Source organism: Vitis vinifera, chromosome 6 (genome assembly GCF_030704535.1).
Source record: "Vitis vinifera cultivar Pinot Noir 40024 chromosome 6, ASM3070453v1".
NCBI classification, from domain to species: Eukaryota; Viridiplantae; Streptophyta; class Magnoliopsida; order Vitales; family Vitaceae; genus Vitis; species Vitis vinifera.
Window position 1 is genome coordinate 19,048,256 of NC_081810.1, and position 72,089 is coordinate 19,120,344.

At 31.4% G+C, this 72,089-nt stretch overlaps 2 protein-coding genes, 1 long non-coding RNA gene and 2 pseudogenes across 4 annotated transcripts; 4 read left to right on the top strand and 1 right to left on the bottom strand.

Moving 5' to 3' along the window:
* The first annotated feature begins 16,362 nt into the window (after positions 1-16,362).
* Positions 16,363-18,599, top strand: LOC100852531 (flavonoid 3',5'-hydroxylase 2). Its single transcript, XM_003632164.4, has 2 exons — positions 16,363-17,314; positions 17,729-18,599. Exons 1-2 carry the CDS (start codon positions 16,418-16,420, stop codon positions 18,356-18,358), a joined length of 1,527 nt encoding a protein of 508 aa, XP_003632212.2. The 5' UTR covers positions 16,363-16,417; the 3' UTR covers positions 18,359-18,599.
* Positions 18,600-23,458: 4,859 nt separating this feature from the next.
* On the bottom strand, positions 23,459-36,165 carry LOC100255835 (tryptophan N-monooxygenase CYP79A68-like; annotated as a pseudogene).
* On the top strand, positions 32,479-34,834 carry LOC132253955 (uncharacterized). Its single transcript, XR_009465887.1, has 4 exons — positions 32,479-33,719; positions 33,808-34,306; positions 34,390-34,506; positions 34,692-34,834. It is a non-coding gene; the product is annotated as an uncharacterized LOC132253955 (long non-coding RNA).
* A 19,540-nt stretch (positions 36,166-55,705) lies between the features above and the next one.
* LOC100241335 (flavonoid 3',5'-hydroxylase 2-like) lies at positions 55,706-57,842 on the top strand (annotated as a pseudogene). Its single transcript, XR_786048.3, has 2 exons — positions 55,706-56,639; positions 57,030-57,842. The product of XR_786048.3 is annotated as a flavonoid 3',5'-hydroxylase 2-like (transcript).
* Positions 57,843-65,286: 7,444 nt separating this feature from the next.
* LOC100246462 (flavonoid 3',5'-hydroxylase 2) lies at positions 65,287-67,241 on the top strand. Its single transcript, XM_002280903.5, has 2 exons — positions 65,287-66,195; positions 66,585-67,241. The coding sequence occupies exons 1-2, from the start codon at positions 65,299-65,301 to the stop codon at positions 67,212-67,214; spliced, it is 1,527 nt and encodes a 508-aa protein (XP_002280939.1). The 5' UTR covers positions 65,287-65,298; the 3' UTR covers positions 67,215-67,241.
* Positions 67,242-72,089: the final 4,848 nt, after the last annotated feature.

Sequence of the window (72,089 nt, forward strand, 5' to 3'; positions counted from 1 at the left end):
ACAAAAAGCAACATTTATCAGCTACCTATCTAAAAAGCTTGGCCTAATCATTGAAATCCAAAATATAAAGTGACAACACACTTTTTAAAGCAATTTTCAAAATAGTTTTCAAAAACACATTTATTTATGATATTTTTAAAATAAAAATCTCAAAAATAACTTGTTTATATAGCGTTTTATTAGACAAATACTTGATCTTTATAAGATCACCCTAATTATAGATTTATGAACATGTAACACAACAATTATCTATATATATACTTAGAATTATTATATTTTAAGTTTTTAACTACATAGGACATCGTGAGTTTTTCCACCATTTATCTTATAAAAAGTTTATTTAAATATGATAAAGGATATATTATCTCATTTCTTATTATATCTGATGCTATATATATATATATATATGTAACAGATCAAATACAATTTAAAGATTTTAATTAACCATCTATTAGCAACAAAGCAATCTCTTAATCTCATTCATAATATTAGGATAATTTAGTATTTCCTTTTATAAAACACTAGCATATAAATCAACACAAATCATATTAAGGGTGTATTTGGTGTTGATTTTAGGAAGCGTTTTTAGTATTTCTAATACTTGAAAGATAAAAATTTTCAAGTTTTAGAAAGATCAAAAGCGCTTTTTAGAATGACTATCAAATACATGCTAAATATTACTTTTGGATACTTATATTTTTAAATAACTCTTAAAACTTTTAAGGCAAGTCTCTACTATTTATATAAATCCCCTATTATTTTTAATTTTTAGAAACAAAAAATAAAGAATAGAAACTCCATTTAAACATCACCTTATTATTTCCTATTATAAAATAACACAAATCAAATGAATTATTTAAAAATAAATAAATATAAAATCAAAGTTGAAGAGAAAAAACTCTTGTGCATTAAAAAAACATCAAAATAAATAAATAAATAAAACATCATCAAATAAATGTAAAAATAAATTAATGTTATGGAAAAATGAGAATAGGCAACAAGAAAATAAGAACACAGATTTACATGAAAAATGCTAGACGGGAAAAACCATGGATAGAGGAGAAGAAAATCCACTATATTAAAAATTTGGTATAAAATGTGAGAGAATCAAGCGACTATTGTATAGGCATAATCACTATGACCCTAAATCCTATACATCATCGCATATGTATGGTGTATGCGATAATATTTGTGATAATAAAAATATTGTCACATAAAATAACTATGGGATGTAATATTTGTAATAATATTCTTTACAAAAAAATATTTTTTCTTTGCTTTATTCACTTTGATCACAACTTGAAATAAGACAATAAAAATATTTTCTTAATTTTTGAAAATTAATTGAGGACTTAGAGCTACTTGTTACTGAGTGAATTTGCTGAATGGTGAAGAATGCGTGTATAGTAGTTTTGCAATTTTTCAAACTTGTAGACATATTTTGTGAAGTCTTTTTCTCTTTGTAAAGCCCCATTTTCTATGTGAAGTTATTTTTTCAATATTCTCTTTGGAAGGAATTTACCATTAGTTATATAGGTAAGATTAAGGAATTAAATTTGGAATTCTTAAGATTTGATTACTTAATTCAAAGAATTTGGTTCAAGGGAAATTTGCCAACAAAATAATATTTAATTTTAATTCTATGATGACTTTAATTATTTGATATAATTTTATTTTGAAAGACTTGATGTGGGGGACTCATCACTTATTGAGTCCAAATTTTGTTGCACCCAAATTTTTATGAGCTAAGAAACCATAATTTTAAAGACCAATTCAGTGGTAAGTAAATCTGCTAAAATCTTCTATGTACAAATGACCTCACTTCAAGGTGCAACACATACATGTATTATTATGTGTATGGGATGAGTCTTGAAGTTAGTCTTCATTCTTCTTTGATTTTTTTTTCTTCAAATAAATAAATAAAACATCATCAAATAAATGTAAAAATAAAATATGTATCAGTTAATTGGAGAGGAGAGCTTTAAGGGCATTTCTTCTATGAAATTCTATGCTCCACGTACCATAAATTTGTACTCAACCAACAAAATTACAGAATGGGTCCATGCACAAACAAAAATAACCCAAATGTGAATATCTAAAAATGTATGAAGTTCACAATAGATATTCAAGCCCAAATTTAAATTTCAAATTAGTCCAACAGATTTCATTAATCAAAATGGGTCCAAATTAGCAAATATAACCCAACAAAAATATCTCATATGTCATAGGCCCTAATTTAAAATTTTCAAATTAATAGCCAAAATATAAGTTCAATTAATCAAACCCAAAACATGATAAATTAAAATAAATCTCATTAGGCCTAAACTTAATATCCCATAATTCAAGCCTAATTTAATATATAAACCTAAATCCACAATCAAAATCAACCCAATTTATGCTAATCCCGATTTACAATCAAAATCAAACATAATTTAATAAGTAAATAACTAAATAAATTAAGCAAACTCAAAACACCCAAACCACTACAACATAAATCAAACAATAATAAATATAATGACAACAATAATAATAATAAATAAAATAAAATAAAATAAAATAAAAATAAAAAATTTAACTCACGTCGGAGCCAGTTTGAATGTCTTAGGAAAGAAAGAAAATGAGAGAAAAGTGAGAGATGATTGACAACTGACAGTGGCTCACTAGCGGCAACTGGTTAGTGGTCCTACCGATGGTAGTGAGGATTGATTGGTTTTTGGGAAAAAAAATAAAATGAAGAAAAGAAAATGAGAAGTAATAAAAAAAATGGAGAAATGAGAGGAAGGTGGGAGAAGAATGGAGAGAGAGAACGTAGAAAATGAGTGAAAAGAAATGAGGCTAGTTGGAGGAGAAAGTGGTAGTGTGTGAGCTAAAGTGAAGAATAATAGAAGAAGAAAATGGAGAAGAATGGGGAAAAAAAAATCCGTCTCCCTAAATGAAGAAAGGTGGGTAGCCTAAAGAAGAAGAAAAAATAAAATAAAATAAAATGGGGAGAAAATGAGAGGGGGTCGGTGGTCTTGCGAATGAGGTGGTATGCGTTAGAGAGAGAGAGAGTGGGTGGGGTTGTTGGGGTTGTTGGGGAAGGTATGAGAGAGAGAGGAGAGAGAAAAGAAAAAAAAGAAAGAAAAGAAAAAAGATAATATAAAATAATAATAATAATAATAAAATAAAATAATATACAAAATAATAAAAACTAATAATTAAATAGTGAGTGGGCAAAAAATATCATATGTAATCAAGATTTAATTTTAAGAGTAAAATTGGGTTAAAAATTAATGTAAAATAAAATTGGGATAAATTTTGGGGTATACAAATATGCACCTCTTCAATAGAGTCCACGAGTAAAGCAAGTGTATATGTGAGCAAAACAAAGTGGGCTCTACTGAAAAATAAGAAAGACCACCAAATTTGTCTTAATATGACATGAACTCTCCCAAATAAAAAAAATAAAAAATCTAAAACCCTACAAAAATGGCCAAAATGGAAACTCCTAAGGTGCCTCTAAAGTTATACTATGGATCTAGACTCCCTTAGAAAAGCCTCCAAAAATGGCCCAAAAATCGGTGCCAAAATCGAGTAGCAATCAGACCACTAAGGAGCACATGAACGAATGCATACAAAGGGAAAAAAACCATACGTGTACCATACGATGACAAAAGGCATAAGGTATCCAACAATATGACTGATTCACGTGTTACGAGCTTAAAGAACTTTGTCATGCACCATGGAGGAAGGGAAACTCTAGAATAATGTGATGAGGAAGTTATTAGCACAATGTAACAGAGTGAGGAAAAAAGTGATGAGTGCAAAGCTGTGAGGACAAAGTGCACAATGCTAATGAATATGAAATGAATAGCACTAGGCTATAATGCAATGAATAGCTCAGGGTTGTACCATAATGAACAAGTCAAGGATGTGTAAAGATGAGGAACAACTCAAGGTTGTAATGCAATGAACAACTTAGGGCTATGAATGCAATGAACAGCTCAGCTCAATGAATGAAATGAATAGCTCAGGGCTGTGAATGCAATGAACAACTCGACGTTGTGGATGTAATGAACAACTCATGGTCATGGATGCAATGAACAGCTCAGGGCTATAGATGAACAACTCGGGGTTGTGGATGTCATGAACAACTCAAGAATAGGGGCACTATACACCCAAAATGGGAGATCACGGTCTACGATTCCAAGTCAAACCACTAAAGGGTGACCAAAATGAGGGTGATCAACTCACTAAAAAAGATGATCAAAATGTCTTAAGGGAGAGGAGATGCCCCAGATGAAACTTAAAGGAAATGAGTAGTGCTAATGAAACTAAAAAAAGAAAAAATGTCACAACTGAAATTGAAAAAATAGCAAACTTAGATTAAAGTGCAATGAACAACTTTGGGCTGTTGCGATGAGTAGTACCGTGTTGTAATGAAATGAATAACTTTAAGATATGGGCATTGTACGCCTAAAGAGGGAGATAGTGGTTTACGACTCCAAGTCAAACCACTAAAGGACGACTAAAATAAGATGATCAACTTACTATAAATGATAATGCAACTATCTCGAGAAAAAGGGTATGCCCCAAATGACACTCAACAGTAAAAGAATGACACAAATGAAACTAAAACAAGAGGATGCCACAAATGAAACTGAAATGATAACAGACTCAGTACTAATGTGTAATGAACAACTTTGGACTATGGATGCAATGACTAGCACTGGGTTGTAATGAAATGAACAACTCTAAGATGTGGGCACTATACCCCTAAGAAATGAGATCATAGTTTACGACTCTAAGTCAAACCGCTAAAGGGCGACTAGAATAGGATAATCAACTCACTAAAAATGAGGATGCAACTATCTCGAGAAAGGGGGTATGCCCTAAATGACACTCAATAGTATAAGAATGACATAAATGAAACTAAAATAAGAGGATGCCACAAATAAAACTAAAATGATAACAAACTCAAAACTAATGTGCAATGAATAACTCTAGGTTGTGGATGCAATGAACAACATTGGGCTGTAATGAAATGAACAACTCTAAGATGTGGGCACTATACGCCTAAAGAGGGAAATCACGGTCTACGACTCCAAGTCAAACCACTAAAGGGCGACTAGAATAGGATGATCAACTCACTAAGAATGAGAATGCAACTATCTTGAGAAAAGCGGGATGCCCTAAATGACACTCAATAGTTAAAGGATGACACAAATGAAACTAAAACGAAATGATACTACAAATGAAACTGAAATGATAATAAATTGATAACTAAAGTGCAATGAACAACTCTAGGCCGTGGATGCAATGGACAGCTCAAGAATAGGGGAACTGTTCGCCCAAAATGGGAGATCGTGGTATGCGACTCTAAGTCAAACCACTAAAGGGTGGCTAAAATCAAAATGATCAACTCACTAAAAATGAGGATCTGAACATCTCAAGAAAGGGGTTATGCCCCAAATGAAACTGACAATAGAGGGATGCCTTAAACAGACTGAAGAAAGAAGGATGCCCTAAACAAATTAACGAAAAATGGATGCCCTAAACAAACTGACGGAAGTGAAATGCCCTAAATAAACTGACCAAAGAAGAATGCACTAAACAAACTCTGAGAAAAAAAAAAAAAGAAGTATGCAATATAGAATCAAAAACACCTAAAGCAAAAACAAGAAACAAAGAATGTGGTTTACAACTAGAAACACCCAAAAGAACCTTAAAGAAGTAACTGGGATAATGAACTTAATGAAAATGGGGTATGCCACAGTAAAAGACTCGGAAGTATCAGCAAATGGGTCAAACGACCATGAAATCAATAGGAGATATGATGAACCCAAAAAGGGCATATGCCCCAACAAAAGAACACTAAAAGGGGGGTATGCCCCGATATGACGACTCACAATAATTAAGAAATGGATCGAGTAATGAGAAAATCTGCAAAATATCCTATGAACTCAAAGATGGGGGTATGCCCCAGTGTAAAATAGTGACCAACATAAGACACAGAATGTCACCATACAATACACTCTGGGATATGCTCAATGTCAATGTAATGAAAACAATAGCCTCAATCAACAAATGTTCAAGCAAGACCATGCATCACATAAACTAAAATAATAGGCTAAACAAATGCTAACCAAGTCTCTCAATCTGAAATGTAAGCAAGTCAAGACATGACATGCCAACCATCGACATGAAAACATCATCACAAATACATCAACAAACTAATAGTCCCTACTATCATGGAAGATGTAGAACCTAACGTCCAAAGGCATGTGAAAACTCAACCAGAAAGCTCAAGACTAGTTTGCATCCTCCTCTAATAAAAAGAATGAGATAAGGTCATGTAGGATGATGAAATAGGCAAGCTCAATATTCGTTAGGCTCTACCAAGATGGATGTAGGTATAATAGTGTCAAAGGTAGGATGTCTAGATTTCCAACGAAGGAAACTGGGTATCCAAGTCAAACCAAGTATGTTGAGGAAACTGAACCCATAGGACAATAACTTTATGATCCATTGAAAATAGCAATCATGAATAGAAGGTCGAGTCTCGATGTCAAAATCAACAAGGTGGCATTGCCCCAGTATGAATACATCTTCTCAAAATGGGTAAACCTTTAGTGCAAGATAATCTCTAGAAAGTGTGTGTCTAGTATAAACTGTCATCTCACAAAATTTATCACTGATGAGTGGGCTATACCCCAGTGTAAGCATTTCCAAATCAAACATCGATGAGAGGAGTACAACCAATCATACATAATATGATCAAAACAAATCTCCACTCCTCAAAGTCATCATGGTAACGTGAAAAGAGTATCTAACCTCATTTAAAGAAAGATCATGTCCCAATGTGAAAAATATCAAGCAAAGTGGTATGTCTCAACAAAAATGCACTCTAACATGATCATGCCTAGATGTAAGCTGGTATCTTTAAGATCAATCACCAATGAAAGGGTTATGCCCCAGTATAGGGCAATCTCTTAAATGACTAAAATCCGCTACAAGCTCTCACAAGTGTCTATGTCATGAACCAATCATCTCAAAAAATAAATAAATAAATAAATCTATCAACAATGATGAGAAGGTTATGCTCCTATAATCACACCAAGAAAATCACCCGGTCATATCTTGTACTCCAATGTGAAAGGAAAATATGATCACCTCCAAAGAATGGCTATGCCCCAAAATACATCATCGATTGAGAAATATGCCCCTACGTAAAGTACATCAACTGAAATATGCCAATCATGCCTCATGCTCCAATGTGAAAAATGACGTATAATCTTCTTTGAGGGATGGTCATGACTCAAATCCATCATCAGTTGAGAGAAGTATGCCCCGACATAATGGTCATCTAAAAAATCAATCCCCGACTAAGAAATATGTGCCTTGATGTGATGTATCAAGCAAAATGGCTGCATACCCCATAAAAAACTCTCTAAGGTGGCTATGCTCCAATGTTGGATCATACCACAACTCCTGGTCTATCACAATCAAAATGCTGTCCAACCAATCCCAAGTATCGCCCACATGAGAGCTATCAAACACAATGTGTGATGTCATGGCCTCAAGGTGGTCTTAAGATTCGGAACGTAACGTAGGCTAGGGTAATAAGGTAAAGAAATGAAGGAAAACTAGGCTTAATAATCCTAATGATAAAACCCCATACCTTATGTATAAAATGCAATATGTGCAAAGAGTCTCATAAACCATGGATCTAAGGACACCCAATATGAATATATCAGTGAGGAAGAAAGAATCTAAGATGAATATATCAATGATAACAGAGAAGAAATGAAGAATATTAAACTGTTGATGGGATGTATAAGAATGATGTATGGAAAATATTGAACATGGAATGTAAATTGATATGAACAAAGAACAATGTAGGCAAGGCAAATGTGATATCATGATAAGAACAAATAAATCGAAGAAAAATGAATGAACACTAATCCACTCAAATCAAGTCATGGAGAATAGTCAAATCACCAACGTATGTAATGATGGAGAAGACAATGATTCAAAGTCCCTAGGAAAATGTCACTTGTTTGTCACACATAAAATACATAACGAGATAGACACAAAAATATGAGAGTCTTTTGAAAGTTCACATACGAACTTTCATAAGCAACTAACTCAATAAAGCAACCTCAATGACCAATATATACACTCAATAAAGGATGACACTGTATACATGTGTTTATTACTTTTTCTTTTCATTTTGTTTTTCATTTTTTTCATTTTTGTTTTCATTTTTTTTCTTTTACTCGCGCATACTCTGAATATCAATAAATGAACTTCTCTGAGAATACATAATGAAATGGATATACTCTCAAACAATGATGTCAGCGAACTCTCTCTGACAAGATGACCCTCTAAATTAAGGATTTTCGAACTAACGTCCATGAGATAGGAGTGGAAGGGGATATGACCATCCTTCCTGCACCGAAATGTGAAAAATCATCACTCAGGGCACAAAAAAATGTGATGAAAAAAAATAAAAAAATGAAACAAAAGATATAAACAATGAAGTATGATGAAGACTGATGTTGGGAAGACAAAAAAAATTGTGAAGAAGGTGAGCCAATAAGTCCTCAACTCATGAAACTCTCGAATAAAATATATATACACCAAAAAACCCTTATCCCGGTGTAAAATGTGAGCAAGGATATAAGAAAGAAAAAACTATGGTGCTCATGTGAGGTTCAAAGGGCTAGCAACGGTCCAAATGTCAATAAAGGTAATAGGGTGTGAGCTAACCAAAATGAAGGCCACCTATGATGGTCTGAAACATCATGCTCTTAAGCTTTCAATGATCAATACTGAAAATCGATGTCAACCCTTTGGAATTGTGCGCCAAACCATACTCCAAATGCTCCATAATAATCTCAAAGATAATCCTCTCAAAGCAAAGTAAATAGCGATCTCATAAGGCACAACTACTCATCACAAGCCAACTCTCATCATGCAAGATCAATCTCTATTTTCATGGAAAAATAAGTGACAATCTCATCAGGCAATCGACGAATCCTCACATCGTAAACCAACCAAAGATCATAAGTCATTCATTGCCATGCAAGATCAATCCCAGGCTCAAACTCCTCATACTCTACCTGGTTGGATTAGAGAAGAAATGGGCAAAGCTAGAAAAACTGAAGATGGAAAGGTCATATAATGGTGTCAAGGGTGATGTTGTGCAAAACTCACAATGAATGGATGTAGGTCAAAGAAAAGTCAATGTGTGAGAGTGAGTAAGGCACTACTCTGATCATAAGAAGATGGGTCACAATCTCAAACTCCTAAGGTCAAATCTTCGATCCTAGGCTAATAAGCTCAACATCCTCCATGATAGGTCAACCCCCAAGATCACAATGTGCAAATGAATAGATGCCTCAAGTCAAAAGTACAACACATCATATGATATATGGTCCTACGATGACAATCTAAAACTGGAAATATGTTAGAAACTCTAAGGTCATAAAGGTGTCCACTGTGAGATGACTACAAATGTGACTAAGGAATCTTTATCAATAATCCAAAAAATGAATGAGGTGTGAAAAACAACACTATCATGAGATCGATACCCCATCAATAACAAAATATCTCTAATTCACTTTCAATCTAAGCTCTATAAAGAAAAACGATAAGGTTATAAAGGCAAACCTCTCAAAAATGGTGTGAATGTGAAAACATGTCTTCACCTTTCTATAATGAAAATATCATGTTGAAAATAGAAATAGGCAAATCAACCAAAGAATGAAGCACGGAGCCCATGACAAGTGAAGAATGTAAAAAGGTGAACATGATCAATGAACATATCCCAAAACATTAAGCATAAAGTGACAACAAACCGAAAGAATGTGTCAATTTAAGAAAAGAAGACTATCTGAAGCCCTAGGGAGAAAGTGTGCTAGACTCAACGAGCGACAAGAAGAAACTAAAACCATATAGCAAGGGGTGGTCCAACTGATACTCAAACTCGTACCAATATCTAAGCACTCTCGACTGGAGACCAAAAGATGGAGTATTGGATCCATATTGTGACTAAAGTGGCCTCGAAGGCTCTCAGATGCACCCACGTGTAGGAAAGGAAATCCTAATGAAAATATCTAAGGCTTAACCTACAAGGTCAAGGCGGCTCTCAAAAGAAAATTTGAGTAGACTTTAAAGGATCCCTAGCAAAAGCGATCATACCCTCCGATGGTACACAACCTCCTACACGTCTTGAAATATACGGGAGTGATTCCATGCAAGGTGGTCATCACCTCCACACATGCACTATCTCGTATCCTAGAGGGTTTCCTAATGATGAAGACTCTTACATCTCTCAACACTTAGTGGTAATCTAAGGTGCACAGTGAACGGTGTGGGTTCATCCAAAAATCCTATCAAGCTAAGCAAAGAGAAAAAACATTGGTCACACAAATATCCTGAAATCTAGCTCTAACCTATACAAGTCTTCAAAGATTAGACTCCAATTAGCATTAATGTTTCGACCTTCTCTAGAATGCTCCCAAACATAGATATAGTCCATCACTAAACCCTACTCCGAATCACTAGCTCGGTCAAAGAGCAAACAAAGTAATAAGTCTCATATCAAATACGAGATCAAGGGGAACATGGTCACCCGAGACTAGGGAATTGAAGGTAAGGGGATAGATGTGTGTCCCGCATAGAAAAGCAACATGCATCACACAGAAGAAGAATAGTCATGCAATAGACAACCAAGCAAAGAACAGGTATATCATTCATATCTACACACAAGCTAAACAAGAAATAGGTATTTAACAAGAATAAACAATATGTTGAGATAAACAAGATAATATACGATAAAGAGAATCAATCACACCAATATGAATGAGATATACAAAAATGAGAATATACATGTCAAGGAGAGCAAGATAATCATACAACAAGAAGAGTCTTATGTTAAAGCAAGCAAGAGAATCAATCGATGTAGTCAACATGTCAATATCTCAAATGAACATAACAACCAAATATGCATCATAAAGAAAAAATGGTAATCATGCAGCACACAGTCATACAAAACAAATACAGACAAACATAAGCAAATAAATGTAAACACACATGATAACAAAAATCAATGTATAGTAAGGCACATGCAATATATACATAAAATAATCATCAAGTCAACACTCATATACCTTAAAACATGAAAATATACAATAAAGACACAACGAGAGGGTATTCACTGATCGATTAATCAAACGCTACATTTCCCTTAACTCGAGTTCAAGTTTGATCCTTTAAATATCCCTAGTGAAGTCGCTATTTTGTGGACCCACATTTTTCAAATACGTCCTTACACAACAGCGAGACTCATTTTTTTTATTTGGTGAAAATTTGATTTTTAGAAAAAAGACTTTGAGTCGTCACTTATTTTTGTTTTTTTTTAAGGGAAAACAAAACAAGAAAGAAAACCTTGTGTGACTCCTTATTTGGGAAAGACATGTATGCAAAAACCAAATCTGGATTCGGGGGTTAAGTTCCCTATTGAGAATGTACGATGGTGAGCTGTAGCACCTCTCTAAGCTCATATACGTATGGTCTCTACTAAACGAATTAAGAGAATTGTAGTAATTAATTAATTAGTCAAGGATACCAAGAAAAAGAATCGCACAAATGAGTACGTACAAATCATGATAAAAAAAATCAAATTATAAGAATAGACAAAATAAATAACAAGAGAATTGTGCAAAGTGATTTATTAAACTAAATAAAAAAGAAGATATTAAAAAAATTAGTTTTCAAGAAATTTCAACGGATTTTATTAAAATGATTTTGAATTAATGATTTTTATTTATTTATTTACAAAAAAAGTGTCAATTTATTTTCTTCAAGTGATTTGATTCAATTTCATTTGTATTCAATTTTTTTTTTTTAAAAGTTATTTACACTCATGGTTGTTAAAAGAATTATTCACAAAATTTCAAGTTGACAATAAAAATGATTTTTACTTGCTTTTACTCAAAAACAATGAATTTTTACAATTTTATTAACAAAAGCATTTCAATTTAAGAAAAGTGACTTAAACAAATTATTAAAAAAAATATAACTTTATCTGCAAAAGAATTTTTAATTAAAAAGAAAAAATTTAAGTCATCTATTTCTAAAAATGACTTTTAATCCCATTTTAATTAAGGAAAATTGAGTTATCTAAAAAAACATTTTTTGGACAATTTGAATAAAAATTAATTTTTGGGACAACTTTATTTACAAAACAATTTTTGGACAATTATTATTAAAAACAAAATTTCAAATTCGATTAAAAACAATTTTTTGGATTTTTCCAAACACATTTTTATGAATTTTTATTAATAAAAAACTTTTTTTTATTAAGAAGAATATTTTTTGAGCTATTATTTTATTAAAACATGTTTATTGAATTATTCTTCTTCTTCAAACAAAATTTTTAATTTGTTCGATATCCAATTCTGTACACAACAAGTAAATATATACAAACAAATATTTATAGAAACCAATAAAAATAAAACCAAATAGAAGTGAGAAATAAAACATGTACTTAAACAAGCTTACAACAAGCTCAATGTCTTCTTACGACTTTTCGAGTTTCACTTTCTTTCATTAAATTTTATGCTCCACGTACCATAAATCCGTACTCAACCAAAAAAATTGCAGAATTGGCCCATGCAAAAACAAAAATAACACAAATGTATAAAGTTCACAATAGATATTCAAACCCAAATTCAAATTTCAAATTAGTCCAACAAATTTCGTCAATCAAAATAGGTCTAAATTAGCAAATATAGCCCAACAAAAATATCTCACATGTCATAGGCCTTAATATAAAATTTCCAAATTGATAACCAAAATATAAGTTCAATTAATCAAACCCAAAACATGATACATTAAAATAAATCTCATTAGGCCTAAACTTAATATCTCATAATTCAAGCCTAATTTAAATATAAACCTAAATCCACAATCAAAATCAACTCACTTTATGCTAATCCCAATTTACAATCAAAATCAAACATAATTTAATAAGTAAATAACTAAATAAATTAAGCAAACTCAAAACTCTCAAACCACTATTGCATAATATCAAACAATAATAAATATAATGACAACAATATTAATAATAAAATAAAATAAAAAAATTTAACTCACGTTGGAGCCAGTTTGAGTGTCGTGGGAAAGAAAGAAAATGAGAGAAAAGTGGGAGATGATCGTTAGCTGGTAGTGGCTCGCCGACAGCGACTGGTCGATAGTCCTACTGGCGGTAGTGAGGATTGATGAGTTTTTGGGAAAGGAAAAAAAAAAAAAAGAGGAGTAATAAAAAAAAAATGGAAAAATGAGAGGAAGGTGGGATAAGAGGGGAGAGAGAGAATGAAGAAAATAGGGGAAAAGAAATGAGGCCGGCTGGAGGAGGAAGTGGTAGTGTGTGTGAGCTAAAGTGAAGAAGAATGAAAGAAGAAGAAGGAGAAAAATGGGAAAGAAGGGGAAAAAAATTCGAGCCCTCTAAATGAAGAAAGGTGAGTAGCTTAAAGAAGAAAAAAAAATAAAATAAAAAAAGAAAAAATGAGGAGAAAATGAGAGGGCCAGTAGTCTTGGGAATGGGGTGGTATAAGTGAGAGAGAGTGGGCGAGGTTGTTGGGGAAGGTATGGGAGAGAGAGGAGAGATAAAAGAAAGAGAAAAAAAAACATAATAATAATAATAATAATCATAAATAATATATAAATTAATAAAAATTAATATTTAAATGATGAGTGTGTCAAAAATATTATATGTAATTGGGATTTAATTTTAAGAGTAAAATTGGACTAAAACTTAATGTAAAAATAAAATTTGAACAAATTTTAGAATCTACAAATACATTCTTTAATCTTTCCACAACATCAATCTGATCTAAATGAAATGCAATAAATTCTAAAAATGATACAATCTTTAATCAATCCACAACATCAACCCGATCAAAACTCAATGCAATATTGCTTAATGGAGAGAATCGTAAAATCCTTTTATGAGAGGAAAACAAAACCCTTAACAGACCTTTATGAGAGGAAAATAGGAAAACATAGAACTAAAAACCCTTAACGTATTCATGAGAATAAAAAAATCCTTAACACCTTAATAAGAGGAAAACAAAGAATTTGAACAATCCTTAATCCATCAAAAGCTCTTAATATGAACGAGGGGAAAACATAACCTTTATTTTTCATATCGTTGAATACAGAATCTAAAGAGATAGAATTTTTAGTTATTAAGGATTTTTTATAGATGTCTATTGAAAGTTCAAGAACTTTTATGGATAAGTGTTAATTAAGAGACTGAAAGGGTACTTAGGATTTTCAACTAAAAAAGTTATAACAATATGAATCGTAAGAACTTAAAAACATCACCCATCCATAAGAGGAATATGGAATGAGAGGTTATATTTTTACTTATACAACAATAAACTTTTTTGGAAGAGGTTTTTCTAAGTACAAAAAGTTATGAATAAAAAACCATTGTTACGATGAGTTAACTAAAATAGAATTAATTTAGAAAATATCAATAAAGTTGCATGAATTATTATCATGAGTTAACTTAATAAGAATAAATAGTAATAAAGTTAATGAGGTGAATTTGGATTGGCAGATATATTTGATGATAAGATTTTTTTAATAATAAAAAATTATTATGGCAGGAAAAATAGGACAAAATTGACCTTATGATAAGATTTTTTTAATAATAAAAACATTATTATGGTATGAAAAAAAGGGACAAAATTGGCCTTTCCTTAATTGTACCGGTTAATGGAATAATGGGACATGCGGTGGTTACAAGCCACCCCAAAAGGTAGGAAGAATCTCCAACCCCCATTCTCGGCTCCCTTATCTTTTCCCTTACAACCAAAAATCAACAACTATCTTAGAATGTCCTTCAGTCCATCAAAATTCAACAACAACAATTATACATTACAATAATGAAAACAAAATTGATTGATCACCAGCTAACATTAGGAGATTATAAGATAAGGATGTAATTGCAATTATTGAAATCACTTAAAGAGTAAAAGTTAGGAACATGCTCACAATAAATAAAATCACCTTAGAATTAAAAATTAGGGACATGATTATGATGATTAAAATCACTCGAGAACTAAAATGTTTTAGAGATACAATAATTGAAATCAACTGAAAAATAAATTCGGGATGTGATCGCAATTAATGTATATATAAACAACCAAATGTTGAAAGGAAAAACTAATGAAATTAATATGATTTTCTTTTAGATTTCTCTTGACACCAAACAAATGTAAGGAAGTTTATAAAGGAAAATTAGGTTTTGATTCACTAAATTAAAATAATATAGAAAAAAGATCTTCAAATTTTATATACCAGTTTTATTTTTATTTATTTAAAAATATTTTAAAATACATATATTTTTTCATAACTCAAATAGTCATTCCTCAAATGCTAGTTTTACTTGTTATGTTAATAACACTAGTTAATAATTTTTTATTGTGAGAACGATTTAAGATTAATAAAATAAGAAATTTTTAAAACTAAAAAGACATTTAAAACTTTAAAATTAAAAATATAAAAATAAAACAATAATTTTTCATTTAGTAAAACACGCCAGTAGAAAATATAGATATAGAGAAAGAGTTGGAAATAAAATAAGAGTTAATATTTTATTTTTAAAATTTTATGTTTTTTATTTTAATTGTATTTAATTTTATGTATTTTAGTTGTAATTATATTTTTAATTTTTAATTTTTTTTTATTTTATTGTTGATGTAAACTAATAAATTTTTTGTTCAATTATATATATATATATATATATATATATATATATATATATATATATATATTTTAAAATTAGTGAGTAAAAACCCACTTTTTCTAATTTATAATATATTTATGGGATTTTATAATATAAGCAATTTTTTTTTTTTTGAGAAAGAGGAAAAATCAACTTTTCAATTTCCCTTAATAATTATTATTATTATTATCCAATTTGGCTGATTATGAGATTAGTTCGTATCATTACTATATCCATTTGTTCTTAACCCTTCATTAGAATAGTATTAGGAGTTGAACGTCAGTTGGAATACAGGCTTATGGAAACAAATCTATCCGATTAGTAGGTTCTTATTATTTTCAATATAGCCCCATAAAATAAATAGGAGATGGGCAGCCCGTCCCTTTTGTCTGGAGGCCATCCTCCCAACTTATTAAAGGTGATATGAGATAAGACAGTGACAAAATTGTCGGTTACTTCCCGACACCTGGCTCTCCACAAGCAAACCCAGTGATCCAGAAATTAATTGGTACCTGGACACGTGACTAACAAACCTTCGCTCATCTACCAAACCCATGGCCTCATGCCTTATATATTTCCACAAACCTAGCTCAATTTTCATAGCCACCTTCACTATCCTATACTCACTAAGCCATGGCCATAGATACAAGCCTCTTGCTTGAGTTTGCTGCAGCAACTCTACTCTTCTTCATCACCCGCTTCTTCATTCGTTCTCTCCTTCCCAAACCTTCCCGGAAGCTCCCCCCTGGCCCCAGAGGGTGGCCGCTCCTCGGCGCTCTTCCTCTTCTAGGTAACATGCCTCATGTTGCATTAGCAAAGATGGCCAAAAGATACGGGCCTGTCATGTTCTTGAAAATGGGCACTAACAGCATGGTGGTGGCCTCAACTCCCGAGGCGGCTCGGGCTTTCCTTAAAACGCTAGACATTAATTTCTCTAACCGCCCGCCTAATGCCGGTGCCACACTCTTGGCCTATCATGCCCAAGACATGGTTTTTGCGGATTATGGGGCAAGGTGGAAGCTACTGAGAAAGCTAAGCAACTTACACATGCTTGGTGGGAAAGCTCTTGAGGACTGGTCTCAGGTCCGAGCTGTTGAGCTAGGCCACATGCTTCGAGCCATGCTTGAGTTAAGCCAGCGAGCGGAGCCGGTGGTGGTGCCGGAGATGTTAACTTTTTCCATGGCCAACATGATAGGTCAAGTGATTCTAAGCCGCCGGGTGTTTGAAACAAAAGGGTCGGAGTCAAATGAGTTCAAGGACATGGTGGTGGAGCTCATGACCACTGCTGGGTACTTCAATATTGGCGACTTTATTCCGTCCATCGCATGGCTGGACATCCAAGGGATCCAGCGCGGGATGAAGCATTTACATAGGAAGTTCGACCGGTTATTAACAAAGATGATGGAGGAGCACACGGCGTCAGCCCATGAGCGAAAGGGAAACCCAGATTTTCTGGACGTAATCATGGCAAACCAAGAAAATTCTACAGGGGAGAAGCTCACTATTACCAACATTAAAGCACTCCTCCTGGTATGCATAGTTAAAGCTCGTCTTCAATTTTGTTTTCCGATATTTTCTTTCCGGAAACAGCACTTTTATTGCTTTTAGATATGTACGTTTTTATCAGGTAGCCATTTTAGGGGCACATCACTATTCTTTATTTTTGGACTATTTTTTTCTTTTTCCACTTGCATGGTTGTTTTCATATGCTCAGCTGCATGGCACAAGAAAATTGTGAAAAATGATTGGTTCTCTGATCAGACCTTCAGCACCAAAACACGCTTTTCTCTATGTTATAAAATCGGTTTACATGATTTTTCAACCAGCTTCCTTGAACTTGAACTTTTGCTAGGGCTAATGCAAAAAATGATTGATCTCAATTTTCAATAGCGTTTGATTACATAAATTTCAAGTATGTGAACATATTTTTGTTTCCTTGGCTAGAATTTATTTACTGCAGGAACAGACACTTCATCGAGCGTAATCGAGTGGTCTCTGGCTGAGATGTTGAAAAACCCGAGCATCCTCAAGCGTGCTCACGAAGAAATGGATCAAGTGATTGGAAGGAGCCGGCGGCTCGTGGAGTCTGACTTGCCAAAACTTCCATACCTACAAGCCATATGCAAGGAAAGCTTCCGGAAGCACCCATCCACCCCGTTGAACCTTCCTCGTGTCTCAACCCAAGCATGTGAAGTGAACGGCTACTACATCCCAGAGAACACTAGACTTAGCGTGAACATATGGGCAATTGGGCGAGACCCTAATGTCTGGGAAAGCCCGGAAGAATTCAGGCCAGAAAGGTTTTTAAGTGGAAGAAATGAAAAAATTGACCCTCGTGGAAATGATTTTGAGTTGATCCCGTTTGGGGCTGGACGAAGGATTTGCGCTGGCACTAGAATGGGAATAGTGCTGGTTGAGTACATTTTAGGGACGTTGGTACATTCATTTGACTGGAAAATGCCGGATGGAGTTGAGATCAACATGGACGAAGCTTTCGGGCTTGCACTGCAGAAGGCAGTTTCTCTTTCGGCCATGGTGACACCAAGGCTTCACCAGAGTGCGTATGCAGTCTGAGCTCAAACCGCTCAGACCAAAACCCAGGCCTCGCTGCTATATGGCATGGATGCAGTTAAGTAGAAAATATTTTGGGATGCCTGTGGCTTAGTATAAGATGTATTAGCTCAAAGATGGTCGTTTCATTCTACCACCAAGCCATATGCATCTATGCATAATCTATTGATTTAGGCTCGATTTGGTTATAGTTTTTGTTTTTTTGTCTTCCAAATCAGTAAATAGTAGGGGTATTTTTGTCCTATGTAGTGATTCTTTTTGTTTGATTGATTATATTTGGATCCTTCAAAAATATACGGTCAGAGCCATCTCCATCTTTTCACTTCTTGTGCTGCAGAATGGGATTGGCTTAGATCGTTAGTCTAATGTTAACCCCCTTCAAATCTAATTATTCATACTCAATTTTGACACGAAAGAGCCATTGTCATGAAAGGGGGACCAGGGACCTCAGCACCCTTGGTTCATCATTTTGGTACGATGCCAACTCTACCACATAACCACCATTTAGATATCTATCCTTTTATTTTTGGCATGTGAACTTATAGTGGGTGGCTGACCTTGAATCCAATAGTTATCATGATATATATGGCTGAAATTAACCATCATTTAGATATCTATCCTTTTATTTTTGGCATGCGAACTTATAGTAAGTCCGATTTATGTCCAAGGGTCAAATTTAAATCTCTCTTCAATCTAATGGCTAAGAACTTCCCAACTTTATTTAATACTTAATGTATCCAATAATTGTAATCGAGTAATCCAATGACAAGTACCTTCAATGATTATTTTGGCAAAAGAAATAATATAAGTTTGTTATTTTATGATATAATAAATTTATTAATACTTTCCTTTTTCAAAATATGTAATTAGTTGTAATTTCATTATATAATATATAAATTAAGTTATTTGCAATTTTAAAATATGCTCATTTTGTATTTTTTTAAGTGTTAATTAAAAATTATACAATTTTGTTTTATAAAAAGTATTTAGTACTTTTAATTTTATAAATTACAAGCATTAATTTATACTATTTTCTTAAAATATTTAGTTTAGTATGCATATTATTAGTTGTTTTCTTACATCACTACTACAAAAATAATATATGATGTCACTATTTATAGTGTCGCATTTAAAATAATGACACCATTGAACTTAAAATTTATAAAGGTGACACATCATTTAAAAAATCTTCAATTAGGATAGTTAGATTATGCTAATTTCAGATTTACGGTGTCATTTTTTGGAAGTGACACCATATGAAATAAAAAGTTTTAAATTTTATAACTCAATGGGCCTTTTTTAAAAATAGTGAGTAGGAACAATTTATGAAAAGTCTATTGTTTCCATATATACATTAACTAATATAAAAGATCTTGTTGCTTGACCCTAACCATCGTTTTCTTCTCCTTCTTCTCACACCCATGGTCAGCACACCCATAATTGATATTCTTTGCTTCGTAAAATCTCGGGTAAGTCAAAATCTCTTATCTATCATCTTTATTTTTTTTATTAATGCAAAAAACTTTGTTAGTATAATTGTTTTATATCTCTTGATTTAGTATATCTATGATGTGGGTTTTGTAAATGGTGTTTTTTATCGAGTTCTAAGGAAGTAAAAACTAAGTTTAACATTCTAACATATTTTTTGTTTCATTGCTAATAAGCCCCAAAACAAATGAAAACAAGAAAAATGAATTATTTTTAAAAAATTTGTCTAATTGAGAATGAGAGATACACTAGTTTGTAGTAATTTTTCGCATGAAATAGTATTTTATTGAAGACTTGACTATATTTGATACTTTTTTCCACCGTGCTAGGAGCTTTTTGGTGAAGTCTAACAATAGAGATTGATATCTGCTACAAGATGATACTCAATTAAACCAAAAGCACTTAAGTTATTTAGGGTTTTCTTCGGTTAACCTAAGAAAACATTCCCACTTTCTTTGTATTGAGTCATCTAAATAGAATAGAATATTGGGTATCAGAGTCGTAAATGGTATTATAAATATGACTTTTTTTTTAGAGTCACCTACATGGAATGAATTATTGGTAGGTGAACAAAATATTGGGGTGATTGTAATAGTTGAATTAGTAAATGGAAGATAAGTGTATGTTGCTTTGTTTATTCTATAAAAACAATAATTTTAGTAGTTGAAATTTACATGCTTTGTTGTTTTATAAAAACAATAATTTTAGTATTTGAAATTTTAAAATGTGAATGAAATGCCTGAAAATATATTTTGAAAAATAGGATAGTAATAAATGGAAAATAACTCATTTCCTAAAAATATTTTGATAAATTAAAATAATATGTGGTTAAAATATATTTTTGTGAAAGTATTTAAAAATGAATCAAAATATAAATAATTGTTATTTTTTTTTAAAATAATTTAGGAATATAAAATAATATTGGGGATAATTTTTGAGTTTAAATTGTGTTATAAATGGTTAATTTTTTTAGGACTGTCCTTTTTGAAAATAATCCAATGATAATTTTTTTAAATAAGAATGTTGAAACTAATTTTAAAAATAAAATTTTGTTGGCAATGATTTTTCTAAAAGTATTTTAGGCATAAATGGAAATTTCTTGTATGAAAATAAGAGAATTTATATATATATAATAGACATAAAAATAGATTTCTTTGATATTTAATAAACAAGTGAATTTTTCTCTAAAAAAAGAATAAAATAAGAATTTCTCTATATAATAAAATAATTTATATATGAGATAGTTTTCAATAAGAAAGTTTTGAAAATAAATTTGGGATAAAATATTTTTTAGTAAGTTTTGTTTAGATAATTCAAGAATAAAGTGGTTTATTAACTTTTCTTAAAAAATAACATTCTTCTTTCTTTTTTGAATTGATCAATAGTTTGGAAATAAAATTGTTAGATTCTATTTTTTGTAAATGTTTAAGATATTCTAAAAAATTCTTTAAAAATGAAATGACCTTTCTACCACATTCCTTTAATAAATAATTGTATTTTTATACATATTGTAAAGTAAAAAAAAAAGTCTTTATTTAGTTAACCTAAGAAGACATTCCTACTTTTCTTTGTGTTGAGAGTCACCTAAATGGAATAAAATATTCAATATCATAGGAGAGTAAAAAGTATTGTAGAAATGATTTTGTTGAGAGAGTTATCTAAATGGAATGAGATATTGGTAGGTGAATAAAATATTATGGTGATTGTAATAGTTGACTTAGTGAGTGGAGGAGAAGTGTATGCTTCTTTGTTTATTCTATAAAAACAATAATTTTAGTAGTTGAAAACGTGTATGAAATGACTGAAAATATTTTTTGAAAAATAAGAAAATAATAAATGGATAATAGCTCATTTCCTAAAAATCTTTTGATAAATTAAAATAACTTGTAGTTAAAATATATTCTTATGAAAGTATTTAAAAATAAACCAATATATTAATAATTGTTATTTTGTTTAAAAATAATTTAATAGTAAAAAAATAATACTGAGTTCAAATATGACTACTTTGTTATGAGATTCATTAAAGAAATAATTGTTGATTTTACAGTTATTGCATCAAAGGTTTTACTCGTTTAATGAATTGTACATAATTTCATACTTTCAATTATTATGATATTAATGTTATTCTCATTTGATTTCAGTTTGATTACAAATAAAACATATTCTCAAGTAGAATTTGATGAAATTAGAGAAAAATAGATTACTTTTGTGTTATAACTAATCATGAATCATATTGATGTATCGTGATCATTCATGGTAAGTCCCTTAGTTGTTATATGATTGAATTTTCCATTGATATTGTATAACATTACTTATTCTTTACGAACTATTTTTATACCAAAATGAGAAAAAGGAAAAAGAAAAAGAAAACATTAGTACTTAGATTTGTTTATTGTTTATAACATCACATTTTTATTTTCAATAAGAACTCTAAAACTCATTAATCTATGAAATGCAGGTATACACTCTTGGGAGGACAATATGAAGAATAAAAAGAAAGGAGAAAGAGACAACAAGATTTAGGTTGTTAGATATGACTCTTATGTCATACATTATAGGACATAAATGTTACTTTATTTGGAATTGAGAATTTTGGGTTTTTGGATGCAACTCTTGTGTCATTTTATGGTTAGCCGGTTTTATACATATGAAATGCAAGTATACATGAATGTTGGGAAACTTAACATTTCTAAATCATGTTTTAATGTGTATTCACTTTTCTTTTTTAGTTTTGGTGGGTTTGATGTGTTTGATGTACTATCATTTTGTGAACATTTGATATACAAATATTATTGGATGATGTAATATGTTACAAATTAATTCATAAGCATTATGAAAATATAAGTTAAATGTAATATGATTATTATATTTATGGACAATTTACACAGGTTAGTCTTATTTATTAATAAGCATTACAAAAATCTACAAACTAATCAACAAAAAACAACCATATCTTCCATAATCATTTACAATGATGTGACACCATAAATTAAAGGTGATACATTTAACGTGACACCATAACTCAAAGATGATGCATTTAATATGACACCTTATATATCTCATACAACTCTATATCAAATTAAGCATCACTAAAAATATATGGTGTCTCTTCTGAATGTGTCACCATTTATCTGCTTTGGTGTCGCTTCCAAATACGTCACCAATTGATACCCTCTATGGTGTCAGTGGATAAGGTGACGCTATGTTGTAGTGACACCCTATGTTTATAGTGACTTATTATAAATGTCACCATATATCTTTTTCCTTGTAGTGCATCTCAAGTTTCAATCAAAAAAATATTTATGATTTGTTTTTATTAATTTGTGTCTTGTTTTCAATTTAATTAATGAAAATTTATTTGATCAAAAAGTTCATTACAAACCAATTTTAAAAATCTAATCCTTTATTATATTTTGATATCGTTTTGATAAAAATGTCTTTATTATTATTATTATTTTTTTTTTTATAAAAATAAATTTTTTTATAAATATATTGTAAATATTTAAAATAATTAAAAATATTTAGATCAAAAATCGATTATTTTTCAAACAAATATATGAAAGTGATAAATTTGCAAATATGGGGAATATTTAATCCTTTTAATCGATTATTTCATTAATGAAGTGGGTATAATGATGAACGCATACTTGGTTTTACTAGGGCATGCAGAGGTTTTGCAAGAGAGAGAGATCATTTCTCGACTCTGAGAAATCAATCTCCTTTTGGCCCGGTGGCGGACTCCAAGTAAAGCCTTGAAGGAGCCTTGCTAACATCCCTGCACACCCACGCCTTCCAGTACTGAAGGAAATGAAGCGAAGGTTTGGCTCGTTCAACTCCACTGCTTGAACTGTACTAGCATTCAGATGCCGCTCTGGATTGAAATTTAGCGGTTCTTCCCAGATTCTAGGGTTCCGGCCCAGCCCCAGACGGCTCAGAAGGACATGACTGCCTTTGGGGATAGAGTACCCAGCAACACTAGTCGGATTCCTGAACTCGTCTATCCTTTCCAACCACTCCATCAATTTCTTCACTGCTTTGCTCAAAATCCCTGGTTGCTTGATCATTGCCTACTCAATTGCATTTGATGGACTATCGACGCCTGCAAGCATCAACTCCTGCAAATTATGGAAGGATCATAATCTGATGATTGATCAAGTTATTTGCTGGCTAGGAAATGATCATCATGCAATGTAGATCAAAAGGTAAGCACAACACTACTACAAAAATAATTTATGGTGTCATTTTTAAAATAATGACACCATAGGGTTTATAATTAATAAAGGTGATACATCATATGAAAATTCTTCAATTAAGGTAGTTAGATTATGTTAGTTTTATATTTATAGTGTTATTTTTTGGGAAGTAACATCATATAAAATAAATTTTTTTTTAAGTATTATAACTTAATGAGCCCACTTTTATAATTAATAATGAGGGATAATGTATAAAAAGCCCATTGTTTCCACATGCCACCCATAATCCAAAAAATCTCAGTATACAAACCTTATATATAAAACCATAATCTTCTTCTACCTTTTCTCTTACCTATAGTCAATACACTTACAACCGACATTTTCTACTTTGTGGACTCCTGGGTAATCCAAATTCTCTTAGATCTATCATATTTTTTTTTCTTTTATTAATATAATTATATTGATTGTTTCACCATCTTTGTATTATGGTTTTTGTAAACTGCGTTTTCTTGAGTTGTAGGGAAGAAAAACTTAGGTTTAAACTTCTAGCATAGACGAAGAAACTTGTAGATTAATTGATTTTTTAATATGAACCAAACACATGACTGACTTCTTAAAAACAAGAAAAAATGAATGATTTTTAATATGTATTTATGTGAGAATGACAGGTACAAAATTTTGTTGAGATATACTGTCACATAATCTTCATCCCTTCCCTAAAACAAGAGAGAGAGAGAGAAAAAAAAAAAGGAATGATTTTTTTTGTGTGTATCTAAGTGGGAATGAGATATATAGAATTTTGTTGAGATGCCACATGATCTTTATCCTCCATTAAACCCAACATATTAAATCCACTAACTCTCCCCAAAAACGAGTAAAAAAAAAGGGAAAAAAGTATGAGTTAAAAAACAAAAACGGAAAATATGATTTATTTTTTTTTAATGTGTTTCTAAGGAAAATGAGAGACACAAATTTTTGTTAAGATGCATTGCCACGTGTTCTTCATCCTCTCCATTAAGCCTAATATATTAAACCTAATAGCTCTCTCTTTTAACTTTCCAGTGAAGTGCCTACAGTATCCAACTCAAAATAAGACAACTTAAGCCCCATTAGCCAACAACCCATATTTTGTGTACATCTTGATGAGATTATTTTGTGAGAAAATGTCATGAAACAATCCCAATTTGATAATCTAGGCATGTATTTGAGTTAAAAATAAATTTCTATTCTATAGATCAAATAATAAAATCATGTTTGAAAATTATTTTTAAAAACTTATTTAGAGCAAAAATAGTTTTCTAACATAAAAATAATTTTTTAACTGAGAAAATATATTTGAAATTATTTGATAGAAAATTGGGCATGTATTTGACTTAAAAACAAATTTCTATTCTATAGCTCAAATAATAAAATCATGTTTGAAAATTATTCTTAAAAGCTTATTTAGAGCAAAAATGGTTTTCTAACATTAAAATAATTTTTTAATTTAGAAAATATATTTGGAAACATTTGATAGAAAACTAGGCATGTATTTGACTTAAAAATAAATTATTATTCTATAGATCAAAGGATAAAATCATGTTTGAAAAATATTCTTAAAAACTTATTTAGAGTAAAAACAGTTTTCTAACATAAAAATAAATTTTTAACTTAGAAAATATATTTGAAAACATTTGATAGAAAACTTTTTTTTTAATGTCAATAAGTTGTCTTTTTGTTAATTTAATTGTAATCAATTTGCTTATACGCATTTAAAAGTATATATTATCATATTTAGTAATATTTTGATTGTTAGGCAAATTATCATTTTTGAGAGGAATTTTTGTAGCTCTCATAATTATAATTGTATTTTAATAACCATTTCCAATAAAAAAGAAAAAGAAAAAAGAAGTTAGACAATTATCAAAATCTGATTTTTAGGATTTTAAAAAAATCTACAAGCCAAAACTATCTATAATTTTGATCATGTGAGAACACTTCTTTTTTAATACTTTGAATTATTTTGTTTTTTTTTTTCTTAGTATCTGAAAGTATAAAAGAATTTCTCTTATTATATTATTATATTATATATGTGCATGTGTGTTCTCATGGTTTCTTTATGTCATGTCTTATTAAAGAATAAAGTGATGAAATTTCCTTTGAGTAGAAGGTTTTAGTCCACGCTAGTGAGTGGACACGGTATGAATAGTTTGGGTGGGTTGTATCTATGGTAAAAAATAATAAAAGATACCTTTTGCAAGTCTCCAAGTTGGTTGAGATACATGGCATCATGTTGACTAAACCTTGACTTTTGCAAGTCTCCTAGTTTCCAACTTTTTTTTTTCTTTTTTTTTTAATATTAAGGTGTGGGGCCATGAACTCCTTTCTTTCCTTTTTAAATAACAAAAAGGAAGATAATTTTATTGTGAGAAGGCTATTTCTATCAATTGTGTTCACGTCGAGAATTTTTTAATTTATGGAGGCCAAATATATATTTATGTCTAATTTAGGAGGGTAATTTGGGTTTGTTTAATCTATTCCATTTAATCATACTATACAATCATTTTTTTATTTGGATTATTTTTGTATTAAATTTCTTCAACCCAAATTTTGTTGAAAAATTACAATGTATTATTAAAAATATGACTTGATAGTTGATTATGGACATGTGTCATTTTTAGTAAAAAAAAAAATCTATAACATTTTATATTGATAATATATTATTCTTGTAACAGGTTCGAATAGTAAGCAAGTCATTATCAAAGAAGTTATTGAAAGTATAAGTGTACGTTTATTTATTGCATGCTCTTATATTGTATCAATTGTAAGGAAGATAAAATTACCTTGTAAAGGTAATTAAATCTTTCTATATTTTAAAAACTTTTTTCCTATATACTATGCTTTTGAAGCTTGTTTAATTAAACATATTAGTTATTTGACAAACTTTTCACAAATGTTTTGTATACTTATGTGTTCTATTTTGTTCCATAGTTTTATCGCATAATACTAATGTATATTTTTTCACAAACTTTTTACAACTATTTTGTGTACTAATGCATATTAAGTTTTGTTCTTGCCTATATAAGCTACATTTAGTTATTTAAATATATCCAATATTATGTTGAAGAAAGATGTACTTAACTTTTTTTATTCTAAATATTAACAAGTTTTATAGTTCTCTTGTCTTGAGATTGAATGTCAAAAGATAGAAGGTCAGTTGAGTATGATGAAAGAGTTGAAAACTTTATCAATTTTGCATTAGCACATTCAATCAACCATTCCCCTATAAAATGCCCATGCTTACGTTGTGCAAATCTATTATGTCAAACTCTTCAAGTCATTACAGAGCATTTGTTCTTTAATGGAATAGATCTCAGTTATCGAGTATGGTATTGGCATGGAGAAAATGGACCCAGTGGAGGATTTTCAAATGTCTCACAACAACATTATGACAAATGCAAGTATAATGATGTTGTTGACACAATAGATATGGTTAATGCTGCACAAGTTAATTGTGTGAATGATCCCTAAGTGTTTGGAAGGTTACTTGAAGACGCAAAAAAACCTTTATATCTTGGATGCATGAAATACACAAAGTTGTCAGCATTGGTAAAACTTTACGACTTAAAAGCACGTTATGGTTGGTCTGACAAAGGATTCTCAAAATTGCGTCAGTTGCTTGGAGATATGTTGCCATTGAATAATGAGATGTCATTGTCCATGTATGAAGCTAAAAAGACTTTCAGTGCACTTGGGATGAATATCAAAAAATTCATGCATGTTCTAATGATTGTATTTGGTATAGAAACCAGTATAAGGATGCTATTGCATGCCTAACTTGTGGAAAGTCAAGGTGGAAGATAAACAATGAGGGGAAAAAGATTAAGAAGGGGCTTCCTTCAAAGGTTTTGTGGTATTTCCCACCAATCCCTAGATTCAAAAGGATGTTCCAATCCTCAAAAATCGTTAAACATCTTATGTGGCATGCCAAGGATAAAGAATATGACGGTAAACTATGCCACCCATCAGACTCCTCAGCGTGGAAACTAGTTGACCATATGTGGCTTGATTTTGCTTCTGAACCGAGAACCTTAGACTAGCACTCTCAACAGATGGTACAAATCTTCATAAGTCTATAAGCAATAGACATAGTTGTTGGCCTGTTATACTGATCATATACAACCTTCCTCCTTGGTTGTGCATGAAAAAGAAGTTTATGATGCTATCATTATTGATCTCAGGACCACGACAACCTGGTAAAAATATAGATGTTTACTTGAGTCCATTGGTAGATGACCTTAAAACTTTGTGGGAAAAAAAAGTTGAGACTTATGATGCACACTTGCTTGAGGTTTTTACTTTAAAGGTCATCATTTTATGGACAATCAATTATTTCCCTACATATGGAAACTTGGCCAATTGCACCGTGAAAGGATATTATGCATGTCCAATATGTGGAGAAGGAACATATTCCCAAAGATTAAAGTATGGTAGGAAGAACTTGTATATGGGTCACCGACGATTTCTTCCACGTAACCATCCCTATTGGAGACAAAAGAAGGCATTCAATGGTGAACAAGATTTTAGAATTCCTCCTAAAATTTTGAGTGGAGAAGAAATACTTGAAAAAGTTGATCTCATTCCTATTTCTTGGGGAAAAATGAAGATAAAATCTCTTGAACTGATGTGAACACAAATTATTGGAAAAAAAAGTCCATATTTTTTGAGTTAGAATATTGGAAATATCTTCATATCCTTCACAACTTAGATGTCATGCACATCGAAAAGAATGTCTGTGAGAGTATTATTGGTACTTTGTTTAACATCCCAGGAAAACAAAAAGATGGACTTAATGCTCAACTTGACCTAGTTGAAATGGGTTTAAGGTCTGAACTTTTCCCAAGAGTTGACTTGAAGCGGACCTATCTTCCCCCTGCATGTTATTCACTATCCAAACATATATGACAAAAAATTAGTTTGTCAAACATTGTCTAATTTGAAGGTCCCTGAGGGGTATTGCTCAAATTTTAGAAATCTTGTCTCCTTAAAGGAATTGAAGTTATTTGGTTTAAGATCCCATGACTACCATGCACTTATGCAACAACTATTGCTAGTGGCATTACGTTTTGTTTTGCTAAAGCATGTGAGATATACTATATCAAGATTGTGTATCTTCTTCAATCAATTATGTACAAAAATGGTTGATGTGCCAAAATTGGATGAAGTACACAATGAGTTAGTGGTCACGCTGTGCTTACTTGAAAAGTATTTTTCACCTTCATTTTTTGATATTATGCTTCATCTAGTAGTGCATTTGATAAGGGAGGTGTGACTATGTGGTTCAGTTTACTTTAGGTGGATCTACCCATTTGGGAGGTATATGAAAGTTCTTAAAGAATTGTTCGCAATCATAATTGGCTTGAAGGATGCATTACTAAGTGCTATTTAACAGAAAAAGCTATTGAATTTTGTACTGAATATTTATTAGGGACTCATGCAATTGGAATTCCAAAAGCAACAATTATGACAACAAATTTGGTAGACCTATAATTGGTGGTCGTTCTACCATCATTGATCATAAATTGTGGTTACAAGCACATCATTATCTATTAGAGAATACAACTATCGTCCAACCATACACTGAGTAAGAAAAACATACCTTTATCTTTTTATAATTTCATAACATAATGATGAAATCCTAAGTTTGCATTCCTTGTCTTTAACGTCATAAGGAACACATGAATTGGTTGAGGTCTCAATACCCTCGACAATCTAATAGACAAATTTGGTTGCAAGAAGAACATATGAGTTGTTTTACATATTGGCTTAAAGAAAAGGTAATCTCTTAGTTTTTAGAAAATTTTTCAATATGTTGAAAACATCACAAGTTTCCAATATGTTTTGATTATACATAGGTTGAAGAGGCTATCCATAATGGGCAAGATATTCCCGACACACTTAGGTGGTTAGCACATGGCCCTACTCTCCAGGTAGTCAAATATCCTGGATATATCATTAATGAGTGTTGTTACCATATTAAGAAACGCGATATGACATGCATCACCCAAAATAGTGGTGTTTTTAGCAAGACTATGCAAATTGCTAGTTCTAAGGATAAGAACCTAGTTTGTGGTGAACTTTGCTTTTATGGGGTCATTAATGAGATATGAAATCTTGATTACAACATGTTCACAATTCTAATTTGCAAGTGTGATTAGGTTGACAACAAGAATGGTATAAAAGTTGATGAACTCAGGTTCACATTAGTTGACTTCTCCAAAATAGGTCACAAATTGGATCCATTTATTTTAGCATCACAAGCCAAGCAAATCTTCTATGTTGAAGATCAACTTGATCCTAAATGGTCAATAGTTCTCTCAATTCCTCCAAAAGATTTCAAGAACATAGAAGGACTAGATGACTTCACCGATAATTGCATGGAACATCACCCCTTTATAAGTTCAATGCCAGAATTTGAATCATTTGATGCTATGGATGAATCATAGGCAATACACATGAGAGAAAACTGTGAGGGCATATGGATTGAAAAGAATTAAATAACATATTGTACCCTTGAATGAGATATAATAAGGCATTTCACTTATTAGTTTTCATGAGTTGCACATTAACTTAGCTTCTATATATTGCTCATGATATATCTATATATATTAATCATCCTAAATTTCTTTCATGCATCATAAACATATGTTATTCAAAGGTACCACTTCAATCTTCATTCAACTATCTTTTTGTTGTCCATAGAACTAGATTTATATTATTTTTTATTATCATGTTTTGATTTTATGCTCACATAACTTGAAACTCTCATTCCTAAATTTCTTTTTCATTAAAACTATAAATCATAATTGAAACTATGCACTAATTTATTTTATTATTATCCTCACAAATAAATTCTTCATTATTGATAAGAAATCAAAAAACAAGACAAACTTTGAAAGAAAATTTCAAAAAATATATTTGTGAATGACCAATTTAATTATAGAAAATATATGCAAGGCTATACTAATCTTGCTTTTGAGTCATTTTACAGGTTTGTTGGTGAAGTACTAGTTTGCACATTTACTTGATATCTTCCACACAAATATGGATCTAGAAGAAGGGGAAATGCCAAAAATAAAGCATAGATGTAGTGCATTGAAACCAAAGATTGCAAAAAATCAAAGTAAAGGGATAAAACTCAAGATTGAATACAATAGCCTTGGTAGTCCCATTAAGGAAAATTCAGTTAAACTAAGTAGTTATCTTAGTACAATAACTAGAACCCATGTGCTAATAATTATTGAGAGTTGGAGGAAAGTCCCTAAAGAGACTAAGGAGAAGTTGTGGGATTTGATCACAGTAAGCCTATCTATAGCTTTAATATATAATTATTGTATACATTCATTAACATGAGCTAATATGGGTTGTTATTTTGTAGACAAGCTTTAATGTGAATAAAAAATCCAAGAGGAATTGTTTCATACTAATGGGCATCAGGTTTCGAACCTTTAAGTACAAGTTGACAAAGAAATATATATTGTCTTTCAAGAATGACCAAAAAAGCTGAAAAAGTCACCTCCTATTTACCCATTCATACAAGAGGATCATTGGAGACAGTTTGTTAAAGATAGACTTTTTGAACATTTTAATGTTAAGCATTATTTTTATTACATCTTCAATTTTCACATTTACGTAGTTTCATTATGTACTAATTTTGTGTCTATATTTTGTAGGAATATCGCAAAGTTTAGAAATCAAGAAGAGATAAACACATTTACAATCATTATCTTGGAAGAAAATGATATGCACGTTTTGAGCAAGATATAGTAAGTTATCAATATCCATAAAAAAAATGGAGTATATATTTTGTTTATAGGAAAATGATTCTAGTTTTTAAATATCATTTATTAACTTGATCATGTTGAACTAATGAGTTTTATTGTTAAAATTTTTATAGCTACAAGCAGAAGGGGCTATTGGTAGGGTTGATAGAAGTGTTTATGAAAGAAAACACGTGAGAAGAAAGGAAAGTTTAATAAGATTACAAAGCTAATGATTAACTAAGTTAGCATATTTATGCCTTTTAGAGCCTATAGTGTTAGTATGTCTATGTGATTATGGTTTGGGATGATATCGTTAGGTGTTAATAGGGAAGAGGCTTAATGCTATCATTTTTATGAGTAGTCATGTTATATTAGTGCAAATATAGTAGCCTAATTTGAAAATTAATTTTGAAACAATATACATTAATTTATCTATTATCATTTTTATTAAAACAATTCATTTTCTAGCTACCTTGAATTGGTCCTCTTGAATTGGTTGTCTTTGATTGATATGTTAATCATCTTCATCAAATTATTACTAATATATGTTTTGTTGTAGGATGAATTACTAGAAAAGGCAAGGAGACTGGACTACCTCCACTTGGTCCAAATGACATATTATGTCAGGCATTGGGTAAGCTTGATCATCTAGGACGTGTGGTAGGTCAAGACCGCTTGGTTAGGTCGAACTCATACTTTCATCAACCATTTGATGACATGAAAAAAAAAATCAAAGAAGAAATATGGGAAATGGTGTGAAAGGGGATGCAAGATGCTGTAACAAGACAAACTATGTCTCCTCCCACACCCCATTCTGATATAGGTAGTAATAACATGAGACAACAACTTGTTTTACAACTAGTTGTAGCAAAAAAACCAATGTTTAAAATGATGGAAGAGCCCCAACCACCAGAACCACCACTGAAACGTAAGGTATACATTTACTTACTAATAATACAAGATTAATATAAGTGATATATAGCCTATGTAAATGATATTATTTGTTGTATTAAAGGTGATTAAATATAAATTAGCAGTGGAATGAAAATGAAATGTTGTTGCAACTGGTACATTAATAGAAGAAAATTGATCAAATGGGTTGGTCGTAATAAATGTTGCACACAAGCTAGATGCTAGACTTCCATTTCCAAATCCATATGAGATTATCAATGTTGGGGATGCTATTGGCTTTAAGCTTGACTGGCCAACAAGCCTTGTCATACTTGAAACTAAACATCCTCGGGTATGTCATTTTATACTTGTAGTAAATTTGATTGTAACTTGGTATTTTATTGTTTAGGAGTATATATTACTAACATTCCTTCATTTTTCATAGGTGTTGGATAAAGGAAAGAAGTAGATAGTGAATGCACCAATTATTCGAAAATCTAAGCCTCAAAATTATTCGGTCATTAAAAATTTTCAGAAATTTATGGATGGTTGTCTTAGTAATGAGAAGACATACCCAATACAGCTCCCCATTTCACTATTTGGTGTCGAATTCCGAACATATATATCTAGAGAGGATTGTGAATACATTATTTCATCTTCAGAGGTGTTATCAAAATGCATCTCCTTCCATTTATGGTGTGCACCTTTTATTTTCATTTGTTTTTATTTTTTTAATATGAGTTGCCCCTGTTGAACAAGATTGGATATGACTAATGATAATTTTCTTTTGGTGTTTTGATAATATAATAGGTACATGCATGATCAACTACATATTGCCAAAAAGGAATCACAATTTATATTTGTTAATCCTTTTACAATATCATGAGCAGGCTTTAGTAATCCTCAAATAGAGAAAAGAACACAATTGTTGTCAAAACACTTAATAGAGTGCCAAGATGTCAGATATGTTTTCATGCCCTACAACCCCGAGTAAGTGACGAATATTATACTTTAATTTGAGGTTTTATGATTGATTTATATTTCTAATTAGATGCTACTTTTGTTTTTAATGTTTTAGCTTTCATTGGGTCTTGGTAGTGATTGAGCCAAGGAAAATGATAGTCCACTATCTTGACCCTGTGCATCACAAACCATGTGAGGACTTAAAGGATATCGTAAACATGTAAGTTCTTCCTATTATTTTTCATAGTATTATTTAAAAAAAAAAATTACATTCACCTCAAACACATTTTTTATTGTTATTTCTATATATTAAAACATATAACATTTACCTATTTTAAAATTGTACCCATTGAACTTATTTACATAGGGCTCTTTAAATATTTGCAAAGAAAACATCTAAGAGAGAGCCATCTTGGCAACTAGTGCAAGTGACATCCAAAAATTTTCTTTAAACATTTAGCTTATGCATTTGCACCATTTATATATATGAGTACTAATGTTATTTATAACTGATCCATTAGTGTCCAAGACAAGAAGGAGGGTTCGAATGTGGCTACTTTGTTATAAAATTCATTAAAGAGATAATTTTTTATCCTACAATGATTGCTTCAAAGGTATTACTTATTTAATGAATTGTACATATTTTTAGGCTTCCAAATGTTATGCATTTTAATGTTATTTTCTTATTTGATTTTAGTTTGGTGATAAAAAAACATATTCTCAAGTAGAATTCAATGAAATTAAAGGAGAATTGACTACTTTTGTGCTACAACTAATCATGAATCATGTTGATGCATCATGATCACCATGCATGGTGAGTCCCTTAGCTACTACATGAATTTTTCCATAGATATTGTATAGTATTGCTTTTCTTTGAACAATGTTTTTATTTGAAAAAAAGAAAAAAAAAGTTCTTAGATTTGTTCATTTATGATAACATCGATCCATATTTATTTTCTTCAATGAAATCTATAAAACTCATTAAACTATGAAATGCAGGTATACACTCTTAGGAGGGTGGAATAGAGAATAAAAAGAACAAAGAAGGCAACAAGATTTTGGGTTTTTAAATACAGCTTGTATGTCATACGTTGAAGGACATAAACGTTACTTTAATTGGTAGTGAGAATTTTAGATTTTTAGATGCTACTTTTATGTCATTTTCTTGTAGTGCAAATTACTTATCTTACTATGCATTGGGCTTTGATATTAGCCAAAGATAGTAGTGGCTCCTAATTTTTATCCTTAACTGAAATGAAAACATCAAGCAGGTCCCCAGCCTCTTTTTCGCCATTCTTCCACTATTCTACTATTTGGTCCATGATTGGATCATGGTACTTGTTAATGGTGTTCATAGCCTCCCTTATAGTTTTTTCATGGCCATCTAAATTCAGCACTCTCTGCCATGGGAAGTAATCAGATAAAGAGAATACATATAGATGAGCAAGTATAGTAAAGAAGGATTCAACATGTTGCTCCACTTCAACTCCAGGGCCTCCATCTTTCTTTCGTTGGCCAAAGTATCTTGTGTTGAGGATCATCTTTCAGATGACATTCCCGTTGTATTGACGGACTTTATTTCTGTCACACCCCAAATACTAGGCAACCCAGAACTTGACTCGTGACCCTAGGTCAAATGTTTGACCCTAAGAGTTACTCTTATCCATGTTGGCAATCAATCAAAACACCCTGGATTTTTTTTCTTTTCAATAAAGCGTTTAATCCTAAATAAATTTATTAAGCTAAGATTTACTATAACATATCATTTTATTTTTCCAAAACTAACCATCACATTATCTCCTGTTCACAAGTATTAAAAAAAAAAAAAATTCCACCAATCATCTTCTTACCCAAAATCTCAAATATTTACTATAATCTCTAAGTCAAAAAGAATATTTCCAAAAATGTTTTACAAACTAATAAAATATAATTTAACTTAAAAAAGTCCATATAACTCAAATTAGTAGATGTCAAAAAGGTAATTAAAAAAAAACAACCATTATTATGGTTTTTTTGCTTTTTAGAACACTTCATGATCTTCTTATGGTCCCTTAGAAACTATATCTGCATCTAAAAATTTTAGAAAATAAAGGGATGCACATTTCCACGTTACTCTTTAGACCTAAATGGGTTAGAAATTCTAAGTCAATAAAACACAACCATATGCCAAAATATAATATTACATTTACATTATACACACTAAAAGAAACCTCAACCATACAAATTTAAATCAATCAAAATTATCATTTTCCTTATTTAATCATATGTTTAGCATATCAATAATTTTAAATTTACAAAATAAATAAGTCACTTTAGTCTTGAATAATATATTCAAACATATACTTGATAAATAATACAAATCATTTTTCCAAATGCAACCATGATACAAATGCTTACACACAATCACGCAATGCAATATCGTTCTCGAGCTTTCACCGAAGGATATGCATTTATACCCAAATACACTCCCCATTCGGAGTCTTCCTGGGATAAAATTTTGAGTCTTTCACCCTAAGGATCTCACTCCCTTCTTAACTCACCATCTCTAGGGTCATTCAATTTCTTATTTTTCTTTTCTTTTCATTTTTGCCATTTTTGGGGTCTTTTCATTCTCATTTCCATTTCACACAACCATTTCTTCAATTTTTATTTTTCTTCACACAATCATGATGCATATGAAATGCAACTGAATCATATTTTAACATCCATAATTTTCCAAGACATAATTTTATTTACTCCCATTATGTTTCATAATTTCCAATAATCCACACAACGATTTTTCTTCACTTTAATCGTCACAAACATAAAAGAAAATTCACAATTAATTTGTATAGCATCAAAACATAGTTTTAAACATTGACCACATAAATTCTATTTATTCCCGACATGCTTAATAATTTCCAAATCCAATATAACCATTTTTTTTTCAATTAAATAATCACACATATCCAAGAAAATTCTCGCTAATACAAATATCAACAAAAATGTAATTTATGTCATAATTTATTTGTCTCCAATAATTTCAAAAATTTTGACACCCATATGACAAATTTCCACAATTAAGCCACCCCAATATTTGGGAAAAATTTTCCAATAATTCAAATATCAACAAAAACCCAATTTATATCATCATTTTATTTATTTTTAAAAGCATTAATAATTTTAATAATCAATACAACACTTTTCCACAATTAAGCCACCACAAAATTTTGGGAAAATTTTCCAATAATTCAAATATTAACAAAACACAATTATACCTTAATTTTTCTTATCTCTGACAACATCAATAATTCTTAGTACTCAATACAACTATTTTTATTTTTTCATATTTAATCTTCTCAAACATTACCAAAATTCCAAGAAAAATTTATAAATCACGAAATAAAATTATTCACAATAATAATCACACTTCAAATACTACAAATAACATCTATTATATTTCAACAACACAATATATAATTTTTTTTGAAAGAAAATATTAAATCAAAGTTTTAGGGTTAAATCACCCTACCTTAAATTTGAAAAATTTAACCATTAAAACTAAAACGGGACACCGTAGGAGTGTTCCTCGCATTGAATAGAATATCCTTCCAAAATTTTATGTGAAATGGACGTCATTTGGTAGGTCCACCAGCATCCTAAAGCTGGCGACCCATTTTTCCCACTCTTTGCCGACGACTTCCCTACATCTCTTACTCGATTTCCTTTCTTCATTTTCTTTTCTTCTTCTTCTTTTCTTCTTCTTCTTTTAAACTCCCACGCCAATTTCACTTTATATATATATATATATATATATATATATATATATATGTATGTATGTATGTATTATTAAAACAAATCCTAAAATACCACGCACATCCATTTCTCAATAAATTAAAACCATTATTCTTAAATTCACCTTCCGTAATTATGAATTATACCAAACTTATGATTTTCCATTTCACGAAAAATACCACCGTATTCGTAATTTAATTTACTACAAGTCTACTCTTCAAAAAGTATAATTTGATTATAATTACATGAAACATTGTTTTTTTACTCTAAAATTCATTTAAAACATGATATAATTAACTATTAACAAAATTCAATTCCATAAAATATTAAAAACATAAAATAATTTTTTGGCAATCAAGAAGTTGAAATTTGTAATAACCCTAAACCCGTTAATTTTACCTATATTTATTTACCAAAAAAAATTTAAATAATATTCTAAAATTTAATTCCATAAATTAATTAGTCATTCAATTTATAAAAATCAAATTCTCTACCCTTTGGTATAACTTTTATTTAATTTACTTCATTTTTCAAATTATTCAATCGCATCAAAATTTCAAAAGTTAAATTCACTAAATTCACATTTAATTAATTTATCATTTTGTATTTTTTTTTTTTCTAAATTCGCATATCATAATTTAATCTTAATTTAATTTTGATTCAATTTTGTTTTAGGTTTTCTAATTTTATGAGGTTTAATTTCAATTATAAAAATTAAATTCAATTTCTTTTTAATTATCCATTATCACAATTTGATATAATATAATTTTTTATCAAGTTTTTCTTACTACGATTTTTCTTATAATTATCCAATAATAATTAAATTAATTCTCGTAACATATTTAATATTCAAATTTTAAAAACTTAATCTCAATTATTTGATGGTTATTTTTTTTTTCTCAAAATCTAAATTTAATTTATGAAATTCTCACTTCTTACATCTGACGTGGCAAAATTTTCAAACTATTGACTTTTGACCAACTTTTCCTAAATTTATCCTAATTAAATACTAACACATGGATTTTCACCACTCTTTTTGATCTTTTGACCCACAAATTTATGAAAGACTTTATACTTGGAGAATCTACAAAAACCTGGGTATTACAATTTCTCAGGTTGATAACTGTCGTGGTTACGAAGCCACCACTTGAATACTCAATCGCCATTGTAATGGGCCTAGATGCAAATAGTACATCATGTTTCTTCAAAAGTTCTCTGCTAATCTCTGGGAAAGTCGTAGGGACAAGATGAAATATTTCCCAATTGAATACATGCAATTTCAGTGTTCATTTCTTTCATAAAGCCAATGTATCCACCAGAAAGTTGGCTTTTTGTTGAGTAAATGAGGTAGATATTGCACTAGTGGCCATGGAGCTAATCCTGGAGGAAGTTGTATCGGCTTGCTTTTGGTACTTGTTTTGGATTTTAATTTAGTGAAGATGAGAAAGATTGATGTGATGAAAAGCAGTAAGAGGAAGTTGAAATGAGACAACACATCGTCTGTGGTAGTAGAAGAAAACAAGGTTGAGTTACTGCTACTACTCTCTGCAACAAAGCCATTTACACGTCTTTTATGGCAAAACCATGTTTGTCCTATCTTGGGTCTGGATGCACATTTTTAATATTGGGGAAATCATGCAACCAAATGTCACACACAAAGAGAGAGAAAAAAATACGTTTTTTAGAACTTGAAAAGGTAAAGTGGGACAAAAAATATTATCCATTCTTGAACTCTAAAAGTAAAGTTATAAAAAGCTTAGTTTTTTTTTTTTTGTTATGTATGATTGCATGATTTCCCCCTTTTAAGATTTTATCTCATAAAATTTTTTTCTAGAAGGTTCAAATAAGTTTGATGAATATTGTTTATTTTAGTAATTTTAATTTTATGGGGTACTTAAAACATTAGAAGTTCACAAAAAGCAACATTTATCAGCTACCTATCTAAAAAGCTTGGCCTAATCATTGAAATCCAAAATATAAAGTGACAACACACTTTTTAAAGCAATTTTCAAAATAGTTTTTAAAAACACATTTATTTATGATATTTTTAAAATAAAAATCTCAAAAATAACTTGTTTATATTACTTTTTATTAGACAAATACTTGATCTTTATAAGATCACCCTAATTATAGATTTATGAACATGTAACACAGCAATTATCTATATATATACTTAGAATTATTATATTTTAAGTTTTTAACTACATAGGACATCATGAGTTTTTCCACCATTTATCTTATAATAAGTTTATTTAAATATGATAAAGGATATATTATCTCATTTCTTATTATATCTGATGCTATATATATATATATATATATATATATATGTAACAAATCAAATACAATTTAAAGATTTTAATTAACCATCTATTAGCAACAAAGCAATCTCTTAATCTCATTCATAATATTAGGATAATTTAGTATTTCCTTTTATAAAACACTAGCATATAAATCAGCACAAATCATATTAAGGGTGTATTTGGTGTTGATTTTAGAAAGCGTTTTTAGTATTTCTAATACTTGAAAGATAAAAATTTTCAAGTTTTAGAAAGATCAAAAGCGCTTTTTAGAATGACTATCAAATACATGCTAAATATTACTTTTGGATACTTATATTTTTAAATAACTCTTAAAACTTTTAAGGCAAGTCTCTACTATTCATATAAACCCCCTATTATTTTTAATTCTTAGAAACAAAAAATAAAGAATAAAAACTCCATTTAAACATCACCTTATTATTTCCTATTATAAAATAACACAAATCAAATGAATTATTTAAAAATAAATAAATATAAAATCAAAGTTGAAGAGAAAAAACTCTTGTGCATTAAAAAAACATCAAAATAAATAAATAAATAAATAAATAAAACATCATCAAATAAATGTAAAAATAAATTAATGTTATGGAAAAATGAGAATAGGCAACAAGAAAATAAGAACACAGATTTACATGAAAAATGCTAGATGGGAAAAACCATGGATAGAGGAGAAGAAAATCCACTATATTAAAAATTTGGTATAAAATGTGACAGAATCAAGTGAGTATTGTATAGGCATAATCACTATGACCCTAAATCCTATACATCATCGCATATGTATGGTGTATGCGATAATATTTGTGATAATAAAAATATTGTCGCATAAAATAACTATGGGATGTAATATTTGTAATAATATTCTTTACAAAAAAAATATTTTTTCTTTGCTTTATTCACTTTGATCACAACTTGAAATAAGACAATAAAAATATTTTCTTAATTTTTGAAAATTAATTGAGGACTTAGAGCTACTTGTTACTGAGTGAATTTGCTGAATGGTGAAGAATGTGTGTATAGTAGTTTTGCAATTTTTCAAACTTGTAGACATATTTTGTGAAGTCTTTTTCTCTTTGTAAAGCCCCATTTTCTTTGTGTAGTTATTTTTTCAATATTCTCTTTGGAAGGAATTTACCATTAGTTATATAGGTAAGATTAAGGAATTAAATTTGGAATTCTTAAGATTTGATTGCTTAATTCAAAGAATTTGGTTCAAGGGAAATTTGCCAACAAAATAATATTTATTTTTAATTCTATGATGACTTTAATTATTTGATATAATTTTATTTTGAAAGACTTGATGTGGGGGACTCATCACTTATTGAGTCCAAATTTTGTTGCACCCAAATTTTTATGAGCTAAGAAACCATAATTTTAAAGACCAATTCAGTGGTAAGTGAATCTGCTAAAATCTTCTATGTACAAATGACCTCACTTCAAGGTGCAACACATACATGTATTATTATGTGTATGGGATGAGTCTTGAAGTTAGTCTTCATTCTTCTTTGATTTTTTTTTCTTCAAATAAATAAATAAAACATCATCAAATAAATGTAAAAATAAAATATGTATCGGTTAATTGGAGAGGAGAGCTTTAAGGGCATTTCTTCTATGAAATTCTATGCTCCACGTACCATAAATTTGTACTCAACCAACAAAATTACAGAATGGGTCCATGCACAAACAAAAATAACTCAAATGTAAATATCTAAAAATGTATAAAGTTCACAATAGATATTCAAGCCCAAATTTAAATTTCAAATTAGTCCAATAGATTTCATCAATCAAAATGGGTCCAAATTAGCAAATATAACCCAACAAAAATATCTCATATGTCATAGGCCCTAATTTAAAATTTTCAAATTAATAGCCAAAATATAAGTTCAATTAATCAAACCCAAAACATGATAAATTAAAATAAATCTCATTAGGCCTATACTTAATATCCCATAATTCAAGCCTAATTTAATATATAAACCTAAATCCACAATCAAAATCAACCCAATTTATGCTAATCCCGATTTACAATCAAAATCAAACATAATTTAATAAGTAAATAACTAAATAAATTAAGCAAACTCAAAACACCCAAACCACTACAACATAAATCAAACAATAATAAATATAATGACAATAATAATAATAATAATAATAATAATAATAATAATAAAATAAAATAAAATAAAATAAAAAAATTTAACTCATGTCGGAGCCAGTTTGAATGTCTTGGGAAAGAAAGAAAATGAGAGAAAAGTGAGAGATGATTGACAACTGACAGTGGCTCACTGGCGACGACTGGCTAGTGGTCCTACCGATGGTAGTGAGGATTGATTGGTTTTTGGGAAAAAAAATAAAATGAAGAAAAGAAAATGAGGTGTAATAAAAAAATGGAGAATTGAGAGGAAGGTGGGAGAAGAATGGAGAGAGAGAACATAGAAAATGAGTGAAAAGAAATGAGGCTAGTTGGAGGAGGAAGTGGTAGTGTGTGAGCTAAAGTGAAGAAGAATAGAAGAAGAAAATGGAGAAGAATGGGGAAAAAAAATCCGCCTCCTTAAATGAAGAGAGGTGGGTAGCCTAAAGAAGAAGAAAAAATAAAATAAAATAAAATGGGGAGAAAATGAGAGGGGGTCGGTGGTCTTGTGAATGAGGTGGTATGCGTTAGAGAGAGAGAGTGGGTGGGGTTGTTGGGGAAGGTATGAGAGAGAGAGGAGAGAGAAAAGAAAAAAAAGAAAGAAAAGAAAAAAGATAATATAAAATAATAATAATAATAAAATAAAATAATATACAAAATAATAAAAACTAATAATTAAATAGTGAGTGGGCAAAAAATATCATATGTAATCGGGATTTAATTTTAAGAGTAAAATTGGGTTAAAAATTAATGTAAAATAAAATTAGGACAAATTTTGGGGTATACAAATATGCGCCTCTTCGGTAGAGTCCACGAGTAAAGCAAGTGTATATGTGAGCAAAACAAAGTGGGCTCTACTGAAAAACAAGACAAACCACCAAATTTGTCTTAATATGACATGAACTCTCCCAAAAAAAAAAAAAAAAAAAAAATCTAAAACCCTACAAAAATGGCCAAAACGGAAACTCCTAAGGTGCCTTTAAAGTTATACTATGGATCTAGACTCCCTTAGAAAAGCCTCCAAAAATGGCCCAAAAATCGGTGTCAAAATCGAGTAGCAATCAGACCACTAAGGAGCACATGAACGAATGCATACAAAGGGAAAAAAACCATACGTGTACCATACGATGACAAAAGGCATAAGGTATCCAACAATATGACTGATTCACGTGTTACGAGCTCAAAGAACTTTGTCATGCACCATGGAGGAAGGGAAACTCTAGAATAATGTGATGAGGAAGTTATTAGCACAATGTAATAGAGTGAGGAAAAAAGTGATGAGTGCAAAGCTGTGAGGACAAGGTGCACAATGCTAATGAATATGAAATGAATAGCACTAGGCTATAATGCAATGAATAGCTCAGGGTTGTACCATAATGAACAAGTCAAGGATGTGTAAAGATGAGGAACAACTCAAGGTTGTAATGCAATGAACAACTTAGGGTTGTGAATGCAATGAACAGCTCAGCGCAATGAATGAAATGAATAGCTCAGGGCTGTGAATGCAATGAACAACTCGAGGTTGTGGATGTAATGAACAACTCATGGTCATGGATGCAATGAACAGCTCAGGGCTGTAGATGAACAACTCAGGGTTGTGGATGTCATGAACAACTCAAGAATAGGGGCACTGTACACCCAAAATGGGAGATCACGGTCTACGATTCCAAGTCAAACCACTAAAGGGTGACCAAAATGAGGGTGATCAACTCACTAAAAAAGATGATCAAAATGTCTTAAGGGAGAGGAGATGCCCCAGATGAAACTTAAAGGAAGTGAGTAGTGCTAATGAAACTAAAAAAAGAAAAAATGTCACAACTGAAATTGAAAAAATAGCAAACTTAGATTAAAGTGCAATGAACAACTTTGGGTTGTGGATGCGATGAACAGTACCTTGTTGTAATGAAATGAATAACTCTAAGATATGGGCATTGTACGCCTAAAGAGGGAGATCGTGGTTTACGACTCCAAGTCAAACCACTAAAGGACGACTAAAATAAGATGATCAACTTACGATAAATGAGAATGCAACTATCTCGAGAAAAAGGGTATGCCCCAAATGACACTCAATAGTAAAAGAATGACACAAATGAAACTAAAACAAGAGGATGCCACAAATGAAACTGAAATGATAACAGACTCAGTACTAATGTGTAATGAACAACTTTGGACTATGGATGCAATGAATAGCACTGGGTTGTAATGAAATGAACAACTCTAAGATGTGGGCACTATACGCCTAAGAAATGAGATCATAGTTTACGACTCTAAGTCAAACCGCTAAAGGGCGACTAGAATAGGATAATCAACTCACTAAAAATGAGGATGCAACTATCTCGAGAAAGGGGGTATGCCCTAAATGACACTCAACAGTATAAGAATGACATAAATGAAACTAAAATAAGAGGATGCCACAAATAAAACTAAAATGATAACAAACTCAAAACTAATGTGCAATGAATAACTCTAGGTTGTGGATGCAATGAACAACACTGGGCTGTAATGAAATGAACAACTCTAAGATGTGGGCACTATACGCCTAAAGAGGGAAATCACGGTCTACGACTCCAAGTCAAACCACTAAAGGGCGACTAGAATAGGATGATCAACTCACTAAAAATGAGAATGCAACTATCTCGAGAAAAGAGGGATGCCCTAAATGACACTCAATAGTTAAAGGATGACACAAATGAAACTAAAACGAAATGATACTACAAATGAAACTGAAATGATAACAAACTGATAACTAAAGTGCAATGAACAACTCTAGGCCGTGGATGCAATGGACAGCTCAAGAATAGGGGAACTATTCGCCCAAAATGGGAGATCGTGGTCTGCGACTCTAAGTCAAACCACTAAAGGGTGGCTAAAATCAAAATGATCAATTCACTAAAAATGAGGATCTGAACATCTCAAGAAAGGGGTTATGCCCCAAATGAAACTGACAATAGAGGGATGCCCTAAACAGACTGAAAAAAGGAGGATGCCTTAAACAAACTAACGAAAAATGGATGCCCTAAACAAATTGACGGAAGTGAAATGCCCTAAATAAACTGACCAAAGAAGAATGCACTAAACAAACTCCAAGAAAAAAAAAGAAGAAGTATGCGATATAGAATCAAAAACACCTAAAACAAAAACAAGAAACAAAGAATGTGGTTTACAACTAGAAACACCCAAAAGAACCTTAAAGAAGTGACTGGGATAATGAACTTAATGAAAATGGGGTATGCCACAGTAAAAGACTCGGAAGTATCAGCAAATGGATCAAACGACCATGAAATCAATAGGAGATATGATGAACCCAAAAAGGGCGTATGCCCCAACAAAAGAACACTAAAAGGGGGGTATGCCTTGATATGACGACTCACAATAATTAAGAAATGGATCGAGTAATGAGAAAATCTGCAAAATATCTTATGAACTCAAAGATGGGGGTATGCCCCAGTGTAAAATAGTGACCAACATAAGACACAGAATGTCACCATACAATACACTCTGGGATATGCTCAATGACAATGTAATGAAAACAATAGCCTCAATCAACAAATGTTCAAGCAAGACCATGCATCACATAAACTAAAATAATAGGCTAAACAAATGCTAACCAAGTCTCTCAATCTGAAATGTAAGCAAGTCAAGACATGACATGTCAACCATCGACATGAAAACATCATCACAAATACATCAACAAACTAATAGTCCCTACTATCATGGAAGATGTAGAACCTAACGTCCAAAGGCATGTGAAAACTCAACCAAAAAGCTCAAGACTAGTTTGCATCCTCCTCTAATAAAAAGAATGAGATAAGGTCATGTAGGATGATGAAATAGGCAAGCTCAATATTCGTTAGGCTCTACCAAGATGGATGTAGGTATAATAGTGTCAAAGGTAGGATGTCTAGATGTCCAACGAAGGAAACTGGGTATCCAAGTCAAACCAAGTATGTTGAGGAAACTGAAGCCATAGGACAATAACTTTATGATCCATTGAAAATAGCAATCATGAATAGAAGGTCGAGTCTCGATGTCAAAATCAACAAGGTGGCATTGCCCCAGTATGAATACATCTTCTCAAAATGGGTAAACCCTCAGTGCAAGATAATCTCTAGATAGTATGTGTCTAGTATAAACTGTCATCTCACAAAATCTATCACTGATGAGTGGGCTATACCCCAGTGTAAGCATTTCCAAATCAAACATCGATGAGAGGAGTACAACCAATCATACATAATATGATCAAAACAAATCTCCACTCCTCAAAGTCATCATGGTAACGTGAAGAGAGTATCTAACCTCATTTAAAGAAAGATCATGTCCCAATGTGAAAAATATCAAGCAAAGTGGTATGTCTCAACAAAAATGCACTCTAACATGATCATGCCTAGATGTAAGCTGGTATCTTTAAGATCAATCACCAATGAAAGGGTTATGCCCCAGTATAGGGCAATCTCTGAAATGACTAAAATCCGCTACAAGCTCTCACAAGTGTCTATGTCATGAACCAATCATCTCAAAAAATAAATAAATAAATAAATAAATCTATCAACAATGATGAGAAGGTTATGCTATAATCACATCAAGAAAATCACTCGGTCATATCTTGTACTCCAATGTGAAAGGAAAATATGATCACCTCTAAAGAATGGCTATGCCCCAAAATACATCATCGATTGAGAAATATGCCCCTACGTAAAGTACATCAACTGAAATATGCCAATCATGCCTCATGTTCCAATGTGAAAAATGACATATAATATTCTTTGAGGGATGGTCATGACTCAAAATCCATCATCAGTTGAGAGAAGTATGCCCCGACATAATGGTCATCTAAAAAATCAATCTCCGACTAAGAAATGTGTGCCTTGATGTGATGTATCAAGCAAACTGGCTGCATACCCCATAAAAAACTCTCTAAGGTGGCTATGCTCCAATGTTGGATCATACCACAACTCCTGGTCTATCACAATCAAAATGCTCTCCAACCAATCCCAAGTATCGCCCACATGAGAGCTATCAAACACAATGTGTGATGTCATGGCCTCAAGGTGGTCTTAAGATTCAGGACGTAACGTAGGCTAGGGTAATAAGGTGAAGAAATGAAGGAAAACTAGGCTTAATAATCCTAATGATAAAACCCCATACCCTTATGTATAAAATGCAATATGTGCAAAGAGTCTTATAAACCATGGATCTAAGGACACCCAATATGAATATATCAGTGAGGAAGAAAGAATCTAAGATGAATATATCAATGATAAAAGAGAAGAAATGAAGAATATCAAACTGCTGATGGGATGTATAAGAATGATGTGTGGAAAATATTGAACATGGAATGTAAATTGATATGAACAAAGAACAATGTAGGCAAGGCAAATGCGATATCATGATAAGAACAAATAAATCGAAGAAAAATGAATGAACACTAATCCACTCAAATCAAGTCATGGAGAATAGTCAAATCACCAACGTATGTAATGATGGAGAAGACAATGATTCGAAGTCCCTAGGAAAATGTCACTTGTTTGTCACACATAAAATACATAACGAGATAGACACAAAAATATGAGAGTTTTTTGAAAGTTCACATACGAACTTTCATAAGCAACTAACTCAATAAAGCAACCTCAATGACCAATATATACACTCAATAAAGGATGACACTGTATACATGTGTTTATTACTTTTTCTTTTTCATTTTTTTCATTTTTGTTTTTATTTTTTTTCTTTTGCTCGCGCATACTCTGAATATCAATAAATGAACTTCTCTGAGAATACATAATGAAATGGATATACTCTCAAACAATGATGTAAGCGAACTCTCTCTGACAAGATGACCCTCTAAATTAAGGATTTTCAAACTAACGTCCATGAGATAGGAGTGGAAGGGGATATGACCATCCTCCCTGCACCGAAATGTGAAAAATCATCACTCAGGGCACAAAAAAATGTGATGAAAAAAAATAAAAAATGAAACAAAAGATATAAACAATGAAGTATGATGAAGACTGATGTTGGGAAGACAAAAAAATAGTGAAGAATGTGAGCCAATAAGTCCACAACTCATGAAACTCTCGAATAAAATATATATATACACCAAAAGACCCTTATCCCGGTGTAAAATGTGAGCAAGGATATAAGAAAGAAAAGACTATGGTGCTCATGTGAGGTTCAAAGGGCTAGCAACGGTCCAAATGTCAATAAAGGTAATAGGGTGTGAGCTAACCAAAATGAAGGCCACCTATGATGGTCTGAAACATCATGCTCTTAAGCTTTCAATGATCAATACTGAAAATCGATGTCCATTTGATATAAACACGTCAACCCTTTGGAATTGTGCGCCAAACCATACTCCAAATGCTCCATAATAATCTCAAAGATAATCCTCTCAAAGCAAAGTAAATAGCGATCTCATAAGGCACAACTACTCATCACAAGCCAACTCTCATCATGCAAGATCAATCTCTATTTTCATGGAAAAATAAGTGACAATCTCATCAGGTAATCGACGAATCCTCACATCATAAACCAACCAAAGATCATAAGTCATTCATTGCCATGCAAGATCAATCCCAGACTCAAACTCCTCATACTCTACCTGGTTGGATTAGAGAAGAAATGGGCAAAACTAGAAAAACTGAAGATGGAAAGGTCATATAATGGTGTCAAGGGTGATGTTGTGCAAAACTCACAATGGATGGATGTAGGTCAAAGCAAAGTCAATGTGTGAGAGTGAGTAAGGCACTACTCTGATCATAAGAAGATGGGTCACAATCTCAAACTCCTAAGGTCAAATCTCCGATCCTAGGCTAATAAGCTCAACATCCTCCATGATAGGTCAACCCCCAAGATCACAATGTGCAAATGAATAGATGCCTCAAGTCAAAAGTACAACACATCATATGATATATGGTCCTACGATGACAATCTAAAACTGGAAATATGTTAGAAACTCTAAGGTCATAAACGTGTCCACTGTGAGATGACTATAAATGTGACTAAGGAATCTTTATCAATAATCCAAAAAATGAATGAAGTGTGAAAAACAACACTATCATGAGATCGATACCCCATCAATAACAAAATATCTCTAATTCACTTTCAATCTAAACTCTATAAAGAAAAACGATAAGGTTATAAAGGCAAACCTCTCAAAAATGGTGTGAATGTGAAAACATGTCTTCACCTTTCTATAATGAAAATATCATGTTGAAAATAGAAATAGGCAAATCGACCAAAGAATGAAGTACGGAGCCCATGACAAGTGAAGAATGTAAAAAGGTGAACATGATCAATGAACATATCCCAAAACATCAAGCATAAAGTGACAACAAACCAAAAGAATGTGTCAACTTAAGAAAAGAAGACTATCTGAAGCCCCAGGGAAAAAGTGTGCTAGACTCAACGAGCGACAAGAAGAAACTAAAACCATATAGCAAGAGGTGGTCCAACTGATACTCAAACTCGTACCAATATCTAAGCACTCTCGACTGGAGACCAAAAGATGGAGTATTGGATCCATATTGTGACTAAAGTGGCCTCGAAGGCTCTCAGATGCACCCACGTGTAGGAAAGGAAATCCTAGTAAAAATATCTAAGGCTTAACCTACAAGGTCAAGGCGGCTCTAAAAAGAAAAATTGAGTGGACTTTAAAGGATTCCTAGCAAAAGCGATCATACCCTCCGATGGTACGCAACCTCCTACACGTCTTGAAATATATGGGAGTGATTCCATGCAAGGTGGTCATCACCTCCACACATGCACTATCTCATATCCTAGAGGGTTTCCTAATGATGAAGACTCTTACATCTCTCAACACTTAGTGGTAATCTAAGGTGCACAGTGAATGGTGTGGGTTCATCCAAAAATCCTATCAAGCTAAGCAAAGAGAAAACACATTGGTCACACAAATATCTTGAAATATAGCTCTAACCTATACAAGTCTTCAAAGATTGGACTCCAATTAGCATTAATGTTTCGACCTTCTCCAGAATGCTCCCAAACATAGATATAGTCCATCACTAAATCCTACTCCGAATCACTAGCTCGGTCGAAGAGCAAACAAAGTAATAAGTCTCATATCAAATATGAGATCAAGGGGAACATGGTCACCCAAGACTAGGGAATTGAAGTAAGGGGATAGATGTGTGTCCCACATAGAAAAGCAACATGCATCACACAGAAGAAGAATAGTCATGCAATAGACAACCAAGCAAAGAACAGGTATATCATTCATATCTACACACAAGCTAAACAAGAAATAGGTATTTAACAAGAATAAACAATATGTTGAGATAAACAAGATAATATACAATAAAGAGAATCAATCACACCAATATGAATGAGATATACAAAAATGAGAATATACATGTCAAGGAGAACAAGATAATCATACAACAAGAAGAGTCTTATGTTAAAGCAAGCAAGAGAATCAATCGATGTAGTCAACATGTCAATATCGCAAATGAACATAACAACCAAATATGCATCATAAAGAAAAAATGGTAATCATGCAGCACACAGTCATACAAAACAAATACAAACAAACATAAGCAAATAAATGTAAACACACATGATAACAAAAATCAATGTATAGTAAGGCACATGCAATATATACATAAAATAATCATCAAGTCAACACTCATATACCTTAAAACATGAAAATATACAATAAAGACACAACGAGAGGGTATTCACTGATCGATTAATCAAACACTACATTTCCCTTAACTCAAGTTCAAGTTTGATCCTTTAAATATCCCTAGTGGAGTCGCTATTTTGTGGACCCACATTTTTCAAATGCGTCCTTACACAACAGCGAGACTCATTTTTTTTATTTGGTGAAAATTTGATTTTGAGAAAAAAGACTTTGAGTTGTCACTTATTTTTGTTTTTTTTTAAGGGAAAACAAAACAAGAAAGAAAACCTTGTGTGACTCCTTATTTGGGAAAGACATGTATGCAAAAACCAAATCTGGATTCGGGGGTCAAGTTACCTATTGGGAATGTACGATGGTGAGCTGTAGCACCTCTCTAAGCTCATATACGTACGGTCTCTACTAAACGAATTAAGAGAATTGTAGTAATTAATTAATTAGTCAAGGATACCAAGAAAAAGAATCGCACAAATGAGTACATACAAATCATGATAAAAAAAATCAAATTATAAGAATAGACAAAATAAATAACAAGAGAATTGTGCAAAGTGATTTATTAAACTAAATAAAAAAGAAGATATTAAAAAAATTAGTTTTCAAGAAATTTCAAAGGATTTTATTAAAATGATTTTGAATTAATGATTTTAATTTATTTATTTACAAAAAAAAGTCAATTTATTTTCTTCAATTGATTTGATTCAATTTCATTTGTATTCAATTTTTTTTTTAAAAAAAAAAAGTTATTTACACTCATGGTTGTTAAAAGAATTATTAACAAAATTTCAAGTTGACAATAAAAATGATTTTTACTTGCTTTTACTCGAAAACAATGAATTTTTACAATTTTATTAACAAAAGCATTTCAATTTAAGAAAAGTGACTTAAACAAATTATTAAAAAAATATAACTTTATCTGCAAAAGAATTTTTAATTAAAAAGAAAAAATTTAAATCATCTATTTCTAAAAATGACTTTTAATCCCATTTTAATTAAGAAAATTTGAGTTATTTAAAAAAACATTTTTTGGACAATTTGAATAAAAATTAATTTTTGGGACAACTTTATTTACAAAAAAAATTTTGGACAATTATTATTAAAAACAAAATTTCAAATTCTATTAAAAACAATTTTTTGGATTTTTCCAAACACATTTTTATGAATTTTTATTAATAAAAAACTTTTTTTTATTAAGAAGAATATTTTTTGAGCTATTATTTTATTAAAACATGTTTATTGAATTATTCTTCTTATTCAAACAAAATTTTTAATTTGTTCAATATCTAATTCTGTACACAACAAGTAAATATATACAAACAAATATTTATAAAAACCAATAAAAATAAAACCAAATAGAAGTGAGAAATAAAACATGTTCTTAAACAAGCTTACAACAAGCTCAATGTCTTCTTACGACTTTTCGAGTCTCACTTTCTTTCATTAAATTTTATGCTCCACGTACCATAAATCCGTACTCAACCAAAAAAATTGCAGAATTGGCCCATGCAAAAACAAAAATAACACAAATGTAAATATCTAAAAATGAATAAAGTTCACAATAGATATTCAAGTCCAAATTCAAATTTCAAATTAGTCCAACAAATTTCGTCAATCAAAATAAGTCTAAATTAGCAAATATAGCCCAACAAAAATATCTCACATGTCATAGGCCTTAATATAAAATTTCCAAATTAATAACCAAAATATAAGTTCAATTAATCAAACCCAAAACATGATACATTAAAATAAATCTCATTAGGCCTAAACTTAATATCTCATAATTCAAGCCTAATTTAATATATAAACCTAAATCCACAATCAAAATCAACTCACTTTATGCTAATCCCAATTTATAATCAAAATCAAACATAATTTAATAAGTAAATAACTAAATAAATTAAGCAAACTCAAAACTCTCAAACCACTATTGCATAATATCAAACAATAATAAATATAATGACAACAATAATAATAATAAAATAAAATAAAAAAATTTAACTCACGTTGGAGCCAGTTTGAGTGTCGTGGGAAAGAAAAAAAATGAGAGAAAAGTGGGAGATGATCGTTAGCTGGTAGTGGCTTGCCGGCGGCGACTGGTCGATAGTCCTACTGGCGGTAGTGAGGATTGATGAGTTTTTGGGAAAGGAAAAAAAAAGAGGAGTAATAAAAAAAAAAAAAGAGAAATGAGAGGAAGGTGGGATAAGAGGGGAGAGAGAGAATGAAGAAAATAGGGGAAAATAAATGAGGCCGGCCGGAGGAGGAAGTGGTAGTGTGTGTGAGCTAAAGTGAAGAAGAATGAAAGAAGAAGAAGGAGAAAAATGGGAAAAAAATTCGAGCCCTCTAAATGAAGAAAGGTGAGTAGCTTAAAGAAGAAAAATAAAAATAAAAAAAGAAAAAATGAGGAGAAAATGAGAGGGCCAGTAGTCTTGGGAATGGGGTGGTATAGGTGAGAGAGAGTGGGCGAGGTTGTTGGGGAAGGTATGGGAGAGAGAGGAGAGATAAAAGAAAGAGAAAAAAAAACATAATAATAATAATAATCATAAATAATATATAAAATAATAAAAATTAATATTTAAATGATGAGTGTGTCAAAAATATTATATGTAATTGGGATTTAATTTTAAGAGTAAAATTGAACTAAAAATTAATGTAAAAATAAAATTTGAACAAATTTTAGAATCTACAAATACATTCTTTAATCTTTCCACAACATCAATCTGATCTAAATGAAATGCAATAAATTCTAAAAATGATACAATCTTTAATCAATCCACAACATCAACCCGATCAAAACTCAATGCAATATTGCTTAATGGAGAGAATCGTAAAATCCTTTTATGAGAGGAAAAAAAAACCCTTAACAGACCTTTATGAGAGGAAAATAGGAAAACATAGAACTAAAAACCCTTAACGTATTCATGAGAATAAAAAAATCCTTAACACCTTAATAAGAGGAAAACAAAGAATTTGAACAATCCTTAATCCATCAAAAGCTCTTAATATGAACGAGGGGAAAACATAACCTTTATTTTTCATATCATTGAATACAGAATCTAAAGAGATAGAATTTTTAGTTATTAAGGATTTTTTTATAAATGTCTATTGAAAGTTTAAGAACTTTTATGGATAAGTGTTAATTAAGAGACTGAAAGGGTACTTAGGATTTTCAACTAAAAAAGTTATAACAATATGAATCGTAAGAACTTAAAAACATCACCCATCCATAAGAGGAATATGGAATGAGAGGTTATTTTTTTACTTATACAACAATAAACTTTTTTGGAAGAGGTTTTTCTAAGTACAAAAAGTTATGAATAAAAAACCATTGTTACGATGAGTTAACTAAAATAGAATTAATTTAGAAAATATCAATAAAGTTGCATGAATTATTATCATGAGTTAACTTAATAAGAATAAATAGTAATAAAGTTAATGAAGTGAATTTGGATTGGCAGATATATTTGATGATAAGATTTTTTTAATAATAAAAAATTATTATGGCAGGAAAAATAGGACAAAATTGACCTTATGATAAGATTTTTTTAATAATAAAAACATTATTATGGTATGAAAAAAAGGGACAAAATTGGCCTTTCCTTAATTGTACCGGTTAATGGAATAATGGGACATGCGGTGGTTACAAGCCACCCCAAAAGGTAGGAAGAATCTCCAACCCCCATTCTCGGCTCCCTTATCTTTTCCCTTACAACCAAAAATCAACAACTATCTTAGAATGTCCTTCAGTCCACCAAAATTCAACAACAACATTACAATAATGAAAACAAAATTGATTGATCACCAGCTAACATTAGGAGATTATAAGATAAGGATGTAATTGCAATTATTGAAATCACTTAAAGAGTAAAAGTTAGGAACATGCTCACAATAAATAAAATCACCTTAGAATTAAAAATTAGGGACATGATTATGATGATTAAAATCACTCGAGAACTAAAATGTTTTAGAGATACAATAATTGAAATCAACTGAAAAATAAATTCGGGATGTGATCGCAATTAATGTATATATAAACAACCAAATGTTGAAAGGAAAAACTAATGAAATTAATATGATTTTCTTTTAGATTTCTCTTGACACCAAACAAATGTAAGGAAGTTTATAAAGGAAAATTAGGTTTTGATTCACTAAATTAAAATAATATAGAAAAAAGATCTTCAAATTTTATATATCAGTTTTATTTTTATTTATTTAAAAATATTTTAAAATACATATATTTTTTCATAACTCAAATAGTCATTCCTCAAATGCTAGTTTTACTTGTTATGTTAATAACACTAGTTAATAATTTTTTATTGTGAGAACGATTTAAGATTAATAAAATAAGAAAATTTTAAAACTAAAAAGACATTTAAAACTTTAAAATTAAAAATATAAAAATAAAACAATAATTTTTCATTTAGTAAAACACGCCAGTAGAAAATATAGATATAGAGAAAGAGTTGGAAATAAAATAAGAGTTAATATTTTATTTTTAAAATTTTATGTTTTTTATTTTAATTGTATTTAATTTTATGTATTTTAGTTGTAATTATATTTTTAATTTTTAAATTTTTTTTTATTTTATTGTTGATGTAAACTAATAAATTTTTTGTTCAATTATATATATATATATATATATATATATATATATATATTTAAATTAGTGAGTAAAAACCCACTTTTTCTAATTTATAATATATTTATGGGATTTTATAATATAAGAAATTTTTTTTTAGAAAGAGGAAAAATCAACATTTCAATTTCCCTTCATTATTATTATTATTATCCAATTTGGTTGATTATGAGATTAGTTGGTATCATTACTATATCCATTTGTCCTTAACCCTTCATTAGAATAGTATTAGGAGTTGAACGTCAGTTGGAATACAGGCTATGGAAACAAATCTATCCGATTAGTAGGTTCTTGTTATTTTCAATATAGACCCCATAAAATAAATAGGAGATATGAGATAAGACTGTGACAAAATTGGCGGTTACTTCCCGACACCTGGCTCTCCACAAACAAACCCAGTGATCCAGAAATTAATTGGTACCTGGACACGTGACTACCAAACGTTCGCTCACCCACCATACCCATGGCCTCATGCCCCATATATTTCCACAAACCTAGCTCAATTTTCATAGCCACCTTCACTGTCCTACACTCACTAAGCCATGGCCATAGATACAAGCCTCTTGCTTGAGTTTGCTGCAGCAACTCTACTCTTCTTCATCACCCGCTTCTTCATTCGTTCTATCCTTCCCAAACCTTCCCGGAAGCTCCCCCCTGGCCCCAAAGGGTGGCCGCTCCTCGGCGCTCTTCCTCTCGTAGGTAACATGCCTCATGTTGCATTAGCAAAGATGGCCAAAAGATACGGGCCTGTCATGTTCTTGAAAATGGGCACTAACAGCATGGTGGTGGCCTCAACTCCCGAGGCGGCTCGGGCTTTCCTTAAAACGCTAGACATTAATTTCTCTAGCCGCCCGCCTAATGCCGGTGCCACACTCTTGGCCTATCATGCCCAAGACATGGTTTTTGCGGATTATGGGGCAAGGTGGAAGCTACTGAGAAAGCTAAGCAACTTACACATGCTTGGTGGAAGGCTCTTGAGGACTGGTCTCAGGTCCGAGCTGTTGAGCTAGGCCACATGCTTCGAGCCATGCTTGAGTTGAGCCAGCGAGCGGAGCCGGTGGTGGTGCCGGAGATGTTAACTTTTTCCATGGCCAACATGATAGGGCAAGTGATACTAAGCCGCCGGGTGTTTGAAACAAAAGGGTCGGAGTCAAATGAGTTCAAGGACATGGTGGTGGAGCTCATGACCACTGCTGGGTACTTCAATATTGGCGATTTTATTCCGTCCATCGCATGGCTGGACATCCAAGGGATCGAGCGCGGGATGAAGCATTTACATAAGAAGTTCGACAAGTTATTGACAAGGATGATAGAGGAGCACACGGCATCAGCCCATGAGCGCAAGGGAAACCCAGATTTTCTGGACGTAGTCATGGGCCATCAAGGAAATTCTACAGGGGAGAAGCTCACCCTTACCAACATTAAGGCGCTCCTCCTGGTATGCATAGTTAAAGCTTGTCTTTAATTTTGTTTTCCGATATTTTCTTTCCGGAAACAGCACTTTTATTGCTTTTATATCAGGTAGCCATTTTAGGGGCACATCACTGTTCTTTATTTGCATTTTTTTTTGTCTTTTTTCACTTGCATGGTTGTTTTCATATGCTCAGCTGCATGGCACAGGAAAATTGGGAAAAATGATTGGTTCTCTGATCAGACCTTCTGCACCAAAACACACTTCTCTCTATTTTATAAAATCAAGAACATTTATGGTTTACATGAATTTTCGAACTTGAACTTTTGCTAGGGCTAATGCATGGATCTCAATTTTCAATTGCGTTTGATTACATAAATTTCAAGTATGTCACCACATTTTTGTTTCCTTGGCTAGAATTTATTTACTGCAGGAACAGACACTTCATCAAGCGTAATCGAGTGGTCTCTGGCTGAGATGTTGAAAAACCCGAGCATCCTCAAGCGTGCTCACGAAGAAATGGATCAAGTGATTGGAAGGAGCCGGCGGCTCGTGGAGTCTGACTTACCAAAACTTCCATACCTACAAGCCATATGCAAGGAAAGCTTCCGGAAGCACCCATCCACCCCATTGAACCTTCCTCGTGTCTCAACCCAGGCATGTGAAGTGAACGGCTACTACATCCCAAAGAACACTAGACTTAGCGTGAACATATGGGCAATCGGGCGAGACCCTGATGTCTGGGAAAGCCCGGAAGAATTCAGGCCAGAAAGGTTTTTAAGTGGAAGAAATGCAAAAATTGATCCTCGTGGAAATGATTTTGAGTTGATCCCGTTTGGGGCTGGACGAAGGATTTGTGCTGGCACTAGAATGGGAATAGTGCTAGTTGAGTACATTTTGGGGACGTTGGTACACTCATTTGACTGGAAAATGCCGGATGGAGTTGAGATCAACATGGACGAAGCTTTCGGGCTTGCTCTGCAGAAGGCAGTTTCTCTTTCGGCTATGGTGACACCAAGGCTTCACCAGAGTGCGTATGCAGTCTGAGCTCAAGCTGTTCAGACCAAAACCCAGGCCTAGCTACTATATGGCATGGATTTGTTTCAGTTTCCTTTGGGTTAGTATAACGGTATAAGATGTATTAGCTCAAAGATTGGGAGTTTCATTCTACCACCATGCCATATGCCTATCCGTGATCTATAAATTTAGCTTCAGTTTGGTTATAGTTTCTATTTTTCTTTTGTCTTCGTAATCAGTAAATAATAGTAACCTTTATATAAAATATAGTAACTCTTGCAGCTATTATACCATGTACAATAAAAGTACAGTGGTTTTGGAAAATACAATGAAACAGTGAGTTTGATTTTTTATTTTTTATTTTTTAATAAAATAAAATGTTGGAAAAGAGAAGTAAATAAAGGAAGATATATTAAGAGTCTATTTGACATTACTTATAATGAAAGTGTTTTTATTATAAGTGTTTTCTTTATTATAAGTGTTTAAAAATCACTTTGATGAGAATTTAAAAAAATGATTCTAATAGTGTTTTTAATAATATATTATATAAGTAAAAACCACTTTTAATAATAATAAATTACTATAAAAAAAAAGACATTTATTATAAAAAGAAAATATTATAATAAACCAAAAACTTTTATTAAAAAAAATATATACAAATATTTAATTGTTAAAAAAACTCAAAAATTATTTTTATGAAAATGAAGTGAAAGAGGAAGAGGAGAGTAAGAAGAAAAAAGAGAGTTAAAAGGAAATGGAGGATAGCGAGAAATTTTATTTTAGGAATATATAAAAAAAATTTGAAATATTTTTTTAAAGAAACACCTCTCAAGTGCTTTTCTAAAAAAACACTTCAAGTGCTTTTCTAAAAAAACACTTCAAGTGTTTTTTAAAATTTTCATAAGTGTTGTTCAAAATATTGTCAAACACATATTTTTTTTATCTTAAAAAAGCATTTAAGTGTTTTTAGGGCTAAAAGCACTTCTAAAAAGCATTGCCAAACGAGCTCTAAATAATTCATATTTCCTTGAATTTATATTTTTATTTTCTCTCTATGAATTTTCCTTTATTTCAAATACAAAATATATTTTAAAAGGTTAATTTTATTTACTTGTCTTAAGGTTTTTGTTAGATACACTTAATTATCATTTATTTGAAATTTCATTAATTATCTTTCTTATCCTTTCCGTTTCTTAATTTGTCATGTACTTGAGAAAGTCAATTTCATTATCATCTTTACTTCTTGAACCTTGACTTAAAACTCCAACTTCACACAGGATATGATATAAATTAAGAAAAGACTTATTAAAAGTAGTAACGTTCTACTTTAGTTTAAAAATGTTAACAAAAATTAGAGGAGAATTAACTAAAATATACTGAATTTTAAATCAAGCTAACATATTATAAACCATTGGAAAACCCACGTGATTAAATAGCTTTCTTGTAGTCTGACAAAGGAAAGAAATTACCTGAAAAGAATGGCAAAAATGGAACTGCATCTTATGACCTATAATCACATGATTTCCACACTTAGAGCATCCATTGCCAAGAAAGACGTCGATCATATCACCTTAATTTTGTAATAATTCAATGCCTCTTTTTGTAAAGCCATATCATAAATATAATGAAATTAAAAGACAAATTAATCAATCAAATAATAAAATTTTGAAATTTACATGGTAGTAGGTGAGGGAATTGTTCAGTTAAGAATGAAGAGAGACCACACTCGAGGAAATATTATTGAGGGCATAGATGTTGACTTTCCATATTCACACCTAATTAAAAAGGTGATTAAGAAAATAAACAAAAACAACCCAAAAAGAGTGAAAGATATATTGTTAGGAAAGATTGTTCAAAATGATCCCGAGTTATAAAAATGAACTCTTTCATTAAGATGACCTTTTTGAATACTTTTATCCTTCTTTTTTTTTTTTCTTGCCTTCAAAATTATAAATCTTTCCTTTATTTATGTTATTTTATTTACTTTATTATTTTTCTAATTTTTCATTTATTTCTTCTACTTACTTTTTCTCTTCTATGAAGTCTTTCATCTTTAGTTTAGTCATGTCTTATGAAGCTAATTGTATTTCCCTCCTTAGCTTACTCTCTAAGTTGTTAGTAATCCTTGATCTCATCTCATAATGCACTATCCCACGATTCTTTCTTGCAGTCCATTTTTATTTTCATTCAAGGTGTTCATTAAAAGTACACAAGGGCTAAATTTAAATTATAAGAGTTAATTTCAATTACATTCCCTCAAGTTTTGGCTTAGATACGCCTTACTTCAACTTATTTGAAATTTCATCAATTATCTCTTTTATTTTAAGTGAAAGGGGAGGTGAGTATAATTAATAAATGAAAAGGTAGGGGATATATTTGAAGAAATTTCAAATTAATGGGCGAAGGTGTATTTAGCTTAAATATCAGGGAAAGCGAATTAAATTAATCTTATAAAAAACTTAATTGAGATTAAATTCTCGTTAAGTATCGTTACTTAATCTATCATGAGATTAAGTTCAAAATCATAATATATAGTGATGAGATCTCAAACTTCATATCTTAACACAGTCAATTGAACTTATCTTGATGAGTTTGAAGTCTCAAAATTGTTTTGAGATCCCTAACTAAAAATAATTGCTAAGGCCCTTAATTTTTTTATTAAAATGTCTGTGAGCTTGATTGAGATCAATTTGGATTACTTTTAGAGATTCTAGAGGAATTTAGAAGAATATATAAAGGAAAAAACTTAGGGAAGATGAAAAGTGCTAGTTAGAGCAGCCTTCTATTGCACCAGAAGAAGTGGGCGCACCCTTCTACTATGTCAAAAGGACTTGACGCATCTGTATAAGTACGCTAGGAAGGAAAATAAAGCAACAAGCCGGCCTTTGACTTGAGAATTGGAGAACCCTCTCCCAGACTTAAGTGGCACACCTTTTAAGTGCGCCAAGGAAAAGAAAGAGTTGTGGCTCAACCCCATCAAGGATTGATAGGCATACTCCGTCCACTAAAGATTAAATGTGTTAGCACATCTCTTATCTCTCTCCATGAACAAATGGTGCATTTAATTATACATACACTGTAAGCATTGGGCTGCCTATCCGATGGTGCAATTCAAAAGCTGTGGCATGTTTGGTCAACGTATGAGAAGCATCCTCTTGCATCCAACAATCTTGCATGGGTGGGGCACACCCAACCTAAGTGTTCTCGAAGTTTGGATGGTGTTGGAGCTGTTCTTTCCAAACTTCCAGCTTCTTCTTGTCTCACGTTCACCTGCAATGCAAGGTTTACCCGGTGAAGCCCCGGGCAGACCCCTCCGATGGTTAAGTCTGTTGGAGTGTGAGAAGCCAACTTCTTTTTAATTTTTCTTCTTAGCTGTGTTCTTATACATCTCTTCACTTACCGCCGGGACCGGAGATAATGGGGGCATTTTCACCACATCACTGCCCACTTCGCCACCTTCTCATGGCAGCAAGCTTTTTGGGCTAACCGCTCCCACCATTTTTGGCGGCTAGCCCCTTCAACACCTTTCACATTACTTACCATATTTCTTTCTGGGCCAGAGACTCTGTCTAGTCCTCCAAATTCACCTCTTAATTTTAAATGCTTGGGCCCAGGCCCATTGGTCCAAATTCGGCTCTTAATTTTTATCCCTTGGAGGAGTGTTTTTAGTTTTTCTTCTTGAAATACTTTGCAGGTACAAAACTGTATGAGCTTTTTGTTCATGGAGTTCTATGGGATTCTTCGAAAATGAATGAAATTCAATTTTAAAAGAAGTCTTTTGTTTCTTTGCTTGAGTAATTTTTTACCTTAAGTTTAATTTCCCTCGCATGTTCTATCCATGAAGCACTAATTCACTTTACTGTTGTGGGTTGAAAGGGGTTGTATCCCTTGCAACTCAATTTAGTCCTCAATGGTTTCAAAGGGTAGCGGATAGGGAGGTGAAGTTCATGATTGCAGCAAATGCATGCATGTTGTAGCATTCTGAGAGCCCTAAGCTAAGCAACTCCATGAGCATGTTTGTACCTTATATATTTAGCTTTCACTTCCCTTTGAGGTTGAAAATACTAGGTGTTACACGGAAAAACGAAAATAGGCAATAAGAAAATATGAATAATTTATGTGAAAAATCCTAAACAAAAAAACTAAGGATAAAGAAAATCCACTAAATTAAAAATTGGTACAAAAACAGAAAGAATCCAACGACTATTGTATAATCCTAAATCCTATACACTATCGCATATATATATGAGAAAAAATAAATAAAGCAGGTCCATATCGTAGGGGCAATCCTCTGCACCCACAACAAAATCAATAATGGGTTAAAGTATAATTTTTCTTCACCATATATATCATACCACAAATTTTTCAAGTCAAACCAAAAAACAATTCATATCATCAAGCTCTAACATTAAAAAAAGATGAAAACAAATCTTTGTATTATGGTTATGGGAGTAACTTTAAACCTTAAAATTCTCATTCAAGCTTTTCCAAATGAAATATATTAATATTAAGTTTTATTTAAATAATCTATTTTTCCGCAGATATAACGATGAGTTGAAATTTAGACTTATTTAATTTGTTTATGTCAAACATTCAAATCTAAAATACATATAACAAAAGATCATGGGAATTTATAATATAAACAATTTTTATGCAAAGGGCCAATTGTAAATAATAGAATACTATTTTCAAAAGAGATCCAAATCAAGTCGTTGTTTTTAATAAATAAATAAATAAAATTTTTGTTTCATTTGGAAGATGGTGTTAAAGAGCGACTGAATCAAATAACTTGCTCAACCGGCAAAGCTGAGCTGGTCAACTTGACTCGCTTATATATATACGTAATTGGGGAAAAAATGTCAGATGAGGGGGCGGATTAGGTCACTTGGGGGGTGCCGGGTGTAGATGGAAGAAAGAAGTACGTATATAATAATAATAATTGGAGGGTTGACGTTGTCTTGAGAGCAACCGATGATGATAACCCATGCAGTATTTTTGTCATGGGAGAATTAGGGTGGGGGTGGCCGTAAAAAATAATGACTATGAAGCTCACTATTTTAAAGGAAAGTTTTACTTTTAAATATATTCTTTATATTATTTATAAATAAATTAAGATTGTCAATGATGTGGGTCCATATATGATGATAAGTACAAGTTGATAAATTATGTGGGGCTCATATATGATAATAAGTACAGGTTGATAAACAATCAACGGTACATTTCTCAGCTTGAAAAAATTGTTGTCACTTTTGAACAATTGACGGTTTAAAAATTTACTATTTTTTTTTCAAAAAAAATTAAGATTTTTTAAAGAACCTTGCAAAAAAAATAATTTTTAATATCTCATAAATAAAAATCATATCCTAAAGTTATTATGTCGTTTTATATATAAAACATACAATTAAAAACTTTGTTATCATAATATAATGAATAATTATTTTTTAAGAGCACTCATCAATTGAATAACATATAAATATTCAATTGACTAATACACACCTATTAAATGAAATAACTCACAATTATTCATGGGGTAATATAGCACGTGAAAAAATTAAATAAAAATAAATTAAATTATGTTGTAATATATTGTAATGATAGTGTATTTATATTGTAAGTATAATGCATTTATATCGTACCTATATTTAATTAAAAAAGTAATAATTCTAAAAATGTTTATTCATACCCTATTGGTATTAACACATCGTATTAATATATTAACAACATTTATTTAGTGTCTTGAAATTATTTAATAATTTTTTTATATATATAAACTACGTGAATTCAAATTAGTATTTCATTTGATTTCAAAAATTATTTATGATATAGGTATGTTGTGAAATATGGTATAATCATATAAAATTACAATTTTAATAAAAAATTTCATAAATTTTTTAATTAGGTTTTATTGTAATGTAAGTGTATTTATATTGTAATTATAACATATTTTTGTTGTACTTGTATTTTATAATAAAAGTAATAATCTTGAGGATCATCTTTTATACCTTATTAATATTCAACATATCAAATATATTAACATTATTCACTCGATGCATTGAGAAAAACAAATTTATATGAAATTTATAAAAAAAAAACACTATGCAAAGGAAAAAAAATCATATAAATTTTTTAAAATTATTTTATTATAAAAATAAAAAATGATTAAACATTCTCTACCATTTTCTTATTCTTTTTAGAGAATTTGAATGAAAAATTAAACATTTTATCTTCCTTAAATTTAATACAAAAATATAATTTATCAATTTAAAATTATAATATATATATATATATATATATATATATATATATATATATATATATATATATATATATATATATATATATATATATATGAAAAAATCATCATTTTTATTATATAATTATAAAACTTATTTTAAAAATTAGAATAAACATAAAAAAAAAGGTAAAAAAACAATAAATGATATTTTGAAAATAATTTTTAAAAGTATTTTTGTTTTAAATAGTAAATTTAAATAACAAATTATATATAATTGTAAGAGTTAAACCCAAAATTTTGATTTAAAATTTAAATATTATTAATTACAATAAATATAGGACCCATATACCATAAATGTATTGACAAATCAAGTGAAGTGCTTTAAATGCTTTGAATTTTAAAAGTTTTAGCTAAAGGACAATTTTGGTATATTAAGCCTATTAAAATCCTTCTCAAGAATTATTAAAATATATCACCCTTTCTAATAATTGTTCTGCCTAACCTATTTTTAGGTAATTCTCCCTTTTTTTCATTCTCATCCATCTTCACGGGACTTCGTCTACCAAATATGACAAATATTATATTGTTATATTGAATATATGTACTAAAAAATAGAAATGGGATGATGCACATGGCCTGACGTGTACGTTATTAATTTGTTTTTGTCTACGTTTGTTTGTTTGTTTTCGTTTTTCTGTTTATATACGTAAAGTCATTTTTTTCCTCTTCATGGAATTCTTTTTGATGAAAAAATTAGAGGAAAAAACACAGATTTAACGATAAATTATCCATGTTCATGACAATAAGAAAAAAGAGTTTCACTATATATAAAATTAGGATTACATTAAAAGGTATTTATATTAATTAAAAATATGATATTAATCATAATATTTATAATAGACATATCATATCAAATAAATTATCCAATTTTTTATTATATTAATAGATAAATTGAAGTTTTTATGGTAAATTTAGATTATTTGATATCACAAATATTATAACGTTTAAAAATTAATTTTAATAACTAAGTTGTGTTTGGTTTAAAAACCAATTTTTAGTTTTCATTTTCCATTTTCATTTATGTTTTTTCTTTTCTTAAAAATATCTTTGATTAAGAAAAGTAAAAGTAGTATTTTAAAAAAGTAAACTTATAAAATCTTGTTTGATTTTAAGCTTTCGTGAATGTAAAAACTTGTGAAAAAGTAAGCATTGTTGTTAGTACTCTTAAATATTAATTAAATATGACTAAGTGGATGATGTCTATATCACTTCTCCTGCCATCGTCACCCAGTGCTCCAGAAAGAAACTGGAATCTGGACGCGTGATTAACAACTTCGCTGATCGCCTACCATTCCCATGGCCTCATGCCTTATATATTTCCACAAACCTAGCTCAATTTTCATATCCACCTTCACTGTCCTATACTCACAAGCCATGGCCATAGATACAAGCCTCTTGCCTGAGCTTGCTGCAGCAACTCTTCTCTTCTTCATCACCCGCTTCTTCATTCGTTCTCTCTTTCCCAAACCTTCCCGGAAGCTCCCTCCTGGCCCCAGAGGGTGGCCGCTCCTCGGCGCTCTTCCTCTTCTAGGTAACATGCCTCATGTTGCACTAGCAAAGATGGCCAAAAGATACGGACCTGTCATGTTCTTGAAAATGGGCACTAACAGCATGGTGGTGGCCTCAACTCCGGAGGCAGCTCGGGCTTTCCTTAAAACCCTAGACATTAATTTCTCGAACCGCCCGCCTAATGCCGGTGCAACACACTTGGCCTATGATGCCCAAGACATGGTTTTTGCGGATTATGGGGCAAGGTGGAAGCTCCTGAGAAAGCTAAGCAACTTACACATGCTTGGTGGGAAGGCTCTTGAGGACTGGTCTCAGGTTCGAACTGTTGAGCTAGGTCACATGCTTCGAGCCATGCTTGAGTTGAGCCAGCGAGAGGAGCCGGTGGTGGTGCCGGAGATGTTATCTTTTTCCGTGGCCAACATGATAGGGCAAGTGATACTAAGCCGCCGGGTGTTTGAAACAAAAGGGTCGGAGTCAAATGAGTTCAAGGACATGGTGGTGGAGCTCATGACCACTGCTGGGTACTTCAATATTGGCGATTTTATTCCGTCCATCGCATGGCTGGACATCCAAGGGATCGAGCGCGGGATGAAGCATTTACATAAGAAGTTCGACAAGTTATTGACAAGGATGATAGAGGAGCACACGGCATCAGCCCATGAGCGCAAGGGAAACCCAGATTTTCTGGACGTAGTCATGGGCCATCAAGGAAATTCTACAGGGGAGAAGCTCACCCTTACCAACATTAAGGCGCTCCTCCTGGTATGCATAGTTAAAGCTCGTCTTTAATTTTGTTTTTCGATATTTCCTTTCCGGAAACAGCACTTTTATTGTTTTCCGGAAACAGCCATTTTAGGGGCACATCACTGTTCTTTATTTGGATTTTTTTTTTGTCTTTTTCCACTTGCATGGTTGTTTTCATATGCTCAGCTGCATGGCACAGGAAAATTGGGAAAAATGATTGGTTCTCTGATCAGACCTTCTGCACCAAAACACACTTCTCTCTATTTTATAAAATCAAGAACATTTATGGTTTACATGATTTTTCGAACTTGAACTTTTGCTAGGGCTAATGCATGGATCTCAATTTTCAATTGCGTTTGATTACATAAATTTCAAGTATGTCACCATATTTTTGTTTCCTTGGCTAGAATTTATTTACTGCAGGAACAGACACTTCATCAAGCGTAATCGAGTGGTCTCTGGCTGAGATGTTGAAAAACCCGAGCATCCTCAAGCGTGCTCACGAAGAAATGGATCAAGTGATTGGAAGGAGCCGGCGGCTCGTGGAGTCTGACTTACAAAAACTTCCATACCTACAAGCCATATGCAAGGAAAGCTTCCGGAAGCACCCATCCACCCCATTGAACCTTCCTCGTGTCTCAAACGAGGCATGTGAAGTGAACGGCTACTACATCCCAAAGAACACTAGACTTAGCGTGAACATATGGGCAATCGGGCGAGACCCTGATGTCTGGGAAAGCCCGGAAGAATTCAGTCCAGAAAGGTTTCTAAGTGGAAGAAATGCAAAAATTGATCCTCGTGGAAATGATTTTGAGTTGATCCCGTTTGGGGCTGGACGAAGGATTTGTGCTGGCACTAGAATGGGAATAGTGCTAGTTGAGTACATTTTGGGGACGTTGGTACACTCATTTGACTGGAAAATGCCGGATGGAGTTGAGATCAACATGGACGAAGCTTTCGGGCTTGCTTTGCAGAAGGCAGTTTCTCTTTCGGCTATGGTGACACCTAGGCTTCACCAGAGTGCGTATGCAGTCTGAGCTCAAGCTGTTCAGATCAAAACCCAGGGCTAGTAACTCTTCAAAAATTTTGCATTGAAAAAAATAGTAGTTTTAAAATCTGTCTAAAAAAATTAAGGATGTGGAAAGTTCTCACGAATTTCAGTAACTTGGGAAGGGATTTTCTAGACCATACCCATTCCTATCCACCTCGTCTTGTGACCTTCCGTTTTCTTCTGGTTTTTTAATTTTCAAAAATAATTTTAAAAAACAATATTAAAAAATAATTTTTAGAAATAAAATTCTATTTTATAATTCAAATTTTAAAAACAATTTTCATTTTTTATAAAGTTAATTTGTAGTCTAGCATAACATTCTTGTTCTTAGAATATTGTAAAAAAAAAACCAATAAAATATCTTTAAATTCTTATAAAAAATATATTTTAAATTTTTCTGGAAAATCTTTCCAGGATTTTAATAATATTTTTATATTTCACTATTATTTTATTTATCTTAGAAATACTCAGCTCTATTCGTTTCTATTATACTAAAATTTACTATAATACTTGTCAAAATATTTGAATATGATGATCATGTCGAAAACATGAGTCGATACATTTCCAAAGTGGAGGACAAAGTGTATGAGATGGCAAATTGTGATTGGGTGGCAGGTAGTGACGTGGGGTTAATTTTTAAGTTAATTATGCTTAAAGTCTTTACTAAATAAGAAGAGTAAATTTTGGTATTTAATTAAATTTAAAAAATATATAATAATATATTATATTGTATATATGTTAAAAAACCATTAGAGATGACAACTAGGTAGGGTTGAGATGAGATGGGTCACTCCCATCCTGTCCCCATCCTGTTTACACAATTTAATTTTCATGTCTTAATAAAAAAAATTAAACGGAAGGGGTGTGAGAATTTTCCATATCCACTTGGTCCCATCCTTTTTAATTTCTTTTAAAATTTTAATTTAAAAAAATATTTAATTACATTAAAAATAAATATATTTTATAAATAAAGAAAATATTATAATATTTTATAACTTCTTTTATTAAAAATAAATTTTAAATCAAAGAAAGGGGTATTTTTATCCAATGAGGGTCATTTTTTTTTTGTCGAGGCACTATAAGAAAAAGGGCCAACAGTAACACTTCTGCGTTATTTTCCAACTTGTCATAATATTTGGATGTGTTCCATTATTGAAGCCGAATGTCTAGGTAAGCATCTTCTTCACCACCTTGAAGAGCCAGACATATCATCCAAATGCCCCCAGAAACAAATGGACTCAACCTTTTATATATTTATACACTACTCTTATCCAACATACTTCCAAATTGAATAGCTGGTGAAATCAAGTAAACCCAACAATGTCCATCCATTCCCATGTCTCCACACTATTTCTCCTCATAGTCTTAATATTATCCGGATCCATTGCCATTAAAGAACAACTGTCTATGACTTCCAAGGTCAGCTTGGTCAGGTAAGTTATGATCCAAAGCTCAATTTTTCTAACAATAGTTAGCTTATATTTTGGTTCTCATCCCCTCAATAAAGACATGAACAGATATACCCAATTATTTTCAATCAAATTCTTAGAAGGGGAAAATCTTTTCTCTAGGTGAAGAGCTTGTGTCTTGGAAATTTCTATTACTTATCCTAAGAAGTTTGTGTGTGGTTGTCAGGAAAAGAGAAGTTACTGTTTCATCTCTATAGCATATTAAAATGTAGAAAATTGAATTCATTAATTTTCAATTTTTTCTCATTCTACTCAGGGTAAGTGTCCTTGGGAACTTGAAAATGCAGAAAAGATTAAAAAATAAAAAATAACAGAATTAGAATATGAACATGTACGTGAATATGCACTATGATACTACACGCCAAAAAAGACAAAAAGCTTAGACATGTTTGCTAAAGGACAAGGTGACTAGAGAGTGAAAAATGTGTAGAGCATCTAGTCAGGGTCATCATTACAAAAATAAGAAAGGGAAACTTGTGTTTTGATGGGGCCATTTGGGAAATATATGGTTTTCGGAATCCAATTTTATGAAATCTAAAAACCATCTTTTAATATGGAAAGTTATATATTTTTCATGCACTCTGAGCCGGGTGCATATTTTGTGCCGAGATTGCCCATTCGGGTATCCAGGTCAACAACATCCTAAGGCCATGTTAGCACGGGCCAAAACAGAACCGCTGAAAAACTCCAAAATCAAAATTTGATCTTCCCAAAAAAACACTCTAGCCGATGGTTCTTTTTTCCCTTTCTCTCATTCGATACCCATTTCTCTCATATTTCTTCACTTTGTCACTGAGGCAAAGCAAAGAACCGTGTATAGTTTTAAAAAATTTCTCTCATTTTAGTTTAGAAGCCCTTAATCCCAAACTCCAATCTACACTTTTCTTTCTTCAGCCCCTTCTCCTCTCAAAGTCCTGACCAGTCGTATCCGATCGTCCTAATTTCCTCATCCCAAACTCCAATCACCTGTACATTTTGATTGAAATTCTGGTTTAGGCTAGAGAACCAGAATGGAAATGACAACTATGATATATTGGCTTCATGAAGAAAAAAATCTCCTCTTCGTGTCATTAGGTGGAATTTTGCCCTAACTCCCACAGAAAATTTTAAGGTAATTAATTTTTATTTAGGGTTGTTTTGATTTTATTTTTTTTCAAATGTAGCACAAGAGCAATTGTGGAGTGGTAGTTGTAGTTCGAATTTTGTGTGCTTTGGTGAGGCCATAGCTTGAGGCGCATGTGGATTTTGGACGGCATGATCGGATGGTCAATCTCTGTCTTTTTGTGGATTTGAGGCTCATGAAATGTAAAATGAAAGTGGTAATTTATTTTTGATTGTCAAAAGAATGTTGTGGAGATATGTAGAAATTGGGTAGAAGACCTTTGTTTTTTTTTTACATTTTTAGACTGATGGTAATTAACGATGACAACAATTAGGCAAGATCATCTTTTGGCAAAAAAATTCATAATTAAATCATATTTGTTGAGACTAAAAATAATAATAACAATAATAATTCAAATGCATAAATTATGTGCTAGTTAGTATAAATTGTTGGTAGTGCTTGTGAATTTGTAATGTTTGTTGGATTGTGAGGGTACATCTTTTGCAAATCGTGTGTGGTTTGATCAATTGTTTTTCTTTATTGGGAATGGTTTCATTGTTGTAGTCTTTCAGATTTTCTTTGTAGAAAGACTGAATTTTAGTGATGATATGAAATAAAACCATTATAATCTTCTTTGAGCAATATTTAAAATATTTCATTATGAAATTTTGTAAGCTTGGCTTTCATTAATTATATCAGATTAATCCATCCAACCATTATTATTTCTCCTTTTTGCGATAGTAAAAACATTTTATCTACAAAGGAAGTGTTTGCAAATTGATTTGATGTTGGAAACATTTTATCTTAATGAACCTTATGTACTACCCTAATGCACCTTAGGTACTACCTTAATGAACCTTAGGTACGACCTTAATGTACCTCAGGTACTACCTTAATGCACATTCGAAAAATTGTGCTCTTAGGTCACTAAAGACACAATTCTTTCATTGCATTACATATTGGAGCATGACTTTGTTATGTTGTTATTGGTAACTCAATGGTGAGCTTATGTAATTATACCAGGATCAAGGTACTACCCTACTGCACTTTAGGTACTATCTTAATGAACCTGAGGTACTACCTTAATGTACCTTAGGTACTACTTTAATGTACCTTAGGTACTACCTTAATGCACCTTCGAGAAATGTTGCTCTTCTGTGACTGAAGACACAATTATTTCATTGCATTATAGATTGGAGCATGGCATTGTTATGTTCTTATTTGTTACTTAATCGGTAGCTTATGTAATCATAACAAATTTAAGGTACTACCTTAATGCACCTTAGGTACGATCTTAATGAACCTGAGGTACTATCTTAATGCACCTTCGAGAAATGTTGCTCTTCTATGGCTAAAGAGACAATTATTTCATTGCATTACAGATTAGAGCATGGCATTGTTATGTTCTTATTGGTTACTCAATCGATAGCTTATGTAATCATAACAAATTTAAGGTACTACCTTAATGCGCCTTAGGTACGACCTTAATGAACCTGAGGTACTACCTTAATGTACCTCAGGTACTACCTTAATGCACCTTCAAGAAATGTTGCTCTTTTGTGACTAAAGACACAATTATTTCATTGCAGTACAGATTGGAGCATGGCATTGTTATGTTCTTATTGGTTACTCAATTGGTAGTTTATGCAATCATAACAAATTTAAGGTACTACCTTAATGCATCTTAGGTACGACCATAATGAACCTGAGGTACTACCTTAATGTACCTCGGGTACTACCTTAATGCACCTTCGAGAAATGTTGCTTTTCTGTGATTGAAGACACAATTATTTCATTGTAGTACAGATTGGAGCATGGCATTGTTATTTTCTTATTGTTACTCAATCGACAGCTTATATAATCATAAAAAATTTAAGGTACTACCTTAATGCACCTTAGGTACGACTTTAATGAACATGAGGTACTACCTTAATGCACATTCTAGAAATGTTACTTTTCTGTGATTGAAGACACAATTATTTCATTGCATTACAGATTAGAGCATGACATTGTTATGTTCTTAACCTCTTGGATGAATATTTTCAGATTTATGCACAATCTTCTAAGCATAAGTCATTTGTTATTGTATGGTGTCTCATATTAATTTTTCAATTGTCACCTTGTAATTTAATTGTTAGTGTATGGTTTAAAATTTATGATCACATATTCAGATTTTTAAATCTACAACCGTGTGCTATCATCTCTATTTTGAAACTGCATTTGATAGACTCATTCTTGCTATTGAAATATGCAAGTTCTGATATATGCTTTGCATTCTTCATCTCTTATC

Coding starts and splice junctions, on each gene's coding strand:
- LOC100852531 (XM_003632164.4), top strand. CDS start 16,418: ATGGCCATAGATACAAGCCTCTTGCTTGAGTTTGCTGCAGCAACTCTA. Junction 17,315..17,728: donor ACATTAAAGCACTCCTCCTG/GTATGCATAGTT, acceptor TTCCTTGGCTAG/AATTTATTTACTGCAGGAAC.
- LOC100246462 (XM_002280903.5), top strand. CDS start 65,299: ATGGCCATAGATACAAGCCTCTTGCCTGAGCTTGCTGCAGCAACTCTT. Junction 66,196..66,584: donor ACATTAAGGCGCTCCTCCTG/GTATGCATAGTT, acceptor TTCCTTGGCTAG/AATTTATTTACTGCAGGAAC.